Below are 72,089 nucleotides of genomic sequence, written 5' to 3'. Positions count from 1 at the left end.
ATTCAGACCAGGAAGTGTACTGTGCATGTACATCACATGAAAAACAGGCAATTTTTTTTCCTGCGCATGCGCACAACGGCTGTTTTTTTTTATCGCAAAAAAATTCATTTCTGTTCTTAAAAATGGCGCTTTTTTGACTTCGCCAAAAGTTACAAGCCGTTTGAGGAAATTTAAGCGTTTATTTTTTGGCGATATTTCGGGGACAAAAAAAAAGTCATTAATCACAAAAAAACGGTGATATCCCTCTTTGTGGAAATTCTAGCCCACGGTCTTCAGCACAAAAACTAGGCTAACATACCCAGTACAGTACTGAGGGCGTGCCCATTGTTGGAGGTGCTACCTTTTGGATGAGACATTAAACCAAGGTCCTGTCTGCCCTCTCGGGTGGTTGTAAAAGATTCCATGGCACTATTTGAAGAAGTGTTCTCCCTGGTGTCCTGATAAATATTTATCCCTCAACCAACATTACTAAATAACAGATTATCTGGTAATTATCACATTACAGTTTGTGGACCTGACTGTCACATTTCCCTATATTACAACAATGACCACACTTCAGAATTAATAAATTGGCTGCAAAGCATATGTGGACATCCTGAGGTTGTGAACTACGCTATATAAATGCAAGTTATCGTTTCTTTCTTTCTTATAACTTTTATAAAGTTAGTATTTTAGGCTTTATAATGACTTCCACTTAAAAGCATGTGTTTGACAAGTTGATGCGCCCAGTTTTCAAATTAGTGAGTTCCCAGATTTTATGTTGTGGTCGGAGATAGGGGAGCAGAGATGGGGCACTTCATCTCCCCTCGAAAGGTCAGCTTTGCTGGGCCACTATGTTTAGGGGCAATTCAACTTCGTGCTCTCTAGCTGGGAGAGGGATTTATTTAATTTGAATGTTAGAGCCAGCTCACATGTTAATTGTGTATAGACCCTGAAATGCTGAGGGTGACTGGGGTATGGGTGGAGGGCTACGCTGGTACTCTGATATTTTTGGGGTGGGGTGGGGGGCTACTACCAAGGGCTCCCTTGGCATATCTAGCCCCCTGCTGGTGGGACAAGGATCCTGCTGGTGGGACAAGAGTCCCTGCTGGTGGGACATGGGTCCTGCTGGTGGGATAAGAGCTTTTGCTGGTGGGACAAGAGCCCTTGCTGGTAGGACAAAGATCCTGCTGGTGGGACAAGAGCTCCTGCTGGTGGGACAAGAGCTTCTGCTGGTGGGGCAAGAACTTCTGCTGGTGGGACAAGGGTCCTGTTGGTGGGACAAGAGCTTCTGCTGGTGAGAGAAGAGCTTCTGCTGGTGAGACAAGAGCCCCTGCTGGTGAGACAAGAGCCCATGTTGGTGGGTGTCCACCCATATCCTACCATCATTGAGCTGAGCCCGGGATTTCATCAAATTTTCAGCACAAAAGGAGACCAAACAGCCCGACATGCCTGTGTCGGCGCCTTGAAAGAGCTATCCAATTAGTCCCACTCCCTTGCACTTCCACCAGAACCCTGCAAACTTTTCCTTTTTAAATTTATTTCCAATTCCCTTTTGAAAGTTATTATTGAATCTGCTACCTTCACCCTTTCAGGCACTTCTTTTGCCAATTACCTTAAAGCTGTGTTCTTTGGGTACCAATCCTCCTGCCAGTGGAAACCATTTCTCTAAATCAAAACATAGAAACATAGAAACATAGAAAATAGGTGCAGGAATAGGCCATTCGGCCCTTCAAGCCTGCACCACCATTCAATGAGTTCATGGCTGAACATGCAACTTCAGTACCCCATTCCTGCTTTCTCGCCATACCCCTTGATCCCCCTAGTAATAAGGACTACATCTAACTCCTTTTTGAATATATTTAGTGAATTGGCCTCAACGACTTCCTGTGGTAGAGAATTCCACAGGTTCACCACTCTCTGGGTGAAGAAGTTTCTCCTCATCTCGGTCCTAAATGGCTTACCCCTTATCCTTAGACTGTGACCCCTGGTTCTGGATTTCCCCAACATTGGGAACATTCTTCCTGCATCTAACCTGTCTAAACCCATCAGAATTTTAAACGTTTCTATGAGATCCCCTCTCATTCTTCTGAACTCCAGTGAATACAAGCCCAGTTGATCCAGTCTTTCTTGATATGTCAGTCCCGCCATCCCAGGAATCAGTCTGGTGAACCTTCGCTGCATTCCCTCAATAGCAAAAATGTCCTTCCTCAAGTTAGGAGACCAAAACTGTACACAATACTCCAGGTGTGGCCTCACCAAGGCCCTATACAACTGTAGTAACACCTCCCTGCCCCTGTACTCAAATCCCCTCGCTATGAAGGTCAACATGCCATTTTCTTTCTTAACCGCCTGCTGTACCTGCATGCCAACCTTCAATGACTGATGTACCATGACACCCAGGTCTCGTGGCACCTCCCCTTTTCCTCATCTGTCACCAATCAGATAATAGTCTGTCTCTCTGTTTTTACCACCAAAGTGGATAACCTCACATTTATCCACATTATACTTCATCTGCCATGCATTTGCCCACTCACCTAACCTATCCAAGTCACTCTGCAGCCTCATAGCATCCTCCTCGCAGCTCACACTGCCACCCAACTTAGTGTCATCCGCAAATTTGGAGATACTACATTAAAACCCTTCGGAATTTTGAATATTAAATCTCCCCTTAAACTTCTCTGCTCGAAGGAGAACAATCCCAGCTTCTATAGTCTCTTTACAAAACAGAAGTCCCTCATGTATGGTATAATTGTCCTAAATCTCCTCTGCACCCTCTCCAAGGGATTTTGACAGTGTCGACTTCCTCTGATATCAACGGCTTAAGTCGCGCGAGGACACATTTAAACTGCCACATCGGGGATGGAGGAATAACCAGAAAGTACCTTTCTGGACGATGGAGAATATAAAAGGCAATTACTTTCCCACAGTACAGGGTTCCCACCTCAGCCCTATCTGAAGTAAACTTCCACTCAGTGAAATATCTGGTTTGTAAATTGAACCTTCAAATGTTTTACTAGCAATTCTAGGCACAAAGTTGTTGGTTAACTTGACACATGGTACAAGCCTGACAAGCAGTCATTGGCATATGGTGCTTGTGATATGGAGAGTGTTTGTATAGCTGTATCAACAGTGCCTGCATTGCTCATAGGCTTGGCAGCAGTACATGTAACAGATTGATTAGAAAATGTCAAACCGTTCCCTAAACACACTCTTTAGAAATAGCATATTGTTGCCCAGATGCTATGTTGTCTTGACGCCAAAAGTTGACTTTGCAGCTTTTACCTGACAGCTGATTCCTTCGACTGTCATTTCAAGATTGATCTATTCATGCACTATCAAAGCAACACCGCACTAAACTGTTTATTCATTTGCAACTAACACAATGCCATGTTATCATTGAACATTGGTTTTAGGTTGAGAAATGTCCCAATTATTTTCTTTTCTCAGTGCAGGCAACGAACATTTCTTGAATTAAGTTGAAAGAGTGACTTGGTCACTAACTCGCTGGTCCTGCTACCTAACCCTAGTGCAAGTGAAATGCAAATGCTATGTAAATGCAAGTCTAATGAGACCACACAACAGTTCTGCATCTCAATGCTCATTAGCACGTTCAATGTACATTAATGTAATGGCCATGCAGAAGTACAGACCCATGGTCTACTCCAGTCGCCATTTTGGAATTATTGCTCCAGTGTTAGGCAAAGAGAAAAAGCCACAGACTTGGACAACCACTGGCGCCATAATGTTGGGAAACCTCTTCTTGGTTTTTCGGTGGTTTTTGAAAAATATTATTTCCATTCTCAATGGGCGAACATGAAAGGGAGAATTTTTGTCTCTATTTTTGGACAGGAGCGGTCAAAAAATATCGCAGGCAGCCACTTACCATCGGTTCCCACTGACATCCGTAATTTTGGAGTGGGCTGGGAAACAGGTGGGCACCAAATCAAATATGCAAATCAGGATCCAACGCCGTACATAGGCCCCAAACGTGATTTTCAAGTACCAAAGTAATAATAGTATCACCTTGTCTTCTGGACTGGATACTTGTGATGTTCCCATCTGCGCTTATAAATCTCTCCAAAGGCAGGCCCACTTAAACACATTGCGAGATGAGGCTTGACACTATTCACTAAGTTGCTTCATTTCAAAGTTAGATGAATATACAAAGCAGTAATTATGATTGGACTCACTTGATTCAATCAATACAATGTGCCTTCATGTAATAATATCAATTAAAGAACATGCTACAATTCCACATATCAGTGGGTTCTTTTGCTTGACTGAAAAAAGGGGGGTCCTTTTAATCCCCCAGGATCAGTGGCTGGCGAGGTGGGGGAGGGAATTAAAATATGTTTAAATGGAAAGTGACTCCAACCCGGCTCCAACATATCCACTTCTGCTTTTAATGGAGTCTGATTGGGGGTGAGTGAGTAACCTGCCTTCTGGAGATGGATCCCTAATTGAAACATTTTAGTGGGGCTGTGTGCCTCTAATTTTAGCTTTGTGTCATAATTATTGCCTGTGGGAAGGGTTTCCCAGTCCTCAGGAAACCCAACAGCTAAAGGCAGGCGAGGATGGCTGGATCCAACAGGTAGGTGCTTTTCCAGCATTGCTTGAAGGCCAGGAGGAGCAGGAGTGCATCTTCCCCGTGCCCCCACCCCCACCCCTCCGCCCCCCACCACACCACCCCCCACCTGTAGGGTGTTTGTTGTTCACTCTACTCTGATTCTTAGACCTCGGAACTTATAGTGGAAAAGGACAACACGTGGCACAAAATCTAGGCTTAAACCAGTGTCAGTTTTATTACACAACAAAAAATGACTAAAACTACAGGACTAGATTTCTGAGAGAAATTGACTGAAGACATACAATCACCAGCCCTGGCTGTAGCTATTGTAGGTCCATGGTCGTTGATTCCGTGACCGGTTGGTTCTTCTTCTGTCCGTTCTCTGCAGTGCTCTTCCCATTCCTGTCCTTCTGTCTCTCTATCTTTTTGTGTTTCTGTGTTCGTATATTTATATCCATAGTATGAATAAGTTTCCCACTGGGCTGGTGTATGATTAATGTGTCTGGATCGATGCAGTGATTTTTTAACTGGCTATGGTGATGAGTTTGAATGGCTACTAATTTTCACATGGAGTCGACAGTGCAAAAGATAACTTCTTATCCTTAATGCCCTGTTATCCAAAAATGTGCATTTCGTAGGGTCCTTATTAGTCCTGGTTTCTTGCAGACTTGTAGTCTCTGGGGTGAACTGTTTTACCTCCTGCGGCCAATCAACTCCGGGAGTCCTCTGATAAATAGTATCAATCTCTTTGTCTGTATGTATAACCAAGTTTAGTCCTCGACCACAGAGATTGTTCTTAATGGGTGATGAGTCACCACTTGCCCCAGGCTGGCGCCATTTCCCCTCCCAGGTAGTCCAAAAGCTTTTACTTTAATACAGTTTATTTGTGGCCTCTTCCTGTGCCTTGTTCCAAGAAAATATGTCTACCCTTACACACCAAACAAACCTTTCAGCTCCCTACGATTGATACTCCCTGTGATCAGACTAACCACTCCCAACTCCACAACTCCTGACCCATCTCTCAGTCCCCCAACTGATCTCTTCAATCACCACTCTGACCTCTGGACCACCACTCCGGCCCCCAAACCGATACCACCGCTGACCGATCTCTCTACTCCCCACCCCGATCTCCCCCCTGACCAATCTCATCCCCGCCGATGTCCTAGCTTATTTATACCTTGTTCCATTTCTCATGATGCCCTGACCCTCCGCAGAACCTCTTGGGCATCGCACTCTTTCTAAATGTCTGTGACAGACTGGTGCCACCACCATTCCTGCACGACAGCCAGCCTCTCAATCTAGTTGGCTGTGCCCAGGAAATGGAGTCCAAACATTTAAATCAGGTCTTGCCATTAAATTTGGCAGGGCCTCCGAGAAACTGTATTTCTGGGTTTTCCAGCCGTTACACCACCTCACCCTCCTGTTCCTTCCCTGCCTCCCTGTAAATATTGGGGTCAAAATATCTCCCCTGCATTCTAACTTTGAGGCAGCCTTTTCTGCGCCCCTCTTCCTTGTGGCTTTCTGTTTCAAAGATCTTCCTACCTGTACAGCATGCTTCAAAATGTAAGCTGCCTATGTCTGTGCATTGTATCTCTCACTGCTCACAGCCAGAATGTGGATCAAGGACTTTACAACACAATGATTGTGAGGTCTTTTTCAATTGCTGAGATAAGATAATGAATGGCTTATTAGTTATAACCTATGATGAAACAACAACAAAACCATTGTCACTGGGTCAAAAATCCTGCAACTCCCTCCCTAACAGCACATTGGGAACACCTTCGCCCAATAGACAGCAGTGGTTCAAGCAGGTGGCTCACCAATACTATCTCAAGGGTAACTAGGGATGAACAATAAATGCCAACCTTGCCCGCAACACCCTCATCCCAAGATTGAATTAAAAACAACTTCTTAACACTTCAGACCACTTTGTTTTAACTTCCATGAATACACTGTACTTTAAAGAATAACATTTAAATAAATCTGGAATAAAAAGCTAATATCATTAATGGTGACAATGAAACTACTGGATTAACACAAAAACCCATCTAGTTTACTAATATCCTTATGCTATTGGAGGGAGGCACAGCACGCAGTTAGGTTCTCATCCCTTCCAATGGGCGGAAGAGACCTCCCCAGGAGACCAACGCAACCTGGTTGCCCATTACACAGGAGGGCACAAGCAGGGATGTTGTCAACCTTTCAATAATCTCAGTAGATCATAAAACGTTACTTCAAAGCCACACTCAACCTCATCCTGCTGTGCCACTCATCACATCTCCATCACTCTGCCTTCCCTGTACCTCTCCTACACATCCTTACTCACACCAGCTTACCTTGCACCTCCATCCATCCATCTTTCTCTATCTACATTATCACATTCCCATCTCATTAGCTACCCCTCACACTTACCCTCATCCTTATCCAATCATATCAGCTAACAACACACAAGGGTAGGGACTTGGGTCTTATAATTTTCATGTAAAGTTTCTGTTAATGTGTTGTGAAGCATTGAAATCTTTATTTTCAACACTTTCTCTTCTTGGACAAATTTGTTTGTTCCTTTGGAAGTGGCTTAGTGTGTTGCAATGAATGGTGAGACATAACGGTACCCCCCGCAATGGTGATGCCATGTGAAAGGAATGGCTTGGGCATTGTTGGGATGCTTTATGATGCTGATGTGGGGTGGTGCCAAACTAGCGCATCATGGGGCAGCCAGGGTGCACAGTATCATCTGATATAAATCTGGCCATGGTGAGGCCATCCCTGGCCTCCTGAGCAGCAATGTGATCAAGTGCTGATGTCCTGTGTCCTGTGCAGCGTCAGGTGATTGTAGCGAATGTTGGTGTTGTTGTCTGTGCTGTTGGTGTGCCTGGTGATGATGGTGCTGCAGCTGTTCATGGTGGGATTCTGAGGACCAATGTGAGATTTTTTCCAAGGGCACCAATGCTGATGGAATAGATGGCAACTGAATTTGGGATGACAGAAGCGATCTGTCAATGGTTGCTCCAAGGAGGTGAAAGTGGATAGAGAGTTTACTCCAAACACTTCCAACCTGCATAAAGCTCAAAAGTGTATTCCAAATCCTGAAGGCTCCAGTTTCTAAGATTGGAATGTGAACAGCTGTGACATGGTAGATTTTATTACCACTTTGCAGCTGTCAACTATTCAGAAGAATGTATACTAATTGAAAACCCACCCTACTTACCTGACGTGATTCCCGAGTGCCGTGAACCTTGTCTAAAAGCTGGAAAAATGGTAAGTACATGGTAAAATGCTGTTTAAGTACCCTCCTATTTCTCATCTATTTGTTGCCCCTTGGTGACATCATCTGAAAACACAGCATCAGTTCCCATATGTACGCTGATGACACCCACCTCTTTCTCGCTACCACTACTCTCGACGCCTCCATGGTCTCTAAATTGTCAGACTGCTTGTCCGACATTAAGTTCTGGATGAGCAGAAACTTTCTCCAATTGAATATTGGGAAGACCGAAGCCATTGGTTTCGGTCCCCGCCTCAATCTCCGTTCCCTAGTCACTGACTACATCCCTCTCCCCAATTTCTGTCTGAGCCTGAACCAGACTGTTCGCAACCTTGCTGTCATACTTGACCCTGAAATGAGCTTCTGACCACAAATCCGGAGCATAACTGAGTCCGCCTATTTCCACCACCGTAACATCATTCGTCTCCGCCCTTGCCTCAGCTCATCCGTTGTTGAAGCCCTCATCCATGCCATTGTTAGCTGTAGACTTGACTATTCCAACGTATTCCACCATTGTTGTTTTTATTTGAACAAGCTTTTAATGATCTCAGTTGCCTCCCCCGCTGCTTGGTTTCAGATTTGTAAAGCACTGATAGACCTGGGAGACTAGTGTGCAGGCAGATTGACAGCCGGCTGCCGACCTGCTGTCAATCTTTTCTATTTTGATAATGGACCCGTCAGCGTATCCACCCTCTCAACGCTGGCAAAATCCCGACCTGGCCCGGATTTTGCTCTCAGCAGCAAAGGAATGGCTTTCGCCGTTCACTTCACCGACAAATGCCCAGAAACTTTTCGCCGGCTTGTCAGCGGAGACTCCCACTAATCACACATCTTTTCCAGCATGGTGACCTCTCCTGGGGACCGGTGGCATCTGTGAACAGATTGAAGTGTCCTCACTGAGACTTGCATAACTTTGTTTAAAAAAATGTCAAGTTATATTAGTGTATGCACTCCGCAATTCAGCTCCATGTCTTTAAATAATCTATTTTTGGCTATAAATCTCAGTCCTGACATTACCTTGATGCTGACAGCTTAAATATATGAATACTGACCCAGAGAAAAGAGCAGAAGACATGGAAAAAGCAAGGGACTTAAGTCTAGGCTCATGAGAAAGAGCTTTAGAATCCCTAACAACACAAAGAGTGGAGGGGTTCCCAAATCGCCGCCTTGCTGTGTTAATTGTTGGTTCCTGACTTCTTCACTTAATAAGTATCCATCAAAATAAATGTACTGCCAATTACCATCTTCTTTAACTGTCATTGTCTTCAATCTTCCTCCCATTAGATGGGTTAATGACTACAATCCAGACCAGTACAAGATCTTAAATAAAATACTGCCATTGACACATTTATGAAATGGTTCTCAAAATATAATGTCAGAAGGTTCACATTTTGAGGGTCTGTCAATTCATATATAGATATGTATATATATATACATTTAAAAATGCGTCATATCTTGGCCACTAAACTTGTATGCTAATAATGAAGAATAATGCTGAGAATAGGTGGGAGCATCATGAGTGCATGTAAGTATGGATATATGGGCTCAATTTTCTCTGGTCATTTGCACCGTTCTTTTGGCGTGCGCTGTTTTTTCTGGCGTATTTATTTTTCTCCAAGTTTCCCCCTGCGATCTGCACCGGCGTAACTGACTTAGTTACCATTTTTCTAGGCCAGTTTTTTTTTATTTCGTAGTCTGCGCCGTTTTTTTCAAATGTTTGCAGTTTAGCCAACATTTTTTTCTCTTATGTTGGCGTACCTGGCCACTCCCGAAAAACCTTCTGGTGAGTTAAGAAACCAGCGCAAATCGGCGCTGAAAGACACCATTGTTTTTAAATTGAAGATTTTGGAGGGAGTCAAGAATTGTCAAAATCAATCATAAAGTTCAACTTTTCTTTACCTGTCAATGTAGAAGTGTAAATTTGTTAGATTTCAGAAGTTTTCTCATTTTTTTACTCACTCACACGCTTCCACCAAACGTCTTGAAGCAGGGCTGGAGGGTCGTGGGTTTGGTCGGCAGAATCAACCTCGCACCCGGACACTGGGCTCGGGGCTCAGCTAGACAACAAGCCATTGGGGGGGGGAGGGGGAGGAGAGAGAGAGTGAGGTGCCGATTGGAAGGCTTGGAGCCCGGGAGGGGGAGGGTGGGAGAGAAGTCACAAGACTCCAATTATTAAAGGCTGGGCTGGCGGGGGGGAGGTGGGGGAGAGGAGAGAGAGAGAGAGCGAGGTGCTGATTGGAAGGCTTGGAGCCCGGGGAGGGGGAGGGAGAGGGAGAAGTCACAAGACTCAAGGAGGGTGGGGGGAGAGAGGAGAAGTCACAAGACCTTTGGGTGTGGTCCATCCATACAGACCTGGAGAGATACAACTACGAACCGGTGCTGCCTGCTTTCCTGCCATTTTGAGCTTCTTTCAAAGGTTAAATTTAAGAATGGGGGCAATACTGACAATGCCATATCTTGTGCGAGCCTTCTGCATCACTGTGCTATGTAGGAGACAATTGACTCGACTTCATCGCATCAGGAACATCAGTGCCCATAGGGTGCTGGGCAGGAGGCCTTACCCACCTCGGGCATATCGAGACAGGCGTTCGTACCTCCACCTGAGTGATGCAGACTGTGTCAGAGGCTGCGTTTCCGCAAAGAAGTTGTAAAGATCTGTGAGTTGGTCAAAGCAGACCTGCAACCTAGAAGCATCAGGAGGACTGCTTTGTCAGTTGAAGTGAAGGTTACAGCTGCACTTTCATTCTATGCCTCCAGATCGTTTCAAGCTACAACTGGGATGTGTGCACCATCTCTCAACATGCAGCACATGTCTCCACTCACCAGGTCACTGCTGCACTGTACATGCATAGGAATGACTTCATAAAGTTCCCCATGACTGCCCAAGCAATCTATGACAGGGCTGTGGGCTTCTCGAGGATTGCTGGCTTCCCAAAGGTACAGGGCTGCATTGATTGTACCCATATCGCCTTGAGAGCACCTTCGAAAGATTCCGAGATGTACAGAAACAGAAAAGGTTTCCACTCCATTAATGTGCAGCTCATGTGTGACGACATGCATCATATCATGTCAGTCGATGCAAGATACCCTGGCAGCACCCATGATGCGTTCATCCTATGCGACAGCATTATATCTGCCATGTTTCAGCAGTATCCAGAAGGGCAGAGGTGGCTACTGGGTGACAAAGGATACGGTCTCGCCACCTGGCTCATGACGCCCCTACAAGTAACCTGGACGGAAGCTGACTGTCGATACAATGTGTCGCACACGCAGCATCATTGAGAGGACCATTGGCATATTGAAACAGCGTTTCCTGGACTATTCCGGAGGCTACTTGCTGTACTCCCCTGAGATTGTCGGTCAGTTCACTGTTGTGTGCTGCATGCTACATAAATTAGCCATCATGAGGCAGCAGCACCTGCAAGTGGAAAACCCATCTGCAGTGAGAGTGGCTGATGATAATGATGTAGAAGATGCAGGTGATGAGCAGGAGGAGGAGGAGGAATAAGGCAACGAGGATGAGGAAGTCATGCAAGGACCTGAGGTCGGAGCACAATGGCAGAGGAGGGCGGGCCATTATGCTCCTTTAACAATTGCTCGATGCTCAAGCCTTGCACCAGCAGCTCATCCGTGAACGCTTTACTGATGCCTGAGGGCTCAGCGACAACTATTCCACATGAACCATGTTTACTGTTTGGAGCTGTTCTGTAATGTTGTGTTGTGCTAATGGACATGATTCAGTTTTAATGTAAAATATATTTTATTCAAAAGTTTACAATGTACTTAACTTAATTTTAATATAATTATTCTTGTACCAAACTTTACTTTAATATCACTCTTTAAGATCACTTAAAAACTTTAAGATCACTTATAAACTTGTAAATATACATAACTTACAAAAAACTTTTAATTTGAGAACAGTTACAACAGTAACAATAATAATAACAACAACAACAACAGCAAAGAAAGGCTGCACCCATCTCTCATCCCCCTTATTCTACGACCAACCGCTGCACTTGTTTTGGACACCCCACCATCCCTACCTGCAGGCAGTGGGGCAGTGAAGCTTATTCTTTATAACATCTCGGGTACTGCGCACCTCTTGAGGGTGGGGGGCATCAATGTCAGCCGGTAAGTTGGAGGGCCCGGCTTTGGGTCTTTCAGAGGCTGGTGTGGGGATTGGAGTGGGAGTGACAGTTGATTCTGTCAATGGGTGCGGGGTCTGGGCGTGTTCCCATATTGCAACAGCTAACTTCAACATGCTGTCCCTCATGAGCCTGACAGTGTCTCAATGACCTGCAACATTCCCTCCCTCATGGTCAGTGACGTGGTTTGCACTACCTCGGACATTCCCTCCCTCATGGCCACTATTCCCTCACTGATGGTCCCAACTATCATTCCCTTTTCTCGTGTCATTGCTGTTACTTCTGCCGACAGTCCCGCTACCTCATCACTCACATCACTGATGGCGTCCAGGAGTGATCAGGTAAGGTCAATGCTCTCTGCATTCAATTACATCATCTGAACCACATCTGTTAGATCCTGCACCTCAGGAGAGCGCAGTCGAGCTCTCCTTACCCTCCTCCCCATAGGTGTGCCTCGCCGCACCACACCACTGGGATCCGCAGTCTGGGACGGTGGGGCCATGGGTGTGCCTCGTTGCATCACACCACTGGGACCCGCAACCTCGGAAGATGTGAAGCCATGGAATGTCCCACCAACACTCAAACCACTAGTCATGGAAGCGGCTATCACCTCCATGAGCGGCACCACCTCCAAAATCAGTACAACAGTGAGAGCTTCATCCAGCTCCAGCTCCATCCCCTCCCCTTCCCCCTCACCTGGATTGGAGGATGTTCTCCTCTTCAGGCTCGTCTGTGTCTGAATCTTCTTCTGCATCATCAGGGTTGGCCACAAGTTCTGCAAAATATAACATAACAGTCAAATGGTTAGCAGCAGAGGAGGGGGCAGGGTGGGTGGCATGAGCAGGCTCACACAGCGCAGGCCAGGCAGCAGGTTGATTTGAAGGACCACAATGAATTTGAAGGACTTACCCTCTCCCTCGAGTGTGGGCCCAGCTTGTGCAGTACTGATTGCTTTTTTCCAGGCAGGACCCATCAAAGCAGTGACCCTCTCTTCTTCAGGTGTCAGTGAGTGCAGGGCCTTCTCCTGTTCAAGTTCTTTCCCTTTTATTACGTGCCACCTTCCTCTGCAAAGATGAAAATGCAACTTTTTAGCAAGGGTGTCTTTCTGTTGGGTGGGACACATACAGCTAGTCACATTTGCAATTGCACTTCCATTGAATAAATGAAAATACTACTTACACTAACTACTTGACCAAGGTCCTGCCATTTCTTTTTACACTTGCCTCCAGATCTCGTGGTGGTCACCACTGCGCAATAATCTTCTGCAACTTGGTTCCAGCATCTCTTCATTTCTTTGGGTGAAACTTTTATGTGACCTCTGCTGGTGTCCAGCTCCTGCCAATCACAGTAACTTCTTCCTGCAAGAAATTCTTGGTCCTTGCTCCGCGTTGCATGTTGTATTGCTCCAGCTACGATTTTCCCAGTGCTCTCACACAGCACTCCTTCTCACACACACAACTGGCTCTTTAAAAATGGCTGATTGCCAAATCTGAGCTGTACTGTGCATCCGCGTCCATTGGAACAACGTAAAAAATGTAACTTTTTTTCCGCGCATGCGCAGAAGGTGTGGCATCACTTTTTGGAGCAGGCAGCAGGCTCCACCCCCCGACCGGACAGGCTGCCCGGCACCAAATTCGAATTATACATCAGGGAAAGTTTGGCAAAATATTTCTGCCGCATTTCTCGCCTAGAAAAACGGGCGTAACTCTGGCAATACACCAGAAAATGGGCTTGGGGAAAATTGAGCCCCTTATTGTGCAATTTAAACCATTTTCATCTCTGTCACCCAGCTACCCCCAGTTCCTGCTCCCACCCAATAACCATGGGCTGTACAATCAGGAGGTGGAAAATTTTAGTGATATTTAAAGGGTTCCTCCGCTGCTCTCAGATAAAGCTACATGGAATGTTTGCAGACATATTTTGTGTATTAGCTTATAGATATTTTTCACAAACTATTTGAAAGTGCTTGTAGTTGCTGTTGGAGGTTCTGAACTGTTAAGGGGCTTTTGGCATTACACTTCTTTCTTCATGGGGTGTCCTACTAGTAATTCTACTCCTGCGAGATTGAGTAGACTAGACCTATATTCCCTAGAGTTTAAAAGAATGAGAGGTAATCTTATTGAAGCATATGAACTTTTTAAGGGGCTTGACAGGGTAGATGCTAGGAGGATGTTTCTTCTGGCTGGGGAGTCTATAACCAGGGGTCACAGTCTCAGAATAAGGAGTTGGCTATTTAGGACTGAGATGAGGAGAAATTTCCTCACTCAAAGGCTTGTGAATATTTGAAATTCTCTACCCCAGAAGGCTGTGGATGGTCAGTTGTTGAGTATATTCAAAACAAAGATCGATAGATTTATGGATACTAAGGGAATCAAGGGATGTGGGGATAGTGCAGGAAAGTAGAGTTGAGGTAGAAGATCAGCCATGATCTCATTGAATGGTGGAGCAGGCTCAAATGGGTCTCCTGCTCCTATTTCTTATGTTCTTAGGGGGTAAGAAGAAACAAACAGAGCTGCACTTGTAGGGATAACAAATAGAGTAAGGCATGCTCAGAGGAATCCTTACCCTCCCAACAGAGTTTACAGACAAAGGACAACATACCTGCAGTTCTCAGAGGAACAGCGCATCAGGAGACTTTGATTCTGTAGGGAGACAGGATTATGTCGCATCCTGCAAGACCTACAACTTACTGCCAAAGCTGGCACAGCATTGTCTCTTGCAGTCAAGGTCATTCCAGCCCTGAGCGTCTTTGCTATGGTTCCTTCCAGGCTAGCGCAGGAGGTATTAGTAGCATCAGTCAGTCCATGCTTGCATTAAACCAGGTGGCTGATAGTATTTAACTACAGTAAACATAGATATTTGGAAGCAGTAGGATAAGGCTCTGAGGTTAGCACAGATTCAAGGATTGACCCAAGTCCAGGATCTTACAGACTCCTTCAGATGTCCTCATGAATCACAAGGGCTTCCACTCCATTGATGTGCAACTGATGTGTGATGACCAGTAGCGCATCATTCTGGTCTGTGCCCGCTTTTCTGGCAACCACTATGATACCGTTATATTGTGTCAATGCTCCATCCCCTCCCCCCAGTCTTTGTCCCTGCACAACATTTGAGAGGCTATCTTCCAGGGGAACAGGACTATCTCCTGTACACTTGGTTCATGACTTCTCTTAGGAACTCTGCTACAATCAAATCCATCATCATTATCATAGGCGGTCTCTCGAAACGAGGATGACTTTCTTCCACGCCAAAAAAGGATGAGTTCACAGGTGTTTCAATGAAGGACCCGAACTACATCCTCAAAGGTGGAAAATGCCTGTGCATGGATTTTTTAACGTGTGGTGGCCATTGCACCCCAGCCACCACACGGGCTTGACAGATTGAGGTCTTGGTCCAGTGGCAAGGATTACCCAAGACGACCGGCTGCATGGACCTAGTGCGCACACATATCACATATTGCAGAGCCCTCATCAAGCAGATCACTGGAGCTTTCAGGCAATTCCACTGCCTGGATAGGCCTGGTAGCTTCCTGTAATACTGCTCAGAGGAAAAGTGCATTTATCACTATTGCTCATTGTGAGTGTGACCTTATTCTGAAAACTGGTCTATGGGAGTTTTCTGATCCTAATTATCCTTTTGCAGATACATCGGGCTCTATTTTCCTCTTTGCCGATTTTTGGTGCCAAGGAGGATGTGTGGATGATTTTTTTGTGCCCGTTTGCGTCGAAAACAAAATACAATTTTCACCAAAGTAAAAGTTAATTTTGGCGCTTCGGTACCCGAAGGTAAATCTGGGAGTGGAACGTCAAGTGTGCGCAGAAAAGTCAGTGAACTCGTGCCAAAAGAAAACCTCTTTCCACGTGACGGGTGTGCCCGCGCATCCACAGTGAACTTCCTGGTCTGGATCAGCAGCTTGTGAGAACACATTGGGATCGCAGCTGGATCTGGATATTTAAATTTTAGCAGCAAAAGATGGAAGGAGAAGGACAAGGAGAAGGGTGAGGGGGGAGGGCCAAGAGATTTCAAGCAGAAGAAATTGAGCCCCTGGTAGACATCATTGAGAGGAGATGGGATGTGGTTGAGAACAAAGGAAGAATGGGACAAAAGAAACTGAAACTCTCTCTACTAGCAAAACTTTGGAAACAAGTTGCAGAAGAGTTCAATGCAGTGGCCATGACCCTGAGAAGCGGCGTGCAGTTGAAAAAGAAATGGCAGGACCTTGGCCAAGCAGTTACTTGTAAGTATTTATGCACTGCAATTACATTTGTAAATGTGACTAATGTCTGTGTGTGTGTGTGGGGCCACCACAGCAGAAGGACCATCTCTTAAAAAGTTATATTTTCATCTGTGCAGAGGAAGGTGTCACTGATGAACCGAGAAAGGTCAACAACTGGAGGAGGTGCGCCAAGTAAGCTGCAACTAACAGTTGTGGAACAGAGGATCGCTGATATGATTCAATCTCGCAAGAGATCAACCACCAATGTGAACGCTGGGCCCAGGTTCCCGACAGAGGGTAAATCCTGCCGTGTACTCATGTCACCCTGCCTCCTCTGCCCCCTCCCCTGCTGCTAACCAAACATCTGCTCTGTTATGTTTTGCAGATGTTGCGCATCAGGAAGCGACAGAAGCTGAAACGGAAGATCAGGAAGCCATCAGTCCAAATATTATTCATCCACTTTAGGACAAGGATGAGCTGGACAATGAAGGGCAGCAGGAAGACTCCAATGATGGCATGATCACATTGCAACTGGAGTGGGTGAACCCCCTGAGGACACCAAGTCCTTTTCTGAACGATACAATTGACGCAACATTTCATGGGGTACAGTCTGAGGCTGCGGGTCCCAGTGGGTTGCAGCAAGCCACACCTGGGAGACGGCCGAGGAGGGTGGAAAGAAGAGCTCAACCTGAAATGCAGGATGCAGGGGACAGAGGACAGATCAGGGGAATGAGTGGGGAGAGCATTGAGCTAACCAGATCGCTCCTGGTCACCATGGGTGGGGTGAGGGTAGAATTAGCGGGACTGTCAGTAGAAGTAGCAACACTGTCTGTAGGAATGGGAGCACTGTCAGGACAGATGAGGGAGGGGATGTCGGAGATTAGGGAGAGGATGTCGGAGGCAGCTGGTGCAGTGTCGGGACAGATTAGGGAGGGAATGTCAGAGATAGCTGCTGCAATAAGTGTTCACACCCAACCTGTTATTGCCCAACAGCAATTGGCAGCATCAACTGCTGACACTCACTTTCCAATCCCCAGATCAACCTCAGGCTGAAGAAGAGTCCGAAGAGGAACTCGGGCCTTCCACAATGCTGTCTGCTAGGTCTATCCATGTTCAACCCCACCAACAACAAATGCGCTTTCGCGCAGAAAATAGAAAAAACCTTGGGGTCAGGGTGAGGAAGCAGAAGTCTGAGACACGGGCACAGGTGCGGGTAGAGGAAACAATAGGGGCAAGAGGGGCATACAGCGCTAGGGTCTTTGAATAAAGGGAAGGAGAGATGGCAGCTAGAGTTTGTTTGTTTGTTGCTGCTACTTGTTGTTTTCTTCATTGAAAAGTTTAAAGTTTGATACAACATTTTTTATTCACGTTAAGTAAAACTGTATGAATCTTTAATAAACCTAAAATTTAAGCAGAATCCTGCACATTATTTTTTGAATTAAATAAACATAAACTAACACAACATTCTGTACATTATTATGTACATTATTTCTTCACACTAACAGGTGCAAAGAGTCAACACTGTCGGGCCGTTTAACCTTCAAGCGGCAAAGCGATCACGGATTAGCTGCTAACGCAAGTCTCTAGCTATGGCACTAGGTGCACTAGGCCGCCTCCTCCGCCGTCGTCCTGCGGGTTGAGGTGGTGGCATGGGTTCATTGTCCTCCTCCTCCTGCTGCTGGTCCTCCTCGTCTTCCTGCTGCTCCTCCTCCTCCTCCTCCTCAACCTCGTTGTCTGCCTCCTCGTTCTCCTCTTCTTCCCCACCCCCCCCCCCCCAGCCTTCTCTCAGGAGGATCTTCAATGTCCAGGGCTCGGCACCTCATGATGGCCAAGTAGTGCAGCATGCAGCACATGACAGTGAACTGACCGACGTGGTGAGGGGCATATTGCAGGTAGCCTTCAGAGTGATCCAGGCATCGGAATCGCTGCTTCAGTATGCAAGTACTGAGCTCCTGTGCTTGTGTCCGGCTGAGGGAGCGATCCTTTGGTGGGACGGCGCTCCTCCAACCCGTGCCTGGAGCCCCGTCAGCAGAGATTCAGTGGTGTGGTGGGGTGGAATCGCAATTTGTCCATGCTCAAAAACACTCTTTGGGAAAAATTAACTTTCTGAGTTATTTTCCAAGTTCCCTCTGCAAAAATCGTCAGGAATTTGTGTTTTAAATTGTCTTCTTCCCTCGCTCCAAAAACTCAGAAATATACTCAGCATCGATTTCCTTAAGTTAACAGAGGGTTTTTCTGATCGGCACTTAAGGCCAATCTGCGCCGCCCTGAAAAAAATCCTCGTTTGGCAAAAATTCGGTTAAAAGGCCAAAAACAACGCGGAAATCAGCTTTCAACCAGACCTGCGCCAAAAAATCTGCCGTACAAAAAAACGGCGCTGATAGTCGCCGCTGGCGTACAAACTTAGAGCAAGATTGCAAAATCATGATTGTTCCAAAAAAATCAGCAGACGCCAAAAAAACAGTGCAGAATGGTGGCAAAAATAGAGCCCTTAGTTTGACCAATAACAATGCGATTTACAAACAGCAACCTTTATAATTGCTATCAACAATATTTTGAGATTAAGTCATTGGGCAAGCTGATCGTAAAAACACAACAGTATTTAAAAGAAAATTAGACTTGGATTTATATAGCGCCTTTCACGACCACCGGACGCCTCAAAGCGCTTTACAGCCAATGAAGTACTTTTTGAGTGTAGTCACTGTTGTGATGTGGGAAACGCGGCAGCCCATTTGCGCACAAGCCAGTTAAGCCCCCACTCCCTTCAATCGTATTCACCAGCTCATACATCGTCAGTTAATTAATCTGCAGCTTCCTCCTGCAACTGGGAAATGTGGAAGTGTCTGAAAGTACGGATACAAATAAAATGGAAATACAAAAAGCCCAGCCACGATAATATATAATCCGGAGAGCAAATAGCTACTTTTTAATAAAAATGTAGCAAAAAATCCATTTTGGGAAATCTGAAGATACCAATTTGAGCATATTTATGTTTGCATTCTATTGCAGGCAGGTCTTCTCCAGATTTACAGAACTCTTGTGTTTAAAACCATTTGTGCTGGAAATGTTCTAACAAACTGCAATCCCTCACGGATACACGATATTGAGCCTTAACATATGACATGTAACAATGTTCTTTCTGTGATTGAACAACAGTACAATCAGATAACTGCCTTAGAACTACACAACTTGTTAAAGATTTGTATCAAACTTCATGGGACTTTAGAATTCCCAAAGAGTCCACAATAGCTGTTAATTCATCAGTTTCTACCACCCTTCTCAGACACTTATATCTGTTCCCTGTTGATTCCTCCCAAGTCATTTTTATTGTAGTGGATTATAGATCATGAATTCTATTATTAGAAAAACAGCAAATGCATTTTAATGCAACATGAATAATAATCAGCTTCTTATCATATATCTGCAGGCTTCTATCTCAGCCTCTTATGTTTGCAGTGTTTTATGTAATTCCACATTTTTTCCTCTTGTGCATGTACAGATTTAGTGAAGCTGTTGATTGATTCGCACTTGTGGTTTGTTTTTTCAAGATTACCTTAACCCCTTAGTACCACATTGGTGTTAACTTTTTGGAAGAAAAAAACTTTTTGTGTGTGAATTTGGAAGGACATTCTGTCAGAATATGAATTGCAGAGAATGTCATCATCATAGGCAGTCCCTTGGAATTGAGGAAGACTTGCTTCCACTCTTAGCATGAGATCTTCGGTGGCTGAACAGTCCAATACGAGAACCACAGTCTCTGTCACACGTGGGACAGATAATCGTTGAGGGAACGGGTGGATAGGACTGGTTTGCCACACGTTTTTTCTGCCGCCTGTGCTTGGTTTCTGCATGCTCTCGGCGACGAGACTCGAGGAACTCAGCACCCTCCCGGATGCACTTCCTCCACTTAGGGCAGTCTTTGGCCAGGAATTCCCAGGTGTCAGTGGGGATGTTGCACTTTATCAGGGAGGCTTTGAGGGTGTCCTTGTAACGTTTCCACTGCCCACCTTTTTCGCGCTTGCTTTGGGAGTCTCGTGTCTGGCATACAAACTATGTGGCCTGCCCAGTGGAGCTGATCAAGTGTGGTCAGTGCTTCAATGCTGGGGATGCTGGCCTGGTCGAGGACGCTAACGTTGGTGCATATGTCCTCTCAGGAAATTTATAGGATCTTGCGGAGACATCGTTGGTGGTATTTCTCCAGCGACTTGAGGTGGCTACTGTACATGTTCCATGTTTCTGAGTCATACAGGAGGGCGGGTATTACTACACCCCTGTAGACCATGAGCTTGGTGACAGTTTTGAGGGCCTGTGTCTTCAAACACTCTTTTCCTCAGGCGGCCGAAGGCTGCACTGGTGCACTGGAGGCGGTGTTGGATCTCGTCATCAATGCCTGCTCTTGTTGATAGGAGGCTCCCGAGGATGGGAAATGGTCCACGTTGTCCAGAGTCGCGTTGTGGATCTTGATGACTGGGGGGCAGTGCTGTGTGGTGAGGACAGGCTGGTGGAGGACCTTTGTCTTACAGATGTTTAGCGTAAGGCCCATGCTTTCGTACACCTCAGTAAATATGTCGACTATGTCCTGGAGTTCAGCCTCTGTATGTGCACAGACTCAGCACAGACAATGGCCTTTCAGCTGTACTGGTTCATGCTGGTGTTTATGCTCCACACGAGCCTCCTCTCACCCCCTTCATCTAACCCTCTCAGCATAACCCTCTATTCCTTCCTCCCTCGTATGCTTATCTAGCTTCCCCTTAAATGCATCTATTCTATTCGCCTCAACTACTCCCTGCGCTAGCAAGTTCCACATTCTAGCCAATCTCTGGGTAATGATCATACTCTAAACTTGGATCCCTGGGAGGAGGAGTGCTGATGTCCAGGGTATTTGAGTGTCAACAATGAGTGCTGATTGTTCTGCATTTCCTGACTGTTTAGCGCTCGCTGCCAGATTGCTGTAGAGGGTACGTGGTTTCGGTACTGCATAGAGCTGAAGGTTACTTTTAAGGCAGCTAAGCTTCTTATTGTTGGGATTATAGCTAATTAAAGAGAAGCCTTCGATACTGCATGTACAATGTGTTGCCAACTGTCAGATACATCAGGATAGGTACCAAACCACTCATCTGTAGCGGCAGGTGAACTACTAGACAGTGGAGCTCGAGATAGCGAATATTTTTCCAACTAATAAATGAAAGTGTTCAAAGGAAATGGAAAAAACCCCCCACAATTTTGTTTAATACAACTCTATCTTTTCTCCAGGTGTTGCTGGCAGCAGTGTCTTGGGAGATTAATCTTTGGTCGCTGAGGCGTGAGTCCAGGGATCGGAGAAGCCTATAAAAGGCCGCGAGAGGCAGCGGGAGTTCGTGGTCGCTGAGGCGTGAGTCCGGGGATCGGAGAGGCCTGTAAAAGGCCGCGAGAGGCAGCGGGAGTTCGTGGTCGCTGAGGCGTGAGTCCGGGGATCGGAGAGGCCTGTAAAAGGCCGCTAGAGGCAGCGGGAGTTCGTGGTCGCTGAAGCGTGAGTCCGGGGATCGGAGAGGCCTATAAAGGCCGCGAGAGGCAGCGGGAGTTCGTGGTCGCTGAGGCGTGAGTCCGGGGATCGGAGAGGCCTATAAAGGCCGCGAGAGGCAGCGGGAGTTCGTGGTCGCTGAGGCGTGAGTCCGGGGATCGGAGAGGCCTATAAAGGCCGCAAGAGGCAGCGGGAGTTCGTGGTCGCTGAGGCGTGAGTCCGGGGATCGGAGAGGCCTATAAAGGCCGCGAGAGGCAGTGGGAGTTCGTGGTCGCTGAGGCGTGAGTCCGGGGATCGGAGAGGCCTATAAAGGCCCAGCTTGTGCAGCTACAGGCAGAAGGCAAAAAAGAAGTAGAAAGAAATAGGAAGGTGACGTCACAGCCAAGTGGGTAAGTGATTGGCTGGTGATTGGTGAGTAGTTTTTCTTTTTTCTCTTCTATAATAGTGAGTAAACTTGAGCATTGTTGTTGCCAATTTAAGTGTATCTAAGGGTTAAGTCATGGCAGGGGAGCTCGGTCACGTGATATGCTCCTCCAGTACCATGTGGGAACTCAGGGGCACTTCCGGTGTCCCTGACAACTACGTGTGCGGCAAGTGTATCCGCCTCCAGCTCCTGACGGTCCGCGTTGCGGAATTGGGGCTGAGGGTGGATTCACTCTGGAGCATCTACGATGCTGAGAATGACGTGAGTAGCACGTGTAGCGAGTTGGTCTTACCACAGGTGAAGGGTCCACAGCCACTTAGGGAATGGAAGACCAGCAGGAAGAGCAGTGCAAGGAAGGTAGTGCAAGGGTCCCCTGCGGTCATCCCCCTGCAAAACAGATACACCGTTTTGAGTACTGTTGAGGGGGATGACTCACCAGGGGAGGGCAGCAGCAGCCAAGTTCATGGCACCGTGGGTGGCTCTGCTGCACAGGAGGGCAGGAAAAAGAGTAGGCGAGCGATAGTGATAGGGGATTTGATTGTAAGGGGATTAGATAGACATTTCTGAGGCTGCAACCGAGACTCCAGGATGGTATGTTGCCTCCCTGGTGCAAGGGTCAAGGATGTCTCGGAGCGGGTGCAGGACATTCTGAAAAGGGAGGGTGAACAGCCAGTTGTCGTGGTGCACATTGGTACCAACGATATAGGTAAAAAAAGGGATGAGGTCCTACGAGACAAATTTAAGGAGCTAGGAGCTAAATTAAAGCGTAGGACCTCAAAAGTAGTAATCTCGGGATTGCTACCAGTGCCACGTGCTAGTCAGAGTAGGAATCACAGGATAGCTCAGATGAATACGTGGCTTGAGCAGTGGTTAGGGTTAGGGAGGGATTCAAATTCCTGGGGCATTGGAACCGGTTCTGGGGGAGGTGGGACCAGTACAAACCGGATGGTCTGCACCTAGGCAGGACCGGAACCAATGTCCTAGGGGGAGTGTTTGCTAGTGCTGTTGGGGAGGAGTTAAACTAATATGGCAGGGGGATGGGAACCAATGCAGGGAGTCAGAGGGAAACAAAAAGGAGACAAAAGCAAAAGACAGAAAGGAGACGTGTAAAAGTGGAGGGCAGAGAAACCCAAGGCAAAAAACAAAAAGGGCCACTGAATATAAAGGGGCGGCAGGAGGGGTTAAAACTAAAAATCATGGTTTAAAAACTAGGATTAAAACACTCTACCTAAACGCACGCAGCATTCAAAATAAAGTAAATGCGTTTTACAGCACAAATCATTACAAATGGGTATGATTTGGTGGCCATTACAGAAACATGGTTGCAGGGTGGCCAAGATTGGGAAATAAACATACAGGGGTATCTGACGATTCGGAAAGATAGACAAGAAGGGAAAGGAGGTGGGGTAGCTCTGTTAATAAAGGATGATATCAGGGCATTTGTGAGAGACGATATTGGCTCTAATGAACAAAATGTTGAATCATTGTGGGTGGAGATTAGAGATAGTAAGGGGAAAAAGTCACTGGTGGGCGTAGTTTATAGGCCTCCAAATAATAACTTCACGGTGGGGCAGGCAATAATCAAGGGAATAATGGAGGCATGTGAAAAAGGAACGGCTGTAGTCATGGGGGATTTTAGCCTACATATCGATTGCTCAAATCAAATCGCACGGGGTAGCCTGGAGGAGGAATTCATAGAATGCCTACGGGATTGTTTCTTAGAACAGTATGTTACAGAACCTACAAGGGAGCAAGCTATCTTAGATCTGGTCCTGTGTAATGAGGCAGGAAAAATAAACGATCTCCTAGTAAAAGATCCTCTCGGAATGAGTGATCACAGTATGTTTGAATTTGTAATACAGATTGAGGGTGAGGAAGTTGTGTCAGAAATGAACGTATTATGCTTAAACAAAGGGGACTACAGTGGGATGAGGGCAGAGTTGGTTAAAGTAGACTGGAAACACAGACTAAACAGTGGCACAATTGAGGAACAGTGGAGGACTTTTAAGGAGCTCTTTCATAGTGCGCAACAAAAATATATTCCAGTGAAAAACAAGGGTGGTAAGAGAAGGGATAACCAGCCGTGGATAATCAAGGAAATAAAGGAGAGTATCAAATTAAAGACCAATGCGTATAAGGTGGCCAAGGTTAGTGGGAAACTAGAAGATTGGGAAAATTTTAAACAACAGCAAAGAATGACTAAAAAAGCAATAATGAAAGGAAAGATAGATTACGAAGGTAAACTTGCGCAAAAAATAAAAACAGATAGTAAAAGCTTTTACAGATATATAAAATGGAAAAGAGTGACTAAAGTAAATGTTGGTCCCTTAGAAGATGAGAAGGGGGATTTAATAATGGGAAATATGGAAATGGCTGAGACCTTAAACAATTATTTTGCTTCGGTCTTCACAGTGGAAGACACAAAAACCATGCCAAAAATTGCTGGTCACAGGAATGTGGGAAGGGAGGACCTTGAGACAATCACTATCACTAGGGGGGTAGTGCTGGACAGGCTAATGGGACTCAAGGTAGACAAGTCCCCTGGTCCTGATGAAATGCATCCCAGGGTATTAAAAGAGATGGCGGAAATTATAGCAGATGCATTCGTTATAATCTACCAAAATTCTCTGGACTCTGGGGCGGTACCAGCAGATTGGAAAGCAGCTAATGTAACGCCTCTGTTTAAAAAAGGGGGCAGACAAAAGGCAGGTAACTATAGGCCGGTTAGTTTAACATCTGTAGTGGGGAAAATGCTTGAAACTAATTTTAAGGAAGAAATACCGGGACATCTAGATAGGAATAGTGCAATCAAGCAGACGCAGCATGGATTCATGAAGGGGAAATCATGTTTAACTAATTTACTGGAATTCTTTGATGATATAACAAGCATGGTGGATAGAGGTGTACCGATGGATGTGGTGTATTTAGATTTCCAAAAGGCATTCGATAAGGTGCCACACAAAAGGTTACTGCAGAAGATAGAGGTACGCGGAGTCAGAGAAAATTTATTCACATGGATAGTGAATTGGCTGGCGAACAGAAAGCAGAGAGTCGGGATAAATGGGTCCTTTTCGGGTTGAAAATCAGTGATTAGTGGTGTGCCACAGGGATCGGTGCTGGGACCACAACTGTTTACAATATACATAGATGACCTGGAAGAGGGGACAGAGTGTAGTGTAACAAAATTTGCAGATGACACAAAGATTAGTGGGAAAGCGGGTTGTGTAGAGGACACAGAGAGGCTGCAAAGAGATTTGGATAGGTTAGGATAGGATGAGATGAGAGGTTATCTTATAGAAACGTTTAAAATTCTGACTGATTTAGACAGGTTAGATGCAGGAAGAATGTTCCCAATGTTGGGGAAGTCCAGAACCAGGGGTCACAGTCTAGGGATGAGGGGTAAGCCATTTAGGACCGAGATGAGGAGAAACTTCTTCACCCAGAGAGTGGTGAACCTGTGGAATTCTCTACCACAGAAAGTTGTTGAGGCCAATTCACTAAATATATTCAAAAAGGAGTTAGATGAAGCCCTTACTGCTAGGGGGATCAAGGGGTATGGCGAGATAGCAGGAATGGGGTACTGAAGTTGCATGTTCAGTGATGAACTCATTGAATGGCAGTGCAGGCTAGAAGGGCCGAATGGCCTACTCCTGCACCTATTTTCTATGTTTCTATGTTTCTATGTTAAGTGAATGGGCTAAGGTTTGGCAGATGGAATACAATGTCGGAAAGTGTGAGGTCATCCACCTTGGGGAAAAAAAACAGTAAAAGGGAATATTATTTGAATGGGGAGAAATTACAACATGCTGTGGTGCAGAGGGACCTGGGGGTCCTTGTGCATGAATCCCAAAAAGTTAGTTTGCAGGTGCAGCAAGTAATCAGGAAGGCGAATGGAATGTTGGCCTTCATTGCAAGAGGGATGGAGTACAAAAGCAGGGAGGTCCTTCTGCAACTGTATAGGGTATTCTTGAGGCCGCACCTGGAGTACTGCGTGCAGTTTTGGTCACCTTACTTAAGGAAGGATATACTGGCTTTTGAGGGGGTACAGAGACGATTCACTAGGCTGATTCCGGAGATGAGGGGGTTACCTTATGATGATAGATTGAGTAGACTGGGTCTTTACTCGTTGGAATTCAGAAGGATGAGGGGTGATCTTATAGAAACATTTAAAATAATGAAAGGGATAGACAAGATAGAGGCAGAGAGGTTGTTTCCACTGGTAGGGGAGACTAGAACTAGGAGGCACAGCCTCAAAATACAGGGGAGCCAATTTAAAACCTAGTTGAGAAGGAATTTCTTCTCCCAGAGGGTTGTGAATCTCTGGAATTCTCTGCCCAAGGAAACAGTTGAGGCTAGCTCATTGAATGTATTCAAGTCACAGATAGATAGATTTTTAACCAATAAGGGAATTAAGGGTTACGGGGAGCGGGTGGGTAAGTGGAGCTGAGTCCACGGCCAGATCAGCCATGATCTTGTTGAATGGCGGAGCAGGCTCGAGGGGTTAGATGGCCTACTCCTGTTCCTAATTCTTATGTTCTTATGTTCTTATGTTTCAGGAGTCTCCAGGTCAATCCTGGAGGAGTGCCAACCCTAAAAGCATAGGTTGTATGATCTCTCTATGTGACATTTAGCCAGCCACCTGCCTGAGGTATAAGGAGAGCATGCTGGGTATCCTGTTCATCTTTCCAGTGTGTAATGTGAGGACAAGGTCATTGTTACCCCTGCCGCAGTCTACAGGTTTCAGCTCATAGGGTGCAAGACACTGCCCATGGAAACTGCCGTGTTGCTGAAAGTACAAGTGAAGACTGTCTGGAGAAGTCTGAATTATGATGCTGATTAAACACTGTAGGGTAGAACCTATTCTGGGATGTAACCGACTTCCCAGTGTAACTGCGACGGAATGTCGGCGGAAACCCAGTTCACGCCAACTCTCCGGTTTCCCCCGAAGGCTCGCCGACGTTACGGGCAGCGATCAGGAGAAGCGTGGTGAATATTCTACTCCTCGTGTCAGGCATGCAAAAAATGTGGCCTGCCCAGCGGAGCTGATCAAGTGTGATCAGTGCTTCAATACTGGGGATGTTGGCCTGGTTGAGGACGCTAACGTTGGTGAGTCTGTCCTCCCAGGGGATTTGCAGGATCTTGCGGAGGCATCGTTGGTAGTATTTCTCCAGCGACTTGAGGTGTCTACTGTGCATGGTCATGTCTCTAAGCCATACAGGAGGACGTGTATTACTACAGCCCTGTCGACCATGAGCTTGGTGGCAGATTTGAGGGCCTGGTCTTCGAAACTCCCAAAGCGGGCGCTCTACTCGTAACTCCTTCATGGCAAACATACCAAAGGTGGCAGAGGAAACATTTCAAGGACACCCTCAAAGCCTCCTTGATGAAGTGCAACATCCCCAACGAAACCTGGGAATCCCTGGCCAAAGACTGCCCTAAGTGGAGGAAGTGCATCCGGGAGAGCGCTGAGCACCTCGAGTCTTGTCGCCGAGAGCATGCAGAAACCAAGCGCAGGCAGCGGAAAGAGCGTGCGGCAAACCAGTCCCACCCACCCTTTTCCTCAGCGACAGTCTGGCCCACCTGTGACAGGGACTGTGGTTCTCGTATTGGACTGTTCAGTCACCTAAGAACTAATTTTTAGAGTGGAAGCAAGTCTTTCTCAATTCCGAGGGACTGCCTATGATGATAATGATTCAACTCCTGTGAATTCTTACAGCTACTCTCTGAGCTTTCTAGTTACAGTTTGTAATGAATTGTATTGGATGTAACTGTTTATACTACTTGTGTTGCCGACACCTTAAGGCACTGATTTAGCCATAAATATTCATAAGGTTATTATCATCAAGTTGGTGTTTTGAAGTATTGTTAGGCATTATGGCCCTCATGCAATATACAAAATGTAGAGGCAGTTTCCACCCCAGGATGGCGCATTAAATTTCAATTTTTGTTTGTTGACAAAAGCACTGAGGCTATTTTGGAAAACTGGCCTGTCGGTTAAATAAATGTATTTTTTTTTACATTTTCAATACTTGCGATTATGCATTATTTATGCTCCATGGCATATTTACTTATGAGATGCCCAATAAAAAAACAGAATAAATGCCATTGCCAGTGAGGGAGGCAGGGCATTAATACTGGTTCTAATGCCCCTGCCTTAGGGGCAAACTCCAAATCGGCTGCAGTGAGGCAAATGACTGGAGCAGAGAAGCGACCTCAAGGAAAATGACAGTTAGATGATAAAATGACATTTGTGTCAAGACAAATTAATTTTACCACAAGCCAAAGTTAATAGAGTTTTGTTCCCTGGGGCACGTAGGAACTTCGTACGGTCAGAATATGACTTTTGTGGACAAACTGCCTGAGTGAATGCTTCACAAAAGCAAGGACCCTGATAAATGTCTGTTGCCATGGCCTCGCCCTTCCCTATCTCTGTAAGCTCCTCCAACCCTACTGTGCTCCTCCAATTCTGGCCTCTTACGCAGCCCTGATTTCAATCGCTCCACCATTGGCGGCCATGCCTTCTGTTGCCTCGGCCACAAGCTCTAGAATTCCCTCCCTAAACCTCTCCGCCTCTCTACCTCTCTCTCCTCCTTTAAGACGCTTCCTAAAACCTACCTCTTTGACCAAGCTTTTGGTCACCTGACCTAATATCTCCCTTTTTGGCTTTTGTTTGACAATGCTCCTGTGAAGTGCACTGGGACATTTTACTACGTTAAAGGTGCTATATAAATGCAAGTTGATGTTGTTGCTCCATTGTACTTCATTAGCTTTAAAGTGCTTTCAGACATCCGGTGGTGGTGAAAGGCATTTTTCTTTCTTTTGCTGAAGTCAGTGAAGAGTAATATTGGGCGGGTGTAAAACTTTTGTTCCACCCGATCCCATGGGTTTCTCGACTGGTGAGTTAGTTTAAAGTTACCCCCACAAGGCCAGTTTTACGTAACAGAGGCAAGTTGAAAAAATGATACGCCTTGGGCTAGTTTGCTACCACAGGTGAATGCACGTTGCCGTAACTGCTTCTAATGCTCCCATCACTGCGACAAAGCAGCTTTATGTCTTTTTTTAAAGCATCAGCAGGATAATTTTCCACTTGCCGCCAGAGGGTTAAACTGACGTTGCGGAACTGGCTCCATTACGGCCGCCAAACACACAACCGCAGTTTAACGCCCTGGTAGAATGTTGAAAATTTCTCCCTCCCACACCCCCTGCACCCCCACACACTTATGTAAATTGTATCAAAATTAAATTAGAACTGACGAAATCAGATCCAGCATTTTACTTGTCCTCAACACCAATCGTTAAAACATTCATTCGCTCTGGGTGATTTGCCAAATAAAGATTAATGTGAATGAGCTAGAAGCTTGACAATACTCCATTCATATTTTCAGATGATGGACTGAGATGTTTATGCAATTTATTTTAAGAAGAGCAACATGCCACCTATTAAGGAAAGATGGTGCCATCCTTAAAACCTGGGCTTTCTTTTCTGATTAGCAGCCAGATGTGTACATTAGAGTTTAATGGATGTTGTCAATTAAGCTTTGTAATGTTGGGTCCACTGGTCCTCACATGTTCTGTTGGAATGATCAGGTGATGATTTTAGGCAGTTCTGTTATACAATAGCCGTGAGTGTGTGCTGTTTCCGAATGTATGTTCTGTCTACTTGGGGTCCCATTTCCAATACCCTTCTGATTTATTTCCTTCATGTGTCAGCCAAGGCTCAGTTGGTAGCACTCTCACCTCTGAATCAGAAACTTGTGTGTCTGAGCCCCAATGCATAAACTTGAGCAAAAAATCTAGCCTGACACTCCAGGGCAATGCTGAGGCAGTGCTGCACTGTCGGAGGTGTTGTCTTTCAGATAAGGTGGATGTAAAATATCCCATGGGAATATTTCGAAGAAGAGCAAGGAAGTTCTACCCAGTGTCCTGGTCAATATATATACCTCAACCAAAACCACCAAAAATAAACCCAGATTATCTGGTCATATCACACTGCTGTTTGTGGAACCTTGCTGTGTACAATTTGGCTGCTGCACTACACTTCAAAAGTATTTAATTGGCTGTAAAGTGCTTTGGAACGTCCTGAAGTCGGAAAGGTTCTATATAAATGCAAGTTCTTTCTGCTTTTTCTTTCATTCAATGAAATTATATGTAAACTACAAATTAAAAGGATGATCAAAGAACTTATTGTCATGTCTCCCCTGAGGTAGGTTTTGTTGTGTATGGAGAAAGAGTCAGACTGAACACTGTGAGCTCAAAATAAAGTGTGACCGTAGTCTTTTATTGCATGTCTCCAGAGTGCCTCTCCAACCTGTTAAGCCTCCTTAAATACCTGTGCTCCCAAGGGATTATGGGATCCCTTGGGACTCCAGGGGATGAGTCCACTGGTGGCTGTACAGAGTATATACAAGCTTACATATATAACAACACCCCCCCGCCAAAGTCAATAGTGTAACTATTTACAATGTGAGTCGATCTGGGGCCCTTCTTGCCCTGGTTGATCGTCTCGGTGTGAAAGCTGGTGTTGTTGAATCATTTGTTGGGCCCTTGCTGGGCTGCTGTGCAGCTGGCCTTGCTGGGTTGCCTGGTGTGTTGGGCCCTGCTGGGCTGCTGTGGATGGTGGGTTCTGCTTCGTGGTCAACCGTGGTGCCGCTTGCCACTGGTGTGTATGTTGGGGGATCAAAAAAGGTAGGGTCCAAGGTGTGTTGCTCAGGATAGTCCGTGAATCTGAGTTTGATTTGGTCCAAGTGTTTCCGGTGAATGAGTCTATTTGAAAGTTTGACCCGAAACACCCTGCACCCCTCTTTGGCCATGACAGTGCCGGGAAGCCATTTGGGAGCTTGTCCATAATTTAATATAAATATAGGATCATTGATTTCAATCTCGCGTGACACATTTGCGCTATCATGGTATGCACTTTGTTGAAGCCGCCTGCTCTCTACCTGTTCATGTAGATCAGGGTGAACTAACGAGAGCCTTGTCTTAAGTGCTCTTTTCATGAGCAGTTCAGCAGGTAGGATCCCAGTAAGTGAGTTGGGTCTCATGAGGTAGCTAAGCAGGACTCGGGATAGGCGAGTCTGCAGTGAGCCTTCAGTTACCCTCTTCAAGCCTTGCTTGATGGTTTGCACTGCTCTCTCTGCCTGACTATTGGATGCTGGTTCAAACGGGGCAGAAGTGACATGTTTGATCCCTATGAACTCAGCACTGGTAAAACATGGTCCATTGTCACTCACCAGGACATCGGGTAGGCCATGTGTGGTCAACATGGCCCGCAGGCTTTCAGTAGTGGTAGCGGACGTGCTAGCCGACATTATATCCACTTGGAGTACGCTTCTACAACCACAAGGAACATTTTACCCAAGAATGGGCCTGCAAAGTTGACGTGTACTTGAGACCACGGTTTGGAGGGCCAAGACCATAAACTTAGCGGCGCCTCCCTGGGTACATTGATTAACTGCGAGCATGTATTACATCTGTGAATGCAGGACTCTAAGTCCGCATCGACACCGGGCCACCACACGTGGGATCTGGCTATTGCTTTCATCATTACGATGCCTGGGTGGGTACTGTGAAGGTCATTGATGAAGGTGTCTCTGTCCTTCTTAGGGACCACTACTTGATTTCCCCACAGCAGGCAGTCTGCCTGTATAGACATTTCATTTTCGTACTGCTGGAATGGCTTTATCTCTTCCTGCATTTCCACTGGGATACTGGACCAGCTCCCGTGAAGCACACAGCTTTGGACTAGAGATGGTGAGGCGTCCTGGCTTGTCCAGGTTTTGATCTGCCGGGCAGTGACGGGTGATTGCTCACTCTCAAATGCTTCCATAACCATGACTAGTTCTGCGGGCTGCGCCATTTCCACCCCTGTGGTGGGCAATGGCAGCCTACTGAGAGCATCGGCGCAGTTTTCTTTGCTTGGCCTGTGGCGGATGGAGTAGTGGTATGCGGACAATGTGAGCACCCATCTCTGGATGCGGGCCGATGCATTGGTATTTATCCCTTTACTCTTGGAGAACAGGGATATAAGTGGCTTATGGTCAGTTTCCAATTCAAATTTTAGCCCAAACAGGTATTGATGCATTTTCTTTACCCCATAGACACAAGCTAACGCTTCTTTTTCAATCATGCTGTAGGCTCTCTCAGCATTAGACAGATTCTTGGATGCATAAGCAACCGGTTGCAGTTTCCCGAAATCATTAGCTTGTTGCAATACACACCCAACGCCATATGACGACGCACCACACGCTAGTACCAAACACTTACATGGATCATACAACACAAGTAATTTGTTTGAGCATAACAATTTCCTTGCTTTTACAAAAGCATTTTCTTGGCTTTTGCCCCAAACCCATTCGCCCCCTTTTCGTAGTAAGACATGCAGTGGTTCTAGCAGTGTGCTGAGACCCGGTAAAAAGTTACCAAAGTAGTTCAGGAGTCACAGAAACGACCGCAGCTCTGTCACGTTCTGAGGCCTCGGTGCATTCTTGATTGCCTCTGTCTTCGTGTTGGTGGGCCTGATGCCGTCTGCCGCAATCCTCCTTCCCAGGAACTCTACTTCAGGTGCAGGAAAATACACTTCAAGCAGTTTAACCTGAGCCCCACGCGGTTGAGTCGACTAAGAACCTCCTCCAGGTTCTGCAAATGCTCGACTGTGTTCCGACCTATGACCAAGATGTCGTCCTGGAAGACCACGGTGTGCGGGACCGACTTCAGTAAGCTTTCCATGTTTCTCTGGAATATCGCCGCCACCGATCTGATTCCAAACGGGTATCTGTTATAAACAAAAAGATCTTTGTGCATGTTGACGCGGGTGAGGGCCTTCAATGATTCCTCCAGTTCCTTCATCATGTAAGCTGAAGTCAGATCCAGCTTCATGAACGTCTTTCCTCCCACCAGCGTTGCAAAGAGGTCGTCGACCTTTGGTAGTGGATATTGGTCTTGCAGGGAGAAACGATTGATAGTTACTTTGTAATCGCCACAGATTCTGACAGTGCCGTCTCCCTTGAGGACTGGGATGATAAGACTGGCCCACTCGTTGAACTCAATCTGGGAAATGATGCCCTCTCTTTGCAGCCGGTCTAACTCGATCTCTACACTTTCTCTCATCATGTATGGTACTGCTCTTGCCTTGTGATAGATGGGTCGCGCCCCTGCAATTAGGTGGATCTGCATTTTTGTTCCTTGGAATTTCCCGATGCCTGTTTTGAACAGCGAAGGAAATTTGTTTAACACCTGGGCACATGAAGTGTCATCAGCGGGCGATAATGCTCGGATGTCGTCCCAGTTCCAGCGTATCTTTCCCAGCCAACTTCTGCTGAGCAGTGTGGGACCATCGCCCGGTACCACCCAGAATGGTAGCTTGTGCACCGCTCCATCGTAGGAGACTTTTATGGTAGCACTGCCGATTACAGGAATCAGTTCTTTCGTGTAAGTTCTTAGTTTTGTGCGAACTGGAATTAAGTATGGCCTTGAGGCCTTGTTTTGCACCACAAACTTTTGAAAGTCTTTTTGCCCATCGTGTCCGTGTCCAGCTCCATTGACACCGGGAGCCCATTTCGTTCAACATTCAGCATTATCAGGGGAGAATTTGGGGTGAATTTGTGCACGCCACGTACCTCTGCCTCCTCGATCTGAGCCTCTGGTTCGTCGTGATCCTCTGTGGATCTGTTCTCCTCTGCAACATGGTGGTTTGCAGGTTTAACAGGCTTTGCAGCTCGCCTGCACACTTGTTGGAGGTGTCCCATTGTTCCACAGCTCTTGCAAACGTACTCTTTGAATCAGCATGAATGGAAACGATGATTACCCCCGCAGCACCAACAAGGTGTTAATGGCCTTGCATTCATCACATTTGATGGTGGACTCAGACATCTGCGGACGTACAGCTGCAGGTATGTTTGACCTGCCCTGTACGTTACGATTCGAAAACAACATCACTTTGTTCACAGTACTTGTAGCAGCACTTGTGTGCTGAGAGATTTGCTTTGTATTGTCACTGGTGGCAATGAACACCTGGGCTATCGCTATAGCCTTACTCAAGGTTGGGGTCTCTACAGTCAAAAGTTTGCGAAGTATGGTTTCATGGCCAATGCCAAGTATAAAAATGTCTCTGAGCATGTGCTCCAAATGTCCTTCAAATTCACAATGTCCTGCAAGGCGTCTTAGCTCGGTGACATAACTCGCCACTTCCTGGCCTTCAGACCTTTTTTTAGGTGTAGAACCGGTCCCTCGCCATCAGAACACTTTCCTTCGTGTTCAAATGCTCTCGGACCAGTGTGCACAAATCGTCATACGATTTCTCCTTGGGTTTCGCTGGAGAGAGCAGATTCTTCATGAGACCATATGTTGGTGCCCCACAGATGGTGAGGAGGATCGCCCTTCAGTTGGCAGCATTCTCTTCCCCATTTAGCTCGTTGGCCACGAAGTATTGGCCGAGTCGCTCTACAAAAGTTTCCCAATCATCTCCCTCCGAGAATTTCTCCAGGATGCCTACTGTTCTCTGCATCTTTGGGTTTGCTATCTGTATCTCGTCGCCAGTTGTGTGTATGGAGAAAGAGTCAAACTGAACACTGTGAGTTCAAAGTAAAGTGTGACCTTAGTCTTTTATTGCAGATCTCCAGAGTGCCTCTCTTAAGCCTCCTTAAATACTTGTGCTCCCAAGAGATTATGGGATCCCTTGGGACTCCAGGGGATGAGCCCTTTTGTGGCTGTACAGAGTAAATACAAGTATACATATATAACAGGTTTTATCGCTAATTCTTTCCTCAATATGCAAGTTATTTCAAACTAATTACAGATACAAAAGTTTACCAGAAAATGGAAGAACTTTGCGAGCCCTTAAAGGTTGCATAGCTATCCTGGTGCATTAACCATCGTACGTTTGCTGCATACTGTTGAGAACATAGGAACAGAAGTAGGCCTTCAACCCCTTGAATCTGTTCTGCTATTCAATTTGACCTTGGCTGATCTGTATCTTAATTCCATCTACCTGCCTCGGTTCTGTAACGCTTAATACCCATCCCCAAACAAAATCTATCAATGCAAAAGGCAAAACAGTGCGGATGCTGAAAATCTGAAATATATACGGAAAATCCTGGAAATTCTCAGCAGGTCAGGCAGCAATGTCAGTTTTGAAATTTTCAATTGATTTAGCGTCAACAGGTTTTTACGATACAGAGTTCCAGGTTTCCACTACCCTTGTGTGAAGAAGTGCTTCCTGGCATCACCCCTGAACAGCCCAGCTGTAATTTTAAGGTAACGCCCCTTTGTTCTGGACTCCCCCACCAGAGGAAAAAGTTTCTCTCATCTTCCCTATCAAATTCTTTAATATTTTGCGAATAGTTTTCTTTCTACAAGTTGATGCAAGTCTAATTTGTATCATAAAAAATTGCAGAAATGTCAGGCGGGTAGCACATGCGAGAAACGACTTCACTGTAAAGTAGAAAGCCATTTACCATAATATATGTGCAGGGCAATTTTATGCTTTTAAGAATTAAGGCTATTATCACATGCCAGAGCTAATGATTTCATTTATTTCCGTAATGAGGATGTTTAAAGCATTTAATTCTCATGATGAGGGTAATTAAAAGATTTATTTCAAATGATGACTGTAATTAATTTGTGCTAAACTTTATTTGGGGGGCACTTTTTCCTTATATTAAAGTTTTATTAATTGGTTTTACATCAGCGTCTTTAAGTGTAAATTACTCCATAATGAGGTCAGAAGTGAGGCTGTTTGCTAACGATTGCACGATTCAGTTCCATTGGTAATTCCTGAGATAATGTGGCCAGTCCCTGGCCACATGCAGCAAGAGCTGGACAACATCAAGGTTTGGCTGTTAAGTGGCAAGTTACATTCATGCCACACAACTGCCAGGTAGTGACCATCTTCCAAAAGGAAAGCCTAACCATCTCCCCCTGACATTCAGTGGCATTACCATCATCGAATCCCCCACCATCAACAACCTGACCAGAAACTTAACTGGACCAGCCATGTAAGTGCTGTGGCTACCAGAGCAGGTCAGAGGCTGGGTATTCTGTGACGAGTGGGTCACCTTCTGACTCCTCAAAACCTCTCCACAACCTGCAAGGCACATGTCAGCAGTGTGAGGGAATACTCTCCACTTGCCTGGATGGGTGCAGCCTCAACAACACTCCAGAGCCTGACATCATCCAAGACAAAGGAATCTGCTTGATCTGCACCTCACCCACTAGCCTAAACAACCATCCCCTCCAGCACCAGTGTACTGTGGCTTCAGTGCGTACTATCTACAGTTTGCAATGCAGCAAGTCAGTAATGCTTTTTCGGTAGCACGATAAGAGCCTCCATATTGAATAGCATATCTAGGCTCATTCATGAGGAAGGGGTATTTGTATTGGAACACAGCCGATATCTCAGCAAGAATTAATGCCTTCTGGATTGTAGAACGGAAGAAAAAAAAGAGAAAAGTTGGAAAGAAAATACTTGCTTCCCAGGGTGGTGCCTATAATTATAATGGCTAATGAAGTTCAACAATAAATGGTGGTGAACTATAAACGACAATAAATCACTAATATTAAATTTGTAATAATTAAATTATTTGGGGACTGAATATTACAGGTGGATTAACAGGCTGGTTTATTTTTTATTATCTCTGGGACTTGGACTTGAATCCAACATGGAATAATGATGTGAAATCTCCTTTCTCTCTGAAGCCTCCCAAATGAAATGAGCTTTGCCAGTCTCAACTAGGGTTCATTAGTTTGCCTTGCTGCTCCTGTGATCCCAGCATATCTGTAACATGAAGCAAAGGACACATAATAAGTACAGATACTTTCCCAGGTTGGAGGCAACACATGGAACACCATAGTCATTGATTCACAGTTGCTGATGAGGTGTGGGATTTCAATTGGACCAATGAGGAAGATTTTGTTTTCCACCAGTTCGCATGTCATCCAGCCTTATGCATGCCTCCCAGCAGATTCTCTTCTTGAAAAGGGGTGAAATGCTTGGTCTGCTGAGTCTTTCTGTCAATCTATACTCAGTGCCTTATGTTGCATGCTGACCTGTTCTGTAAGGAGAAGAAAATTATGCGCTGAACGTGTGGCTATTTTGTGCTGTAAATTTTAGGCTGCAGCACAGTTTTATGGACTTAGGCACAGTATATCGGACAGTTTATTGGCTATAGACATTTTGAGAGGTTTAAACGGGGCAGATGCGATGTGTTTGATCTCGTCACGGGTCATGAATTCTTTGAACTCAGCACTGGTAAAACATGGCACGTTGTCGCTCACCAGGACATCGGGTAGTCCGTATGTGGCAAACATGGCCCGCAGGCTTTCAGTAGTGGCAGCGGATCATGCTGGCCGACATTATCTCACATTCAATCCACTTGGAGTACGTGTCTACAATCACAAGGAACATTTTACCCATGAACGGGCCAGCATAGTCGACATGGACCCTAGACCACGCTTTGGAGGGCCAAGACCATAAACTTAGCGGCGCCTCCCTGGGTACATTGATTAACTGCGAGCATGTATTACATCTGTGAACGCAGGACTCTAAGTCCGCATCGACACCGGGCCACCACACTTGGGATCTGGGTATCGCTTTCATCATTATGATGCCTGGGTGGGTACTGTGAAGGTCATTGATGAAGGTGTCTCTGCCCTTCTTAGGGACCACTACTTGATTTCCCACAGAAGGCAGTCTGCCTGTATAGACATTTCATCTTCGTGCTGCTGGAACGGCTTTATCTCTTCCTGCATTTCCACTGGGACACTGGACCAGCTCCTGTGAAGCACACAGCTTTGGACTAGAGATGGTAAGGCGTCCTGGCTTGTCCAGGTTTTGATCTGCCGGGCAGTGACAGGTGATTGCTCACTCTCAAATGCTTCCATAACCATGACTAGATCTGCGGGCTGCACCATTTCCACCCCCGTGGTGGGCAATGGCAGCCTACTGAGAGCATCAGCGAAGTTTTCTTTGCTTGATCTGTGGCAGATGGCGTAGTAGTATGCAGACAATGTGAGCACCCATCTCTGGATGTGGGCCGATGCGTTGGTATTTATCCCTTTACTCTTGGAGAACAGGGATATAAGTGGCTTATGGTCAGTTTCCAATTCGAATTTTGTACTTGGCATTGGCCACGAAACCATACTTCGCAAACTTTTGACTGTAGAGACCCCAACCTTGAGGAATGAACCAGAGGCTCAGATCGACACCAGGAGTCCATTTAGTTCAACAATCAGCATTATCAGGGGAGAATTTGTGGTGAATGTGTGCACGCCATGTACCTCTGCCTCCTCGATCTGAGGCTCTGGTTTGTCATGATCCTCCGTGGATCTGTCCTCCTCTGCAACATGGTGGTTTGCAGATTTAACAGGCTTTGCTGCTCGCCTGCACACTCGTTGGAGGTATCCCATTGTTCCACAGCCCTTGTAAATGTACTTTTTGAATCAGCATGAATGGAAACGATGATCACCCCCATAGTGCCAACAAGGTGTTAATCGCCTTGCATTCATCCCCCTTGATGGTGGACTCTGTGACATCTGCGGACATGTAGCTGGAGGTATGTGTGACCTGCCCTGTCCGTTACGATTCAAAAACAATATCACTTTGTTCACAGTACTTGTAGCAGCACTTGTGTGCTGAGAGATTTGCTTTGTATTGTCGCTGGTGGCAATGAACGCCTGGGCTATCGCTATGGCCTTACTCAAGGTTGGGGTCACTACGGTCAAAAGTTTGCGAAGTATGATTTGGTGGCCAATGCCAAGTATGAAAAAGTCTCCGAGCATGTGCTGCAAATGTGCTTCAAATTCGCAATGTCCTGCAAGGCGTCTTAGCTTAGCGAGATAACTCTCCACTTCCTGGCCTTCAGACCTTTTGTAGGTGTAGAACCGATACCTCGCCATCAGAACGCTTTCCTTCGGGTTCAAATGCTCTCGGACCAGTGTGCACAAATTGTCATTTGATTTCTCCGTGGGTTTCGCTGGAGTGAGCAGATTCTTCACGAGCCCATATGTTGGTGTCCCACAGACGGTGAGGAGGATCGCCCTTCATTTGGCAGCACTCTCTTCCCCATCTAGCTCGTTGGCCACGGAGTATTGGTCGAGTCGCTCCATAAAGGTTTCCCAATCATCTCCCTCCGAGAATTTCTCCAGGATGCCCACTGTTCTCTGCATCTTTGTGTTCACTATTTGTATCTCGTCACCAGTTGTAGTGTATGGAGAACGAGTCAGACTGAACACTGTGAGCTCAAATTAAAGTGTGACCATAGTCTTTTATTGCAGATCTCTAGAGTGCCTCTCCAACCTGTGAAGCCTCCTTAAATACCTGTGCTCCCAAGGGATTATGGGATCCCTTGGGACTCCAGGGGATGAGCCCTCTGGTGGCTGTACAGAGTTAATACCAGTTTACATATATAACACTTCCTAAAGTGTGGTGCCTAGAACTGAACACAATATTCCAGCTGAGGCCTAACCAGTGTTGTATAAAGGTGGAGCATAACGTCATTGCTTTTATACTCTGTGCCTCTATTACAAAAAAACAAGGATCGCATATGCATTTTTAACAGCCTTCCCAACTTGTTCTGCCATCTTCAAAGATTTGAATACGTACACCTCTAGGTCTCCATGTTTCCAATTGTAGCATTTAGTTTATATTGCCTTTCCTCATTATTCCTACCAAAATGTATCACTTCACAATTCACTGTGTTGAATTTCATTTGCCAAGTGTCTGCCCATTTCACCAGTATGCCTATGTCCTCCTGAAGGCTGTTACTTCCTCCTCATTGTTTACTAAACTTCCAAGTTTTATGTCATCTGCAAGCTTTGAAATTATATTCAAGTCCGGGTTATTAATATATATCAAAAAGAGCAGTGGTCTCAATACTGACCTTTGGGGAATTCCACTGAATACTTCCATCCAGTTTGAAAAATAACCATTCACCACTACTCTCTGCTTTCTGTCCCTTAGCCAATGTTGTATCCATGCTGCCACTGTTCCTTTAAATCCATGGTCTTTAATTTTGCTTACAGGTCCATTATGTGGTACTTTGTCAAACGCCTTTTGAAAGTCCATATGCTCAATATCAATCACACGACCCTCATCAACTCTCTCCATTACTTCATCAAAGAAATCAATCATGTTAGTCAAGTACAATTTGCCTTTGACAAATCTGTGCTGGTTTTAATTTATTAACCCATATTTTTCCAAGTGCCAATTAATTTTGTATACATATGCCACCAGGTCTTTCCATTCCTGCACCCCCTGTAAAATTGTACCTATTACTTTATATTGCCTCTCCTCATTGTTCATACCAAAATGTATCTTGTCACATTTCCCTGCCTTAAATTGTATCTGCCATTTCTGCAACTCAATTCTGATTAGGTATGTTAAGGTTCTACAAAAAACTCAGCTGACATCTGTATCTTCTTTGGTTGTCATCAGTGGCCACCTATATAGGTGGCAAGTTCCATATATGGTAGGGTAAGTGTCTTTGCAACTCTCCTCATTTCTCGCACTTTCTGTCTTCACAGGGAGATCTTTTCCAGCTTCCTGCATTCCCCACATTCATAACCAGGCCGATGGCCTCCTATACAAATTTGACCTTCTGGTTATTAGTAAGGTTGCTCTTCACACCATCGGGTATGAGCTTCACCAGTAAGTTCAGAGTTCCATGCCTGTGTTGTCCCTCCATTTCCCTTGAACTGAAACACTCCATAGCAGGGTTGGCCAACACAGTACTATTTATACCTGTTGTGTAGCTGTTCAGTTAGTTGGGCGACATTCTTTCAGGCTTTTAACTGATCACTCAGTTGTGCTTTATCTTTAGTACACCAAGGCTGCCAGAATATCCACCCTGTCAAGTTATACATTTCTGGTAATGAACTAAGAAAAGGTTAACTCCCAATGAAGTGACTTAAGAGCAATTTCAGCCTAGAGTTTCCTTCTAAATTTCTGGAACACTGCTTTGCAGGCCTGAGGTTAGTTAAGGTTGTAAAACTTGATCATACAACTATTAAGGGTGACCCCTCAGCAAGTTAAAGGCTTGGATCATACTCCCTCCTCAACCTTCTTTTCACGAATGAAAGCAAGGTCAGGATCAACCTTTCCCAATAACTTAACTGGATTGACTTTATCCATACGGAAATTGGGCGGATCGGCAGTTAAAAATGAGGAGGTTATTCACCTGCTCAGATCCTGATTGTTTGCAATGTTAGCTTGCAGGATTTTGCATAGGATTAGTCGCCAATCTAAAGCAAGGGTAGAGGGGGCTCATAAGTGTATATAGGTATGGGTCATGGTATATCAGTAAGACTCCAGTGCAATTTTAACCACAGCCTGAGTGGGGAAACAGTACAGTTATCGCACTAGGGCAGAAGCTGGTCTGAAGACAGAAGAGGCCTTTCGGGTAAGACTAAAATTTTCTTTTGTGGGGCCAGAAGGAGCAGGAGTTGCCGCCTGCACTGTCCCAGACTTTTTTTTATTAATTCATGAGATTTGGGCATCGCTGGAAAGACCAGTATTTATTGCCCATTATTGAATCATAGAATCGTTATAGCACATTTGGCCTGTTGAGCCCGTGCCGGCTCTCTGCAAGAGCATCTCAGCTAATTCCACTCCTCTGCCCTTTTCCTGTAGCCCTGCAATTTTTTTTCTTTCAGGTACTTCTCCAACTCCCTCTTCAAAGCCGTGATTGAGTCTGCCTCCACCACACAGATCCTAATCACTCGCTGTGTAAAAAGGTTTTTTCTTATTTCGACTTTGTTTCTTTTGCCAATCACCTTAAATCTGTGTCCTCTGGTTCTTGACCCTCCTGCCAATAATAACAGTTTGTCTCTATCTACTCTGACCAGACCCCTCATGATTTTGAATGCCTCTATCGAATCTCTTCTCAATCTTCTCTGCTCTAAGGAGAATAACCCCAGCTTCTCCAGTCCATCCAAGTAACTGAATTCCCTCATGTGATATATTCTTACTACATCACTAACAAACACACTCTACAAGATGGCTCTTACACAGAAACTGTCATTACATGACCATTATTTACATCCGTAGTTGCAGTACATTAGTCCACTAGGTAGGGCAGTTGTCCACTATGGGGAGCTCTATTATACTGCTCCCTCCTTAATGAAGAAGTAATCATAACAAAATAATCATTATACGTAACTTGCATGGTTATACACAACAAAAGATATGGACTTATTTTTCCATATTTACAAATCAAACTTCACAACTGGTTTTCTGTTATGAAGAGGATACCTTCGCTCTCGAACAGAACTTTCCAAACGTTGTAGAACTTAGACTGATTCTAGGCTGAGGCTGAGGAGAGTGTTTACATAAGAATATAAGAACATAAGAAATAGGAGCAAGAGTCAGTCATTTGGCCCCTCGAGCTTGTTCTGCCATTTAATAAGATCATGGCTGATCTGATCTTGGGCTCAGCTCCATTTCCCTGCCCGCTCCCCATAACCCTTCATTCCCTTATTGCTCAAAATCTGTCTATCTCCTCCTTAAATATGACCCAGCCTCCACAGCTCTCTAGGGAAGAGAATACCTCAGATTTACAACTCTCTGAGAGAAGAAATTCTTCCTTATCTCAGTTCTAAATGGGCGACCCCTTATTCTTAAACTATACCCACTAGTTCTAGATTCCCCCACGAATGGAAACATCCTCTCTGCATCTAACTTGTCGAGCCCCCTAAGTATCTTATATGATTCAATATCACCTCTCATTCTTCTAAACTCCAATGAGCATAGGCCCAATCTGCTCAACATTTCTTCATAACTCAACCCACTCATCTCTGGAATCAACCTAGTGAACCTTCTCTGAACTGCCTCCAATGTAAGTATATCCTTCGTTAAATAAGGAGACCAAAATTGTATGCAGTACTCTAGGTGTGGCCTCACCAATACGCTGTACAATTGTAGCAGGACTTGCCTGCTTTTATACTCCATCCCCCTTGCAATAAAGGCCAATATTTCATTTGCCTTCCTGATTACTTGCTGTACCTGCATACTAACTTTTTGTGTTTCATGCATAAGGGCCCCCAGGTCCCTCTGTACTGAAGCACTTTGTAGTTTCTCTCCATTTAAATAATAACTTGCTTTTTTATTTTCCTTCCAAAATGGATAACCTCACACTTTCCTACATTATACTCCATCTGCCAAATGTTTGTTGAATCACGTAGTCTGTCAATATCCCTTTGCAGATTTTTTGTGTCCTCACAACTTGCTTTCCCACCCATCTTTGTATCATCAGCAAACTTGGATACATTACCCTCAATCCCTTCATCCAAGTCATTAATATAAATTGTAAATAGTTGAGGCCTCAGCACCGATCCCTGTGGCACCCCACTAGTTACTGTTTGCCAACCGGAAAATGACCCATTTATCCCTACTCTCTGTTTTCTGTTAGTTAGCCAATCCGCTATCCATGCTAATATATTACCCCCAACTCCGTGAGCTTTATCTTGTGCAGTAACCTTTTATGTGGCACCTTATCGAATGCCTTCTGGAAATCCAAATACACCACATCTACTGGTTCCCCCGTATCCACCCTGCTCCTTACATCCTCAAAGAACTCCAGCAAATTTGTCATACATGATTTCCCTTTCATAAAAACATGCTAACTCTGCTTGAATGTATTATGCGTTTCCAAATGTCCTGCTACAGGTTCCTTAATAATGGATTCCAGCATTTTAGCAACAACAGATGTTAGACTAACTGGTCTGTAGTTTCCTGCTTTCTGTCTGCCTCCTTTTTTAAATAGGGACGTTACATTTGCGGTTTTCCAATCCACTGGGACCACTCCAGACTCCAGGGAATTTTGGTGGATTACAACCAATGCATCCGCTATCTCTGTAGCTACTTCTTTTAAGACCATTGGATGTAGGCCATCAGGTCCAGGGGACTTGTTCACCTTTACTCCCATTATTTTACTGAGTTTCTCCAAGGGCAACCCTTGATCTACATTTTGACTGTCTGCAACTTCAGACTTTTTGTCTGCCTGACTCAGACTCAGACAAACTCTGACTTTCTCTTAGACTTATTTCTAGAACATCTGATGTAGAATTTGCTACTGGTACTCTACTTATAACAAGTCTACCTGACTCATCAAAAATAATCGAATCATTCCAACTTTCAACTCCTTCCATATCTGAGGGTAAATTATCAATGTGAACAAACCTAACCTTTCAATGATCAAACATCCTGACCAAATATGTGCGAGGGCCACATATCTTCACTACTCTTTCTGGTAACCACTTTAACCATTTATGGTGATGGTTTTTCACTCTAACCTTCTGATTCAATTTCACACTTCTCTCTCTTACTTTACCTCAATCATGATTCTCTTTCTGTTTTCATTGTTTCTCTTCAACTAACTGTGCCAAGTTTGGCTTTGAAAACCTGGTTCGTGGCTGTCGTTTGAGAAACAACTCTGCTCGTGTTCTACCAGCAGTTGTATGAGGAGTATTACGATAATGAATTCAAAAATTTGCCAGTTTGTAGTCCAACAAGAACTGTCATTTCTTTGGATTTGGATCCAACATTTGTTTGATTAGGGCACGTTTTACAATTTTTATTGTATGCTCCGCAGCACCATTTGAAGCATGGTGGTACAATGGAATTCTGGTATGTTTCACACCATTTCTGCTCATGAACTGTGCAAATTCTTCTGAACAAAATTGCGGCCCATTATCAAACAGAATTTCTTCTGGGAGGCCATATGAAGAAAGCAATCTTTACAAATTGTCTAGTATTTTATTTGTTATTTTCTGCATCGGAAACACTTCGAATGACTATCAATCACAATGAACAATTTTTGCCCTTCTAGCTCAACAAAATCTACATGTAACCTTTACCACACCCTGGGAGGTCATTTCCATGGCTGTAATGGCACTGATGGTGGTTTCTTGCTTACCTATTGACATGCTGTACACTGACTAACGATGTACTCTATATCTTTATCTAAACCTGGCCACCTTAAGTAACTGTATGCAAAACTCTTGGTTAAAGCACATTCCAAGGTGCTGGTCATGAACATCTTCTAATGGATCTGAACTTATTTGGAATACTCTTGCACCCACATGATACAATCTTTATCCATTGATAATTCATTCCTACAAATGAAGTGTTGATGCATATATTCCTCTCATACCTGGTTTGGCCAGCCATTTGCTATTTAATCATACACCTTTGATACAACTGGGTCACATTTGACTGCTCTACCAACCTCTTCAGCTGTGACTGGCAGTTCATCAATGTATGAAAAATAGAACATTTCTTCTCTATTGAGTGTATCTTGTGATAGGGATGGCAGCCTGGACATAGCATCAGCATTAATGTCTGACTTAGGTACAACAACAATGAGTGTGGACCAATTACTTAGATCTACCTTAGAGATAACGTTCTCAGATTCTAGTCTTTTGAGTTCTTGCTTACCTTTTGCCTTGAGTATGTATGATACAGGAAGTGGTTTGCAGTAAACTGGTCTTGCATCCTTCTGCACTCTGACACTCACCTTGAAGTCATGGATCGGACTGCCTGTTTCATAGAACAACTTTGGATACTGCTTGCTGACATCACCTTTCTTGTTTCAATACAAAAAATCTCATTCCAATCCAGCTTTAGTAATCCCAACCAATTTCTACCTATCAAGGCAAGCTTGTCTCCTGTCACTTCTATGAGAGGCAAACTCTCAAACTGATCCCTACAGTTCACTGGTGTGGTGATACGTCCTACAACAAAGATTTGCTCTCCTGTGTAGCCTTGCAGTTCGATCTTGAATTTCTCCAGTCGAAAATCACTTAACTTGTCGAGATATTGCGATTCCGGTACTATGCTCACAGATGCACCAGTGTCGATTTCCATGGGTAGACTGGTTCCTGGAACGTCTATTTGGATGACAATACATTGTGAATCGTTGTTAGATACTCTCGTGCTCCTGATGACGTGAATTTCCAAAATCTCCTTTCCTGTTGTTTCTCTTCAATGCTATGTAGAGTCTGGCAATTTTTACTTATAGCATTGAAATTCGGTTTACTCTTCATTTGGCATGCCTTCGCAAGATTCCCAGTTTCCTTGCAGAAGAAATACTCTACCTTCATATATAGATAGTTTTGAGCAATGTGATGTCTCAGGCACTGATAGCACTTCTTCAATGCACCGTTACCATAGCCAGTTGTGTGGCCTTGGGGCCCAACTGCCTTTTACTTTTAACTTGCAGGCGATTCACCTCAGTTGTCCAATGACTGGAAATGGCGCAAAATTCTTGGGAGTATTGTTTGACCAGATCCATCGACATAGCTATCTGACAAGCTACATCAAAAGTCAAGTTAGTGGTTGTCTACAATTTTCTTCTGATTGCTTCATTTTTCATCCCACAAACAATGCAGTCACGCAATGCTCTTTCCTGAATGGATAGCTTTTTTATAGCTACAATGTACTCACTGATACCCTAGTCAATTCATTGATCTTGTATTCCAAAATGATAACTTTCAGCAATTTCTAGGTGCTCAGAACTGTAGTACTGAGAATCTCCATCAGTGGCATTTCCTTCGGCTTGATGGGAACAAACACATTTTTCAGGGTTTCATACAACTCTTCAGTCAAGAAAATAGCTTGTTTCCTTTCTAACACTCCCCAGTTATGGTTTTCAACATTGGGGACTTTGACAATACTATTCATGGTGAAAAACATTTCTAGCCACTCCACATATGCTCCGAAAGTCACCTGGTCATGATGGAAATCACCCAAGCACCCTATTATTGCCATAGGTGCAGCCATCTGGACTCTGGCAATGTCGACAGTTCAGCCAAGTGTGTTTGTAATTTACTTCAGATTTTTAGTTGTTCTGCAAAACAAAGGACTTCTCAAAGTCTCTTTTGGTTGGCTGGAATATCAACCAACAAAAATTTCAGCTGGGGAATCCAGAAATCCTATCCTCATCGCCAATGTGATATTCTTACTAATTCACTAACACACTCTACACGGTGGTTCTTGTACAGAAAACTGTCATCATGTGACCTTGCCACATGATCCTTTATTATTTATGTTAGTAGTTGCAGTACATCAGTAGTTCACTAAATGGAGCAGTAGTCCATTAGGGGGAGCTCTATTACTCCTCATCCCTGGAATCATTCTCATAAATCTTTTCTGCACCCTCTGCAAGGCCTTCACATCCTTCCTAAAGTGCAGTGCCCAGAATTGGATACAATATTCCAGCTGAGGCCGAACCAATGTTTTTTACAGGTTCATTTCAATTTCCATGTTTTTGTACTCTATACCTGTATTCCTGAAACCCAGGATCTGTAAGCTTTTTTAACTGCTTTCTCACCTGCCCTGCCATTCAACAATTGTGTACATATACCCCTAGGTCTATCTGTTCATGCACCCCCTTTAGAATTGTACCCTTTAGTTTATATTTTCTCTCCTCATTCTTTCGACCAAAATGTATCACTTCACACTTTTCTGTGTTAAGTTTAATCTGCTACGTGTCTGCCCATTCCACCAGCCTGTCTATGTCCTCTAGAAGTCTGTCACTATCCTCTTCACTGTTCACTATACTTCCAAGTTTTGTGTCATCTGCAAATTTTGAAATTGTGCCCTGTACATCCACATCCAAGTCATTAATATATATCAAGAAAACCAGTGGTCCTAGTACCAACCCCTGGGGAACACCACTGTATACCTTCCTCCAGACCGAAAAACAACTGTTCACCACTTGTCTCTGTTTCTGTCACTTAGCCAATTTTGTATCCATGCTGCCACTGTCCCTTTTATTCCATGGGCTTCAACTTTTCTGGCAGGCCTATTGTGTAGCACTTTGTCGAACGCCTTTTGGAAATCCATGTACACCATGTTAATCACATCCCTAATTACCCTTGAGAAAGTGGTGGTGAGCCGCCTTCTTGAACCGCTGCAGTCCGTATGGTGAAGGTACTCCCACAATGCTGTTAGGTAGAGAGTTCCAGGATTTTGACCCAGTAACGAATGGTGTTCTAAGTCAGAATGGTGTGTGACTTAAAGGGGAACTTGGAGGTGATGGTGTTCCCATGTACTGGTTGTCCTTGTCCTTCTAGGTAGAGGCCATAGGTTTCTGCCCCTCTCTCTCTTGTGGGACCCTGCTGAAATTTTCTTGCCCCCCACACCCGCCCCCACATTCCTGGAAACCAATGGGTGTCCGTGATGGCCTGATCTTCATCTGCTGGCAGCCTCTCGTGCCCTCTTTCATACATTTTGGGTGGGAACGCAACCGATGGGATTTAATCGCCATGGCCTCCTGCTGCCACTGATGGGTGGGAAATCAACTTGCCAGAAATCCGCTCCAAATTAAAATTTGCCCCAACATTTTGATTTCTGTATCATCTGTCATTCTTCTCTGAACCGTTTGGAACTGTAAAAACATCAAATTCAATCCTTCACTGTAACTCATCATCAAGGAACTCTCTATTGTTTACACCCCAGACTATGTCTAGGTATTAATGTTGCCTAAATTTAGCTCATCGAACTGTCTTACATCAACCAGTTCATATTATTAATAACATTTACACTCCCCAAGCATCTAGCAGGATCCACACAAGTTACTGAGTGAATTAATTATCCCATTTTGGCCAATGGTCAAAGAAGTCAGACAACAAAGTCATGAACTAACAACTGTTTATTAAGTTCAGAATCATCGTTATCAGCACTTAAATGTAAACATTGTGTGCACAAATAATTAGTAGACAGGATTAATTGATGAAATAAATGACAGAGGTTACAAAGGCAATTCAGTTATGTCATGATAATTCCACATTAATGGCATTTTGATTATAAATTTATGAGATCGGTGTCTGAAATTGCTGATTGATAAATTGATAAGATTAGTTTAGGATTAGACTGCTTAGATAGCTGACACATTAACAGCATTATCTGCTGAATAGATTAAAGTTTTTCTGCTTGCAGTTAGCAATATTTGCACAATTTATACAACCTGATCCTTATGAGACAGTGTGGATGGAGTGGTGCCGTGCTCTGGGATTCTGTGAGTTCAATGCGATGAACCTCTGTTGGTGGAGGTGTTATCTGTTCCTCCTGGAACCTCTGGGTAAATTCGCCTTACATGCTGGTAGCTGTTTCTGGACTAACTAGTTGAAATCTCAGCTCGCTGTATCTCAGTGAAACTTGTCCATCTAAGTGACACGTTTATATCAGTGTGTGTCTGGCTGGTACAACATCTCCACTTTCTGCTACAACAACTACTAAAAGAATTAGAACTAAACAAAAAACTGAAGACTAAAGAGTTCAGTGTCAAAAACACCAGCTTAATATTAATTTCCAATTCTATCTACCAATCTGAGTGACGCTTGTGTTGGAATGAGTTCAGCCCTTCTGGTGTTAATCGCCCACACAGCGGTGTTGGTGCCCCTCATGAACTTCAATTCAATGAAGCTAACATTGTTAACGGTTGTTTCTCCTCAGCTACTGTCCCACTTTCCTTCAAATCTGCCGTCATCACCCCTCTCCTCATAAAAACAACCCGCGACCCCTCCGTCCTTGCAAACTACCGCCACATCACCAACCTCCCTTTCATCACCAAAATCCTTGAACGTGTTGCTGCCTCCCAAATTCGTGCCCATCATTCCCACAACTCCATGTTCCCTTCAATCAGGGTTCCGCCTCTGCCACAGTACCGAAACGGCTCTCATCAAAATCACAAATGACATTCTTTGTGACTGTGACAAAGGTAAACTATCATTCCTCATCCTTCTTGGCTTGTCTGCAACCTTTGACATGGTCGACCACTCCATCCTCCTCCAAAGCCTCTCTCCACCGTCATCCAGCTGGGTGAGACTGCACTCACCTGGTTGCATTCTTATCTATCTAATCGTAGCCAGAGAATCACCTGCAATGGCTTCTCTTCTCACTCCCGCATCGTTACCTCTGTGTCCCCCAAGGATCTATCCTTGGCCCCCTCCTATTTCTCACCTACATGTTGCCCCATGGTGATATAATCTGAAAACACAGCATCAGTTTCCTTGTGAACGCTGATGATGCCAAGCTCTAGCTCACCACCACTTCTCTCGACCCCTCCAGACTATCAGTCCGACATCCAGTTGCCTGGATTAGCAAATATTTTCTGCAATAAAGAACCTAAGAACTTAAGAATTAGAAGCAGGAGTAGGCCATTCGGTCCCTCGAGCCTGCTCCGCCATTCAATGAGCTCATGTCTGATCTTTTATCTCAAATCCCCATATCCCTTGATTCCCTTAATATCCAAAATCTATTGATCTCTGTCTTGAATATACTCAAAGACTAAGCCTCCACAGCCCTCTGAGGTAGAGAATTTCAGAGTTTCACCACCCTCTGAGTGAAGAAGTTTCTCCTCATCTCAGTCCTAAATGGCCGACCCCTTATTCTGAGACTGTAACCCCTGGTTCTAGACTCCTCAGCCAGAGGAAACATCCTCCCTGCATCTACCCTGTCAAGCCCTGTAAGAATTTTGTAAGTTTCAATGAGATTACCTCTCATTATTCTGAACTCTAGAGAATATAGGCCTAGTCTACTCAATCTCTTCTCATAGGACAATCAGTCTGGTGAACCTTCATTGCACTCCCTCAATGGCAAGTATATCCTTCCTTACATAAGGAGACCAAAACTGTACACAATACTCCAGGTGAGGTCTCACCAGGGCCCTGTATAATCACTCTTATACTCAAATCCTCTTGTAATAAAGGTCAACATACCATTTGCTTTCTTAATTGCTTGCTGTACCTGCATGTTAACTCTCAGCGATTCGTATACATAGACACCCAGGTCCCTCTGAACAGCATGTTGTTGTTGTTGAAGCACCAGCATCTAGAAATGTCACGTCACTCATTTACTCCTGAGTTTCTCACGTCTTTCCTCACAAGGAGATCTCACAAAGTTACATATAAGGTAGGTTACCTCTCCTCAACTTGAACCATCTCTGGGTCTGTGGTCCTGATGGCTTGTCCACTAGACATGATAAGAAATGTTTTATTTGTATAAGCCTTCATAGTTTAGTAAGCATTTTCCCTTTCCTTTCCCAGCATTTAGTCTCACTACTACCTCCTTTTTGGGGACATATGTAACAATAACAACATAAACAACTGGTATTTATATAGAGCCTTTAACTCTAAGTAAAACGTCCCAAGTCGCTTCACAGGAGCATTATGAGACAAAAAATTTGACACATAGAAGCATAGAAACATAGAAATTAGGTGCAGGAGCAGGCCATTTGGCCTCTCGAGCCTGCACCGCCATTCAATAAGATCATGGCTGATCATTCAACCTCAGTACCCCTTTCCTGCTTTCTCTCCATACCCCTTGATCCTTTTGGCCGTAAGGGCATATCTAACTCCCTTTTGAATATATCTAATGAACTAGCCTCAACAACTTTCTGCGGTAGAGAATTCCACAGGTTAACCACTCTCTGAGTGAAGAAGTTTCTCCTCATCTTGGTCCTAAATGGCTTACCCCTTATTCTTAGACTGTGACCCCTGGTTCTGGAACTCCCCAGCAACGGGAACATTCTTCCTGCTTCGAACCTGTCCAATCCGGTCACAATTTTATATTTTTCTATGAGATCCCCTCTCATTCTTCTAAACTCCAGTGGATACAAGCCCAGTTGATCCTCATATGTCAGTCCCGCCATCCCGGGAATCAATCTGGTGAACCTTCGCTGTACTCCCTCAACAGCAAGAAGGTCCTTCCTCAGATTAGGAGACCAAAACTGAACACAATATTCCAGGTGTGGCATCACCAAGGCCCTGTACCACTGCAGTAAGATCTCCCTGCTCCTATACTCAAATCCTCTAGCTATGAAGGCCAACATACCATTTGCCTTCTTCACCGCCTGCTGTACCTGCATGCCAAACTTCAATTACTGATGTACCAAGACACCCAGGTCCCATTGCATCTCCACTTTTCCTAATCTGTCACCATTTAGATAATATTCTGTCTTCCTGTTTTTGCCACCAAAATGGATAACCTCACATTTATCCTCATTATACTGCATCTGTCATGCATTTGCCCACTCACCTAACCTGTCCAAGTCACCCTGCAGCCTCTTAGCATCCTCCTCACAGCTCAAACCGCCACCCAGCTTAGTGTCATCTGCAAACTTGGAGATATTACATTCAATTCCTTCATTTAAATCATTGAAGTATATTGTAAATAGCTGGGGTCCCAGCACTGAACCCTGCTGCACCCCACTGGTCACTGCCTGCCATTCTGGAAAGGTCACAAACCATATAAGGAGAAATTAGGACAGGTGTCCAAAAGCTTGGTCAAAATGGTAGGTTTTAAGGAGCATCTTGAAGGAGGCAAGAGAGGTAGAGAGGCGGAGAAGTTTAGGCAGGGAATTCCAGAGCTTAGGGCCCAGGCAACAGAAGGCACGGCTACCAATGGTTGAGCGATTATAATCAGGGATACTCAATAGGGCAGAATAAGAGGAGCGCAGACATCTCGGGGAGGTTGTGGGGCTGGAGGAGATTACAGAGATAGGGAGGGGCGAGGCCATGGAGGGATTTGAAAACAAGGATGAGAATTTTGAAATGATCTCAGGATGTCTCAAAGTGCTTTACAGCCAATTAAGTATTTTTGAAGTTTAGTTACTGTCGTAATGTAGAAAACATAGCAACCAATTTGCACACAGCAAGCTCCCACAAATAAGAATAAGACAAATAACCAGATTATCTGTTTTTAGTGTTGGTTGCATGATACTAGACCTCTTCATCTCTTCTTCCAATAGTGCCGTACGATCTTTCACTTCCACTTGTGAGGGCAGATGGGGCCTCGGTTTAATGTCTCATCAGAAAGACGGGCATTGCTCACAATGTAGCACTCTCTCAGCACTGTGAAGAAGTGCCAGCCCAAATTAATGCAGGTGTTAACCCATTTTAAGTAAAAAAAATAATGCACACAGGAATATAGTACGTGCGTTAAGCATTCATACTTTTCTGATCAGAAGTGCACCCTATTAGATCATAGTAAGGGTTCCATCTGTGTCTGCACTGTTTTGTAAATTGCAGAGATTAATTTAGGATTAAATTCTTTAGTTAGCTGACAAGTTAACAGCATTATCTTTTGAATAGATTAATGTTACCAGGAGATTCATCTGACTAATGGAATTACAGCATTATTTGCGATTCACTATCTTTTACATCTGCACTGAATGCTGATGTGTGTTTTATTATGCATTAAGCACAGTAACCACAGTAGCACATCGGTATATTTTGCGATCTTATTACCTTAGCATTATGGCCAGATCTCTGTTCCATTGCCTGCAGCACTAAGATATGAGGCAATTTTTTTTTTTTTTTTGTTCATTCTTGTCAGATCAACTCCAGAGCCAAAGATCACTTTGCGCTACTACATTTGATCTTAGCCAAAAGGCTGAGAGGGGAAGCTGCACCATTCCTGGAAACACTGCAATACCAGGTCGGTGCGTGGAGTGGACGGAGCAAGTCCCTGTTCCATCTCCCTGTTCCAAAAATCAATTTAACATTTGGTCCCCAGATAGGGGACATTAAACTGATAAGAACAGATATATGAGGCAATGCGATGTTGGAACAGCAGTAATGTTGCACAGTATGTTACAGAATGCTGTGCCATTGACACTCATGAATGGGCAGCACTACATCTCGGTGAAAGAGACCACAGTGTAATTGGATATCAGGGCCTGCAGTGACTAAACACTTACACAAAATGTTTCATTTTAATAACCAGTAACTGCTCTCCTTTATAGTGTTGTTAATTTCTCACAGATGTCCATGCAGCAGCCGTGGTAATCCAATGCCGTACAACTTTTCCAAGGGAATAGAAAACCAGATGGCTGCTTACTGGGTGATTTGGCTCGGCACTACAACCATGGCTGATGTTACCATGCAAGAGGGCAAAGCAGACTCACAATCATTGCAGTGCAAAGGTTAGCTTGTTCATTGAGGAGGCATCTGGTATCTTCAAACAATGATTGCGACGCCTTCACTACTCAGGCAGTGTGCTCCAGTATGCCCCAGAGGGGGTGTCCAAGGTTGTTATGGTATCCTACATGCTTCATGCAGCAAACTGATGGGCTTCAGCCATCAGGAGATGAACAGGAAGAGAGTGCAGCAAGAAATGCAGTCCCTGAGGATGTGCAATTGCTTCAAGAAAGACAACAGAGGCATCAGTTAATTGACACATTCTTCAGCTGAGTTGTAATACAAGGATAATTACAATGTGCTGTGAGTGATGATGGTTTTTACACTTCTCCTTGTACTCTTGAGTATTGATCTTGCCCTGCAGCTTACATTTAAGCGATAGGGGGATAAATTTGGAAGCATACGTTTTTAGGTGCCTTAGCCACACCGTGTTAACAGGCTACGCTCAAATAAGGAGATCGGAGGAGCCCCAAATTTTGAGCCTCAGGTCTCATCATAATATAGATGGCACTGCAGTAGGAGCCCACACAAGTTAATGTTCCAGTTTTCATGTTGCATTGCGGGGGTCTGGAGCAGGAACAGTTTGGCCTTGGTGTTCGGTGGGCCTTGCAGTTTGTTGGGGGGGAGGGGGCGGCTGGAAGTTGGGGTCAGGAGGGTGGTCGGAGATCTCGGGACCAGGAGTGGTGGTGATTATGATAAGTGCTTCCCTTATTTTACTTACGTGATATTTAGAGTTAGTTTTTCAGGAGTCAATCAGGACTGGCACTGACTGCCTCAGGGCAAACCAAAGTTGCAACAAGCATTAGGTCCCTTATTTGCATAGGCAAATAGACTAAGACCTGCTTCAGATGTGGAGAAAGGACGACTCTTGTTTGTCCTTTACAAAGACAGTCTGCGTGCATCCCAATGGAAGTGCGCGCGAGTATCTCGGACCCTATTTTCGATCCTTATATGGCCACATAGCAACTAAAAAATGGGCGCTACATGGTCCAATCTAGCCCCCATAGACTTTCTTATGAGCTGATGCCTGACTGGTTCTTCCCAATGACACAAAGCATCACTTATTTTAAGAACATAAGAACATAAGAAATAGGAACAGGAGTAGGCCATACGGCCCCTCAAGACTGCTCCCCCATTCAATAAGATCATGGCTGATCTGATCATGGACTCAGGCCCACTTACCCGCCCACTCCCCATAACCCCTTATCCCCCTATCTTTTAATAAACTGTCTATTTCTGTCTTAAATGTATTCAATGTGCCAGCTTCCACAGCTCTCTGAGGCAGTGAATTCCACAGATTTACAACCCTCTGAGAGAAGAAATTTCTCCTCATCTCAGTTTTAAATGGGCGACCCCTTATTCTAAGATCATGCCCTCTAGTTCTAGTCTCCTCCATCAGTGGAAACATCCTCTCTGCATCCACCTTGTCAAGCCCCCTCATAATCTTAAACGTTTCGATAAGATTACCTCTCATTCTTCTGAATTCCAATGATTAGAGGCCCAACCTACTCAACCTTTCCTCATAAGTCAACCCCCTCATTCCCGGAATCAACCTAGTGAACCTTCTCTGAACTGCCTCCAAAGCAGGTATATCCTTTCGTAAATATGGAAACCTAAACTTCACGCAGTATTCCAGGTGTGGCCTCACTAATACCCTGTATAGCTGTAGCAAGACTTTCCTGCTTTTATACTCCATCTCCTTTGCAATAAAGGTCAAGATACCATTGGCCTTCCTGATCACTTGCTGATCACTTTGTGACAGAAGATTTATCATGTTGGGCTATGTTACAATGATCTTCAGTGTTTATGGGCAAACATGGTACTAATGGGCCAGAATTTACTGCAGCTGGTGAATGAAGGATATCTGCCATTCGTTAGACTTGCCGTTGACCTTTTGCACTGGAACCCACCATAAATTAGAGATAAAAATAGCACAGTGCCCTCTACAGAGCATCTGGGACTCGTATGAACATGGTCAACAGTGGCGTGAGTCCTTACCAATCAGATTGAAGGATTGTTAATAAGCAGTGCAGAGTCTATTAGAATGGTGGATTTGTCAAATCAGGTCCAGAAAATGAAATTGGGAGGGAAAGAAAGATGGTATTAAGAGAAAGAGAAGAAAAAGAGACAGAAAGAAAAATTTAAAAATAAATTAATTTCAATCTTATAAAAAAAATCTCCAACAACAATTAACATCTGAAGGATTGAGACTCCACATTTGGTAAAAGTTAATTTTCAGTGCAGAGAGGTTGTTTGGTAATTTAAACTTATCACGCCAAACAGTCATGAAACACTCGGCCTTTGCTAGCTTTGCAGCGACCCTAAGGTATGTGGGTCTGGGAGTCAGGTTGAGAATCCCCGTATTGAGAATTGAAGGTAAGGGAAAGTAGCACTGGGGCTCTTGTGATTGGCCCCTCGGTTGTGGATCATGGGAGTCTGGTCAGGAGCGGGGATGGGATGGATATTTTGGCTAGGTGCGGCAGCAATTGCGGGGAAAGGGATTGGAAGTAATGATCGGGTTCTTTAATGTGGGGTTGCAAGGAGCGCTCTAGCTCCTCCTGGCTCTACATTCAGGTAAGTTACTTACCTTCTTTGTTTCAGCTATTCCCAAGGGATTGTTTCCCTGAATGCAGCCCAAGCAGCACTGGGAAAACCAATCTTGGAGAGAGGACCTTAAACAGGGGTTAGCCCCATTATTTGCATATGTAAAGAAACTAACACCTACTTCAGGCATGGGTAAAGGACGCCGGGGTTTGTCCTTGCCCAATATTGCGGGTGACGTACTTCTGCCTGTAATTGTGCGCACGATTCCTGCCTGCAAAATTGGGGCCTTCGCAGTTTGAGTAGCGCCTGAAAAATGGGAACTGCACAGACCAATTTTGAGGCCCAACTTTCTGCACTCCCCACCTGACTGAATCCCATCTTAAGTGAGAATATTATCTGGGCCAATAAATCACATTTTGTCATCTCTGAATGTGCAAGATGCCTCAAATCTTCATCCAGCAATGTATTCTCCTTCAAAATAAAACAGTACAACGACGCCATGTACACACCAATAATTGAAGATAAAATATATGTACTTAATTAACAATGATTGATTTGAGTGATTGCGTCTAACTGCAGGAAGCCAATTAAAAAAGAGGCGCTAAAATCCTACTTAGGCTGTAACCAGTTAGAAGATTGTTTTTTGCTTTCAAGCAGTTAGATTGAAATGCAAAATAAAAGACATGTAAATAAACAAGCTTGATGGATCGGTGTAATCAATTTTTACCCCCTCTAACTATACACATGGGTCTTAATAAGAGATGAATAGTGTCAAATGGGTCACTTGGGTCTTGTTAGTATTCATAAGGTTAACCTACTATTATAGGGAGGACGTTACAGCTCAGCTCATGCTATTCTGGGAGAAAAGTGGCATTAAATTAAGTATTGGCATTGAGCCTCATTTTCTTGATTCTACTACTCTCATTCGAAGGTTATAGGGGTACATTCTACAAATATTTACACATCTGATGCAGAGCCTTGAGCCCATATTGGGAATCCAGTGAGGAGGTCAGCATACCACTCATGGGGGTCAAGTTTCGGCCTGAGTTGCTCCTATTTTTTTGGAGCAACTAGTTTAGATTGGAATATCTTAGAAATTGCAATTCTCAGCATTTAGTTTGCTCCAGTTCTAGTCAGTTAGAACAGTTTCATTTTAGAACAGATTTTTTTTTCAAAAGAGGACGTGTCCGGCCAATTATGCCTGTTTTGCAAGTTTAGGCAGTGAAAACTTACTCCAAACTAACTTAGAATGGAGTAAGTGTAGATTTTTGTACGCTCAGAAAAACCTTGCCTACACTTGGAAATCAGACGCATGGAACGAGAGATTGGGGGGGGTGGGGGGCAGGAAGTTTACAAACATGAAACACATCACTTTTACAAATAAATGATAAATAAATCAATAAACCAATCAATAAATCATTCAAAAAAATTAATTAAAAAATCCAAAAAATAATTAAAAAAATCAATAAATAAAAAATTAAGTTTCTAAGTTTCTACTCACCGACTGCAGCACTGGGAGCCCTCCAACGGCGTTCTGGGACGGGACCCCCCGCCAATGTCTCTGTGTTTCTGACAGCGAGGGGTGGGGGGGAGGAAGGGGGGAGGGGGGGAGGAAGGGGGGAGGGGGGGAGGGAGAGAGAGAGGAGGGGGAGGGAGGAGAGGGGAGAGGGAGGGGGAGAGGGAGAGGGAGAGGGGAGGGAGAGGGGAGGGAGGGAGGGAGGGGGAGAGGAGAGGAAGGGAGGGAGGGAGAGAGGAGAGGAGAGGAGAGAAGAGGGAGGGAGGGGGAGTGAGGGGGTAGAGGAGAGGGAGGGAGTGGGGGGGTGAGAGGGGAGGGGGGAGAGGAGAGGAAAGTAGGGGGGAGAGGAGAGAGAGGGAGGGGGAGAGGAGAGCGAGGGAGGGGGGAGTTGATTGGGAGGGAGGGAGGAGAGGGAGGGAGGGAGGGAGGAGAGGGAGGGAGGGGAAGAGGAGAGGGAGGGAGGTGGGGGTGAGCAGAGGGAGGGAGGTGGGTGTGAGGAGAGGGAGGGAGGTGGGTGTGAGGAGAGGGAGGGAGGGGGGAGAGGAGAGGAGAGGGGAGAGGAGATGGAGGGAGGGGGAGAGGAGGGGGATGGAGGGGGGGAGGAGAGAGAGAGGGGGGAGAGGAGCGGGAGGGGGGAGATGAGTGGGAGGGAGGGGGGAGAGGGAGAGGGAGAGGGAGAGGGGAGGGAGGGAGGGAGGGAGGGAGGGAGGGAGGAGAGGAGAGGAGAGGAAGGGAGGGAGAGAGGAGAGGAGAGGAGAGAAGAGGGAGGGAGGGAGGAGAGGGAGGGAGAAGAGGAGAGGGAGGGAGGTGGGGGTGAGCAGAGGGAGGGAGGTGGGTGTGAGGAGAGGGAGGGAGGGGGGAGAGGAGAGGGGAGAGGAGATGGAGGGAGGGGGAGAGGAGGGGGATGGAGGGGGTGAGGAGAGAGAGAGGGGGGAGAGGAGCGGGAGGAAGGGGAGGGAGGGGGGAGATGAGTGGGAGGGAGGGGGGAGAGGGAGAGGGCAGGCGGGGGGCGAGGAGAGGGAGGGAGGGAGTGGGGAGAGGAGAGGGAGGGAGTGGGGAGAGGAGAGGGAGGGAGGGGGGGAGAACAGAGAGAGGAAGGGGGGGAGAGGAGCGGGAGGGAGGGAGGGGGGAGAGGAGAGGGAGTGAGGGATGGAGGGGGGAAGAGGGGAGGGGGAGAGGAGAGGGAGGGAGGGATGGATAGGGAAAGAGGGGAGGGCAAGAGGAGTCGGAGGGAGGGAGGGAGGGGGTAGAGGAGAGGGAGGGAGGGGGAGAGGAAAGGGTGGGAGGGGGGAGAGGAGAAGGAGGGAAGGGGGTGAGGAGAGGGAGCGAGGGATGGAGGGGGGAAGAGGGGAGGGAGGGGGAAAGGAGAGGGAGGGAGGGAGGGAGGGGGAGTGGAGAGGGAGGGAGAGGTGGGGGGTGAGGAGGTGGAGGGAGGGGGGTTGAGAGGGGAGGGGGGGGGGGAGAGGAGAGGGAGGGAGGGGGGGAGGCTGAACGGGCCCGTCCGACGAGAGGATGCTGGGCTGAAGACTTCGGGCGCGGCCCGTCCCCAGCAAGATGCCGGGCGGGCGGGTGGGCCCCGCCGAAGACGTGGAGTAGTGGGAGCTGAACGCAGCAGGCAGGTGGGAGCCAGAGCAGGAGCTGAAGAGGAGGGAGGTCCAGTCCGATCTTCGCCGCCCCAGTGAGCCCATTCGGCCAGGGCTAGGGGTGGTGTGGCTTCGGGCCCCTCCCACACAGCCTCAGGCGCCTGGAGCTACTGCATTCTAGCGCGCATGTGTAGAGGTCCTGGCACTGTTTTCAACGTGGGGACCTGGCTCCGCCCCCCACAGCTTGTGCTGCGCTGCGCCAATGGCCTGGAACATTCCAGCAGCGGGGAGAATACCGAAGTAAGTTTTAGACGCGGTTTTGAGCGCGGAAATCAGGCGTGGCTAGTGGGGCTGCACCATACTAGGCGCGGCCCGAAACTTGACCGCATGATTTCTGCCCATTATGTGCAGAGCACATGATCTTGGTGTACATTAGCATAGTGGTTACTAAGACTGGACCAATTACCTGGTAGATCATGAGTTCAAATCCCACCACAGTAGTTTGAGAATTTGAATTCAGTTTGAGAAAATCTGGAAGTAAATAGCTAGTATCAGTAAAAGTGACCATGAAGCTGTCAGATTGTTGTAAAAACCCAACTGGTTCATTAATGATCATTCGGGAAGGAAACCTGCTGTCCTTACCCGGTCTGGCCGATGCTGGTTGACTTAACTTCCCTCTGAAGTGGTCTAGTAAGCCACTCAGTTGTATAAAATCGCTACAAAGAAAATTGCAACAGTTTAAGAAGGCGGCCCAGCACCACCTTCTTGTGGCAACTAGGGATGGGCAATAAATACCAGCCTTGCCAGCAATGCCCACATCCCAAGAATTAATTATTTAAAAAAATTCCCACTATGTGCTCCCCACTCACACACTGTGCTAATTCGTGAAACCTACCCACATAAGGTTTAACCTTCTCTGTGCCCTTGTCCGCCAATTTCCCCATTTAAAATTTTACTGTTGACTCCCTGATTAAGTATGATTGTGGTTCTCAATTCCTCCTCAACTCAGTTTAAACTGATTAGGTGTTCAGACAAACACCTTGGGGTTAGAAATTGCATAGCGCCACATTTGGGGCGATAACTTTTCAGGGAGCACAGAAGTATCGCCGGGCAGTAAAGATTTGATTCTGCTGGGAACTTCCACTGCAGCGCTCCAAGGAGGAAGTGGATTGCTAAGTCAGGCGTTACCACTTCCATTCGAGTGCTAAAAGGAGTGAGAGGGGCAATATCGGCAGAACGCTGAGCAATGTTTGGGGAAGCGCTGTTGTCTTTACAGACTCCTTCCCTCCCTTCAAGGGACGGGCCAGTGCTGCGCTGAATGAATCTTTAGGCTGTGTCTGCTGGGCGATGGCACCTGCGCTACATGCATAACAGCCCCAAGCACTCAAAGAAAGTCATCACCACCATCATGGGTGGTCCCTCGAACGAGGATGACTTGCTTTCATGAGAGTTCAGTGCAGGGCTGAGCATTCACAGGGGCAAAAGAAAGCAGGAGGCACCATAATGGAGACATAAATACATTTTGCCCAACCTGACCATTGAATGGCCTTTAAATATTGCTCCCCAAGTGGCCAGCCGAGGTGACAACACTTCTGACAGCTGCTGTTGTTGATGCCCGGCGATGCTGCAGGGGACAGGAGTGAATATTATATCCGGGACGGAAGTTTGTGGGTGAATTTGCTGCACCCGGTCGGTAACCCCTTAGCATCCCGTTACCGCCCCCCGGCAGGTGCTAACGGGAGGCGCAAACCAGGCCAATTTCTCCCCCTAGAGTCTCGGCTAAGATTACTCTTGAAAGCCAAGTGCAAATCTATGAACGGTGCCGACGATACAATGGGACATGTTCATGTTGTATTCTATCTCATTATTCCTCATCTCTGCACAGAGTGATCTTAAACAGAGTGCACTTAAACAGACTGGTAAACTTGGGAATTTGGAGAGAGTGGGCATCTCCGATAAGGTCTGGGTGATTATTTGCTGTAAAAAGTAAAATTTAGTTTAACATTTTGAATTTAATTTAGAACTTTAAAAACAGTAGTTAATAGAAACTGCCTGTCAGTGGCACTTAACTGTCAGTCAGCTAGCTGTAAGTGCTGTCTTGAATTGGTGCTAATTACTGTGAGCAGTGAGCAGGGAGCTGAGACAGCACTTGTAACTTGGGTGTGGCTCCAAAGACATAAAATTAAACACGATCTTCTGATGCAGAATGGTCTGCACAGAGTTATCTTAAATGGAGTGCACTTAAACACTGTGTTAAACTTGGGAATTTTGAGAGAATGGGAATTCAGAGCCGAGGGGGGAAAGAGATGCTGCTTTTGACTCCAATACTTATAGTGCTCCGTATTACTATCATAGAATCATAGAAATTAACAGCACGAAGGAGACCATTTCGGCCCATTGATTCCATGCCGGCTGACAAAGAGCTATCCAGTCTAATCCCATTATCCAGCTCTTGGTCCGTGGCCCTGTAGGTTACGGCACTTGAAGTGCATATCCATGCACTTTTTAAAAGGGGATGAGGGTTTCTACCTCGACCACCCTTTCAGGCAGTAAGTTCCAGACCCGCACCATCTTCTGGGTGAAGACATTTCCCCTCAAATCTCCTCTAAACCTCCTACCAATTACTTTAAATCTGTGCCCCTTGGTTGTTGAACCCTCTGATAAGGATAATAGGTTCCTGTCTATCCACTCTATTTTATACACCTCAATAAGGTCTTCCCTCAGCTTCCTCTGTTCCAAAGAAAACAAACCCAGCCTATCCAATCTTTCCTCAAAACTAACATTCTCCAGTCCAGGCAACATCCTCGCAAATCTCCTCTGTACCCTCTCTGGTGCAATCACGTATTTCCTGTAATGTGGTGACCAAAACTGCAAGCAGTACTTTAGCTGTTGCCGAACTAGTGTTTTATACAGTTCAAGCATAACCTCCCAGCTCTTATATTCTGTGCCTTGGCTAATCAAGGCAAATATTCTGTATGCCTTCTTAACCACCTTATCTACCTGGCCTGCTACCTTCAGGTTTCTGTGGACATGCACTCCAAGGTCCCTTTTTTCATCTACACTTCTCAGTGTCCTACCATTTAATGTGCATTCCCTTGCCTTGTTAGCCCTCACCAAATGCATTACCTCACACTTTTCCGGATTGAATTCCATCTGCTACTGTTCTGCCCATCTGACCAGTTCATTTATATCTTCCTGCCGTCTATAGCTTTCTTCTTCATTATCAACCACACAGTCGATTTTAGTGTTATCTGCAAACTTCTTAATCATGTTTCCTACATTAAAGTCTAAATCATTGATACATACCACAAAAAGCAAGGGACCTCGTACTGAGCCCTGCGGAACCCCACTGAAAATGACCTTCCAGTCACAAATGCACCCATCAACCATTACCCTTTGCTTCCTGCCTCTGAGCCAATTTTGGATCCAACTTGCCACTTTGCCCTGGATCCCATGGGCTATTACTTTCGTGACCAGTCTGCATTATCAAAAGCTTTGCTAAAATCCATATACACTACATCATACGCACTGCCTTCACCGGCCTTCCTTGTTCCCTCCTCAAAAAATTCAATTAAGTTAGCCAGACATAACCTTCCCTTTTTTCCAATAATTTTCGCATCACCAAGCTTAGGCTGACTGGCCTGTAATTACTCGGTCTATCCCTTTCTCCGTTTTTAAACAAAGATACCATGCTAACAGTCCTCCAGTCCTCTGGCACCAAACCTGTAGCCAGAGAGAATAGGGAAATGATGGTCAGAGCCTTTGCTATTTCTTCTTTTGCTTCCCTTAACAACCTGGGATATATTTCATCCAGGCCTGGGGATTTAGCCTCCTTCAAAGCTGTTAAACCCCTTCATACTTCCTCTCTCACTATGTTTATTTCATCTAATATTTCACACTCTTCCTCCCTGATAGTAATGTCTGCATCACCCCTCTCTTTTGTTAAAACAGACGCAAAGTATTCATTAGGAACCATTACGAACCATGTCTTCCACTTCCACACACAGATTACCTTTATCGTCTCTAATATGGTCTCTATTAGCAGTAAATATTTAATTTAATCTACCTAGCTAAATCTAGTAATTAGCTAAAAAAAATTAAGCTATAACCCACGTTAATTACATACATACATTTTAATTTACTAATTAAATAAAACAATGTTAGAAAGGAATGGCAGTGCAGGTGGTATGCCACAACTGCAGCATGTGGGAGTTTGAGGAGAGCATCGCATTCCCATGATGACCATGTCGGCAGTAAGTATCAGCATCTTGAGGAACTTTAGCTCAGAGTTGTTGAGATGGAGTCTGAGGTGCAGACATTGCAGGGCATCAGGAAGGGGAAGAGTTACCTGGAGGCTTTGATCCAGGAAGCAGTCATAGCCCTTAGGTTCGGTAGTGGTACAAGTCTGGTTAGTGATCAGAGACAGGATGATATGACTGTGAACAAGGCAGGTAAGGCGATCCCAGGTGCAGTGTTGGATGAGCCTCAGCCTTTGTTCTTGTCCAACGGGTATGAGGTTTTTGCTGCCTGTGTCGCTTAGGGTAAAGTCTGCATGGTGGATGAGCAAATTGACCATGGCACAGGGGGGCATTCAAGTGGGGGGAGTGAAAAGGAATGTTAACGTGGTAGGGGACTGTATAGTCAGGGGGAAAGATTCTGTTCTCTGCAGCCGCGGCCGGGAGTTCCAAATGGCTATGTTGAGTTTAACGGTAAAATGCATCAGGGACTAATGGTAAAATGTTAAAATTCGATGCTCTTTATATGAATACATGAAGTATTCATAACAAGATAGATGAATTAGTGGCATAAATAGAGATAAATGGCTTTGATCTGATGGCAATTACAGACAAATGGTTGCAAGGTGATTAAGGTTAAGAGTTAAATATTCCAGGATGCTTGGCATTTAGAAAAGCCAGGCAGAACGGAAAAGGAGGGGGGTAGTCCTGATAATAAAGGATACCATAAGGACAGTAAAGAGAAAGGGTCTTGGCTCAGAAGATCAGGAAGTAGAATCAGTATGGGTGGTGATAAGAAATAACAAGGGGAAGAAAATGCTGGCGGGAGTAGGTTATAGGCCCCCAAACAGTAGCTATACCATTGGACAGAGATAGTTGGATGGGCACTTGAAGTGTAGTAACCTGCAGGGTTACGGACCTAAAGCTGGTAATAGGGATTAGACTGGATGACCTTTTGTTGGATGGTGCATATATAATGCTAAGTACTGCAGGGAATAGAATATGGCCAGGGTGATCTCCTGGACTAGTTTGGATCGCCTGGATGGGTCAGCGAGAAATTTTCCCGGATTTTTTCTCCCTAAATTGGCTTGGGTTTTTATCTGGTTTTTGCCTCTCCCGGGAGATCACATGGCTCCGGAGCGTAGAATGTTTCAGTATAAGGGGTGTCGCAGTTGTGTGAGGCGGACTGGTTGGGCTGGGTGCTCTTTGCCTTTCTGTTATTGTTCATAGGTTTATATGTAACCTTTAGGGCAGCTGACCAAAGGCCATGCGGCTGTTTGTTGGCCGGCGTGGACATGGTGGGCCGAAATGGCCTCCTTCTGCGCCGTAAATTTCTATGTTTCTAAATAACAAAAGCTTGTAACAAAGGTAATACAATAATTATGGGGGACTTTAATCTTCATATAGACTGGACAAATCAAATTGGCAAAGGTAGTCTGGAGGACTAGTTCATGGAATGCATTTAAGACAATTTCCTAGAACAATGCATCATAGAATCAACCAGGGAACAGCCTAATTTAGATCTTGTATTGTGTAATGAGACAGGGTTAATTAGTAATCTCATTGTAAAGGATTCTCTGGGGGAGGGTATCATAATATGATAACATTTCACATTGAGTTGGCGAGTGAAATATTTCAGTCGGAAACCAGAGTTTTAAACTTAAATAAAGCCAATTACATAGGTATGAGAAGCGAGTCAGCTTAGGTTGATTGGGAAAATAGATTAAAAGGTATGATGGTAGATAAGCAGTGGAAAACATTTAAATAAATATTCCAAAATTCTCAACAAATATACATTCCATTGTGACTAAAAACTCATGGGAAAAGTGATTCAACCGTGGCTAACTAAAGAATTAGATTAAAAGAAGAAGCTTATAATGGTCCAAAGAATAATAGGAAGCCTGAGGATTGGGAGAGCTTTAGAAACCAGCAAAGAATGACCAAAAAATTGATAAAAAGGGAGAAAATAGAATATGAGTAAGCTAGCAGGAAATATGAAAACAGATTATAAGAGCTTCTACAAGTATGTAAAAAAGATGAGTAGCAAAAGTAAGCATTGGACCCTTAGAGGCTGAGACAGATTAAATTATAATGGGGGATAAGAAAATGGCAGAGACATTAAACAAATATTTGTATCTGTTTTCACAGTAGAAGACACAAAACACATGCCTAATGTTGTGGAGTATTAAAAGTATAACACTCAACACAAGGCCTGTATATGGAGAAAATAATTATTTATTTAAACCTGATCGATCAAGGGAGATTTGTTTGCATCAGTACTGTTACTGGATGCAATCCACACTGGTCTCTCGGAACAGCCTGGGCTGCTTCATTTTATACATTCAAATTACAGTCAAAATCATGAAACTATTCAGGGAGGTGTTATATTGGTTGTTTGCCACAAGTCCCCACCCACCTACTACTGAGACATTGGTTAATATAGTTACAGTAATTTCACTGGTACATTCAATTTCTAATGATTTCATTGGTACATTCAATTCTAAGGAATTAATTGGTAAATTCAGTTACAGCAAATTTGGCTGGGCGGCCCCTATGAGTTGTGTGCTATATTTCTGGAAACTTCGTTCCCAGGCATTAAATCTTATACTGGTGTCCTTGATAGGCACATCTGGATACTTTAATTTCAAATGGACTCTGTTTCCTGTTATTTCATGTGACTAGAAGTGGCCGCCCCAGTTTACTTTACGAGCTGTCTCCATTTGTCTTGTATGTGTTCTCAGGAGATGTTATCTCCTCGAGAATTGTCTGACCTCAGTCCTAACCCCTTGTGAGACCCTTTGTTCTTTGTTTCAGCCTTAATTGCTGCAAAAAACATGTGTTCCTTGGTTTAATGAGTTCAGATAAAGAAGGCTGTAACCTTGGTTACTGGACTGCAGGACTCAGCTATTCCTCCATGAACACATTAAGCCTTTCTTTCAGTCTTTCTTGCTCAAGATTTTAACTTTACTAAATTAATTTTGCCATAAAATAGTGGAGAACCTAGGGGCTAATAAGAGTGAGGAACTTGAAGTAAGTAATATCAGTAGAGAAAAAGTACTTGAGAAACTAATGGGACTAAAAGCTGACAAATCCCCAAGACCTGAAGGTTTACATCCTCGAGTTGTAAAGAGGTGGCTGCAGAGATAGTGGATGCATTGGTTGTGATCTGGAAAAATTCCCTAGATTCCAGAATGGTTCCAATAGATTGGATGGTAGCAAATGTAACACTGCTATTCAAGAAAGGAGGGAGAGAGAGTAAACAAGTAACTACAGGACTGTAAGCCTGACTTCAGTTGTCAGGAAAAGACTGGTATCCATTATTAAGGAAGTGGTAATGGGGCACTTAGAAAATAATAAGATGATTAAGCAGAGTCAACATGGTTTTACGAAAGGGAAATTGTGCTTATCAAATTTATTTGAGGGTTTTGAGGATGTAACTAGCAGGGGTTATAAAAGGGTAATCAGTGGATGTAGTATTTTTAGATTTCCAAAAGGCATTCACTAAGGTGCCATATAAAAGGTTGCTACACACGATAAAGGCTTATGAGGTTTGAAGTTATACATTAGCATGGATAGAGGATTGATTAATAGACAGAAAACAGGGTAGGGATAAACGGGTCATTTTCAGATTGGCAGCTGAAACTAGTGGGGTACCGCAAGGTTCTGTGCTTGGGCCTCAGCTATTAACAATCTATATTAATGACTTTGTTGAAGGGACCGAGTGCAATCTATCCAGGTTTGCTGATGATACAAAGCTAGGTGGGAAAGTAAGCTATGAGGAGGACATAAAGATACATCAATGATTTAGATGAAGGAGTTGAGTGCAATATCTCCAAGTTTGCAGATGACACTAAGCTGGGTGGCGGTGTGAGCTGTGAGGAGGACGCTAAGAGGCTGCAGGGTGAGTGGGCAAATGCATGGCAGATGCAGTATAATGTGGATAAATGTGAGGTTATCCACTTTGGTAGCAAAAACATGAAGGCATAATATTATCTGAATAGTGGCAGATTAGGAAAAGAGGAGGTGCAACGAGAGCTGGGTGTCATGGTACATCAGTCATTGAAAGTTGGCATGCAGATACAACAGGCGGTGAAGAAGGCAAATGGCATGTTGACCTTCATAGCTAGGGGATTTGAATATAGGAGCAGGGAGGTCTTACTGCAGTTGTTCAGGGCCTTGTTGAGGCCTCACCTGGAATATTGTATTCAATTTTGGTCTCCTAATCTGAGGAAGGATGTTCTTGCTATTGAGGGAGTGCAGCGAAGGTTCACCAGACTGATTTCCGGGATGGCAGGACTGACATATGAGGAGAGATTGGATCGATTGGGCCTGTATTCACTGGAGTTTAGAAGAATGAGAGGGGATCTCATAGAAACATATAAAATTCTGATGGGACTGGACAGGTTAGAGGCAGGAAGAGTGTCCCCGATGATGAGGAAGTCCAGAACCAGGGGCCACAGTCTAAGGATAAGGGGTAAGCCATTTAGGACCGAGATGAGGAGAACTTCTTCATTCAGAGAGTTGTTAACCTGTGGAATTCTCTACCGCAGAAAGTTGTTGAGGCCAGTTCGTTAGATATATTCAAGAGGGAGTTAGATATGGCCCTTATGGCTAAAGAGATCAAGGGGTATGGAGAGAAAGCAGGAAAGGGGCACTGAGGTGAATGATCAGCCATGATCTTATTGAATGGTGGTGCAGGCTCAAAGGGCCGAATGGCCTACTCCTGCACTTATTTTCTATGTTTCTATGTTTCTAAAGGGTCTCCAGAGAGATATAGGCAGGTTAAATGAGTGAGCAATAAGGTAGCAGGTGGAGTGTAATGTGAGGAGATGTGAGGTTATTCACTTTGGTACGAAGAATCAAGAAACAGAATATTTTTTAAATATTGAGAAACTATTAAATGTTGGTGTTCAGAGAGATTTATGTGTCCTCATACAGGAAACAAAGAAAGTTAGCATGCAGGAACAGCAAGCAATTAGGAAGGCAAATGGCATGTTGGCTTTTATTGCAAGTGGGTTGGAGTACAAGAGTATGGAAGTCTTACTACAATTTTACAGGGCATTGGTGAGACCACACCTGGTGTACTGGGCACACTTTTGGTCTCCTGATCTGAGAAAGGACAACGAAGGTTCACTAGATTGATCCCTGGGATGAGAGGGTTGTCCTGTGACAAGAGATTGAGTGGATTAGGTCTATACCCTGGAGTTTAGAAGAATGAGAGGTGCCCTCATTGAAATGTATTGGATTCTGAGGGATATTGACAGGGTAGATGCTGCGAGGTTGTTTCCCCTGACTGGAGAGTCTAGAACTAGGAGGCATCGTCTCAGGATAAGGGGTCGGTCATTTAAGATTGAGATGAGGAGGAACTTCTTCACTCAGTGTGTTGTGAATCTTTGGAATCTTTGTGAGTCATTGGGCCTGAAATTGGTGGAAGCTAAGTTCCGCCAAGTGCCGCCCAAAGGACTGCTGAGATCCTGATGGTACTTTGGGCGGAAGTTTCATGAAAAAATCTGGGAAAGACCGCCCGGCGGCAAAAATGGGCCTTGCAGGTCGATTCTGGGCGGCAACGGACGGGAGCTCCCATTCTCGACGGTAAATGCAATCCTCGGCAAAGTACCGCCAAGGATTGAGTCGGGCCCAGGGAGGGGGGAACAGCTAAAAAAACATTATTCAAAACAAACAAAAAAACTCACCAGAAACCCTTCAGGGGACCCCATCCACCTGAATCCCTGCAAAAGTAAAGAAAAGAAGTGGACTAACCTTTTTTTGTCGGTTTTTGTACTTACCGTTGAGGTCAGACCTGCCCCCACGCAGTGGTCTTTTCCCCTGCTGGAGCGGAGGACCGCCCGGAGCAAACTGGCAGCTAGGCGGTCAGGAGGACTCTTCTGGGTGTTGCATGTCGACACACGCCGGCGGACGTCAGTGGACGGTACCCAGCGGTCTTCTCTCCCTGCCGGCGGGAGGACTCCACCAAACTCGCTCGGAGGGAGAGCGCCCAGAAAGCAGGGAGACCGCTGAGCGGACGGTAAGTCTACCAATTTCAGGCCCGTTGAGTTTATTCAAGGTTGAGATAGATGTATTTTTGGACTCTAGGGGAATCAAGGGATATGAGGATCGGGCGGGAATGTGGAGTTGAGGTGGAAGATCATCATCATCATAGGCAATCCCTCAGAATCGAGGAAGACTTGATTCCACTCTAAAAATATGAGTCCTTAGTTGGCTGAACAGTCCAATACGAGAACTACAGTCCTGTCACAGGTGGGACAGATAGTCGTTGAGGGAAAGGATGGATGGGACTAGTTTGCCGCACGCTCTTTCCACTGCCTGCATTTGATTTCTGCATGCTCTTGGTGATGAGACTGGAGGTGCTCAGCACCCTCCCGGATGCACTTCCTCCACTTAGGGCGGTCTTTGGCCAGGGACTACCAGTTGTCAGTGGGGATGTTGCACTTTATCAGGGAGGCTTTGAGCGTGTCCTTGTAACGTTTCCTCTGCCCACCTTTGGTTCGTTTGCCATGAAGGAGTTCCGAGTAGACCGCTTGCTTTGGGAGTCTCATGTCTGGCATGCGAACAGTGTGGCCTGCCCAGCGGAGTTGATCAAGTGTGCTCAGTGCTTCAATGCTGGGGATGTTGGCCTAGTGCGTCTGTCCACCCAGGAGATTTGCAGGATCTTGCGGAGACATAATTGGTGGTATTTCTCCAGCGACTTGAGGCGTCTACTGTACATGGTCCATGTCTCTGAGCCATACAGGAGGGCGGGTATTACTACAGCCCTGTAGACCATGAGCTTGGTGGCAGATTTGAGGGCCTGGTCTTCAAATACTCTTCCTGTGGCAGCTGAAGGCTGCAAGGGCGCACTGGATACAGTGTTGAATCTCGTCGTCAATGTCTGCTCTTGTTGATAGGAGGCGCCCGAAGTATGGGAACTAGTCCATGTTGTTCAGGGCCGTGCCGTGGATCTTGATGACTGGGAGGCAGTACTGTGCGGTGAGGACAGGTTGGTGGAGGACCTTTGTCTTTCGGATGTTTAGCGTGAGGCCCATGCTTTCATACGCCTCAGTAAATATGTTGACTATGACTTTGAGTTCAGCCTCTGTATGTGCGCAGACGCAGGCATCGTCCGCATACTGTAGTTCGATGAGAGATTCGGGTGGTTTTGAACCTGGCCTGGAGACGACGAAGGTTGAACAGGTTCCCACTGGTTCTGTAGTTTAGTTCCACTCCAGCGGGGAGCTTATTGACTGTGAGGTGGAGCATGGCAGCGAGGAAGATTGAAAAGAAGGTTGAGGCGATGACGCAGCCTTGTTTGACCCCGGTCTGGTCGTGGATTGGGTCTGTGATGGCTCCGTTGGTAAGGATCACGGCCTGCATGTTGTTGTGGAGCAGGCAGAGGATGGTGACGAACTTTTGGGGGCATCCGAAACGGAGGAGGACGCACCATAGACCCTCGCAGGGACAGTGTCAAAGGCCTTTGCAAGGTCGAAAAAGGCCATGTATAAGGGCTGGTGCTGTTCCCTGTATTTTTCCTGCAGATGTTGCGCTGAAAAGATCATGTCCGTTGTACCCCATAGGTGACTCCAGGGGAAGAAGATGTTTGAGGAGAACTCAAGCAAAGACTTTCCCAGTGGCTGATAACAGGGAGATTTCTCTATATAATTGCCGCAGTTGGACTTGTCCCCTTTTTTAAAGATGGTCACGATCATTGCCTCTCCGAGATCTCCCAGCCTGCTCTCCTCCCTCCAGATGAGAGAGATGAGGTCACGTATTCGCGCCAACAGTGCCTCTCTGCCATACTTCAGTGCCTCAACAGAGATTCCATCCACTCCCGTAGCCTTGTTGTTCTTAAGCTGGCTGATGGCCTTTTCTACCTCGTGCAGTGCCGGGGTTTTACTGAGGTGGTGGCGGGTAGTATGCTGCGGGATGGAGTCAAAGAACACTCGAGTCAAAGTCAGAGTCTCGATTGAGGAGATCTTTGAGGTGCTCCTTCCAGCGGACACTGACTGCCTCGGTTTTCTTGATGAGTGTTTCCCCGCTCTTGGCCAGCAGTGAGTGGGGTGGGGCTTTGGACCGTCGGTGGCCTTGACTGCGATGAAGAGTCCTCGCACATCATGGCTGTCGGCCAGTTGTTGTATCTCCTGCGCTTTCTCCATCCACCATCTGTTCTTTAAGTCCCGAGTTTTTTGTTGAACCTTGGCCTTAAG

General features: G+C 45.3%; 1 pseudogene; it reads right to left on the bottom strand.

Moving 5' to 3' along the window:
* Positions 1 to 53,491: 53,491 nt before the first annotated feature.
* Positions 53,492 to 53,653, bottom strand: LOC139277715 (U2 spliceosomal RNA; annotated as a pseudogene).
* Between the last annotated feature and the right edge of the window lie 18,436 nt (positions 53,654 to 72,089).

Source organism: Pristiophorus japonicus, chromosome 12, assembly GCF_044704955.1.
Source record: "Pristiophorus japonicus isolate sPriJap1 chromosome 12, sPriJap1.hap1, whole genome shotgun sequence".
Taxonomy (NCBI): Eukaryota; Metazoa; Chordata; class Chondrichthyes; family Pristiophoridae; genus Pristiophorus; species Pristiophorus japonicus.
Note: the sequence above shows the minus strand (reverse complement) of the source record. Positions and strands in the feature narration are given on the sequence as shown.